The sequence below is a fragment of the Triturus cristatus genome, chromosome 7 (assembly GCF_964204655.1).
Source record: "Triturus cristatus chromosome 7, aTriCri1.1, whole genome shotgun sequence".
NCBI lineage: Eukaryota > Metazoa > Chordata > Amphibia > Caudata > Salamandridae > Triturus > Triturus cristatus.
In genome coordinates, this window is record NC_140590.1 from 1139845527 (window position 1) to 1139917615 (window position 72089).

A 72089-nucleotide genomic window follows, 5' to 3' on the forward strand; every position below is an offset into this window, starting at 1 on the left:
TACGTGTTGCACTTTTGCACTTGCAACTATTGCAAACTGATCGTACGGTGTATGTGGTTACGCATTTTTTAAGTGCAATGTTAAGATCTAGGAGATCCAGATTTGACTAAGAGGGAGAGGGCTACCATGCATTCATGCTAGAGCGAGAGTTGGAGTAAATGCACAGGGCCACTTTAAAGATTTGATGACTGTATTTATGCGATAGGAATCTATGTGATTACTTAATGCTGTTTTAATGTACTACTAAGAGTATTTTAGATGAGCCTGTTGAGAGGATCAGGAGAATGATAGTGCCTTTGGTGTGATTATTGCACGATGAATTAACATGTTCTTTTTAAATGATTTTGTTTTTGATGTACCATTGCTTTAATGGTGCAGTTACTGCCGAATAAAGTTTCTAATAAAAAAAAAAAAGTTTTTAGGTAAATCGTCGTGGAAGAATAAAAGATACGCCCATCTCTGAAAGAGTTATTCGTCTGCACGAAAAAATGTCATTTGCTGATTCCCGTTTCACCAGGAATGAAGGAAGCGTCTCTCAGTAAATGTATTCCTGTCACAGAATAAAAGGCTCGGTGATTATTCTTATCAGAAAACAAAGTTCTTTCAATCCCAGAATAACATACGGCTTTCTTGAAGTTATTCGTGTGAGAGACGCGTACACTGATTTATCGGTGCTGTTCACCTCTGGCAGTTAGTTATTCGTGCCAGGGAATAAAAGATTCATTTCTCGGTTGAGTTGTTCCTCTCCTTCAATAAAAGACTCGTCTGCCGGTCGGTCCATATCTGCATTTCCGAGGGATGCCTCGTTTAACTCTACGCTGCTCTGGGGCCGGAGATGTTTGTATCTGGCCAAGCCCCCCCTGGAGGTCCGATTAAAGAGGCGCCCTTGATCTGGGGAGTGACCACTCATCTGGGCCCATTAGCTGTAATCACAGAGCCCCCCTGCACGGGAGGCCCCGCCCTGGCCGGCCTTATCTGCACGGACAATGGGAGTCCAGTAATGAGCAGCTCTCCACTGGGGCTGCAGGGGCAGGTAAGGCGCTGGGGCTGATGAGGGCAGCCCTTGATGGAGCCATTGAGATGCAGAGGGCGAGGGCTGCGATCACGTGACCCGGCAGCACAAAGGAGGGGGAGGAATGTGGACTTTGTTTGAGCAAAGTTTTGTGCTCGGAGGATTTAATCGCGAGTCTCAATGGCTGGTGCTCAGCAGGTGGTTGGGAGGGGAGGCAGGCTTGGCTCCAAGTCCACCCCAAGCTCCCCGACCAAGAGTCTACAAACACAAGCAGGCTGCTGGGGCCCTGTTATCGGGACATGGAGCTCACTGACCCTCGTGCTCGCGGGGAGTGGCTCCCCCCGCCAGAAAATGAGGTTCTGTCTCTCACTGCACGTTACTGGCTAGGCCTCGGTGGGACTGTTGGCTATTAGTGGAGGTAAGAACGGACCACGGTGTCCGAGTTCTAGAGGGCTCGTGTAAATTATGTGTCCTGTTATGGAGGACATATTGTGTCCACCTTTTGGGCAACATATATGTATATATATATATATATATATATATATATATATATATATATATATATATATATCACGGTTTCCAGTTCTTAACTTTTAAAGTGCGTGCCCTGGGGTTATAAAAACCAGTGAAGGAGAGAGATTTGTGGGGGAAGGAGGGTGTAAGAGTCATGTAAATAAGACAGTATTCTACGTAGAAGAAGCAGATAAGACAGAGGCAACTCCACCTCGGAGGTATACGTAAATGAATGTAGGTGGGAGGGTGGTGTGAAAGACTGTTCCAGTGGACGGGCAGTAAATGTATGAAAACTTCTTTCAGGCAATAGTCCCTTGTGATTATTTATAGTGTCAGAGTAAAGACAGAGCTGGAGTCCCGCTAGAATCGATGGGACACTTGGCAGGAACAGCCGTCCTTTTTTACTGTCAGGGTGTATGTATGTGCGCCCCCTTGTTTGGATGCCCCCGACATCGGTTTACATGCCATCCCTTGTTGTGTAGCAAATGCTCTCTTCTCTGCCCCTTCTATCCCCATTAGCATAAACTGACAAATAAATACAGAAATCTGTAAATATATTGTTCCTCCTTCGCGGGGATGCCGCCCAGTGGCACCAGTGCCGAAGAGGTAAATGTTCCCCGCGAGGCCAGTCGAGCGCGGGCCCCCGGCGCTGCGAGGCTCGGCTCGTGGGTGTGTGAGGGGACCCGGTGCAGAGATGGGGATTATGCAGGGCTGGAAGGATTAAGGGCTGGGGGAGGTGTCAGGAGGGAGGGTCACTGCCTCCCCCCCTCTTCGCGGCTCTATTGTTGGTGAGGCGCATGGACAGAAGGCTGGAGGGGGGAGGGACCTCGGGGGGTGTGACCCGGGAGCTCCCTCAGAAGTGCTCTGAGAGAGCCCGGGAGAGAAACCTGGAGACGCAAGAGAGGGCAGCGGCTCACCCCGAGGACTGTGTGAAGAGTAACTTGTTTCACCCAGGAGGAGCGCGCAGGGCCAGCCACGCACCCACGAGGAGAGGGGAAGACGGGCAAAAGACCACCGAGGGGCAGGAACTGCACTGAGGGCACCGGACCAGCCACTGACATCAGCGCTTGAGCATTGGAGAGGGGCAGGAGCGCACCACTCGCACCCCGAGGGTGTGCTGAGAGGGCACAGGGCGACCTCTGTTCATACCTTGAAGGAGTGCGCGGGGCATCCGGACCGGTCACCACCCCTGCGGATTTACCGCCTGGAGTCAGACACCCTCCACTCGCCCCGAGGATTGAGAGGAGCGGGGGTTCCGCAGCACACAGGGTATGTGCAGGGAGTACCGGACAGGCTGCTCTCCCCTTCCCTAGCGGCCCCCACCAGAAACGCGCGCGCACGCAGGACTATCCAGCTTGGATGCACTGGGGGTCTCGAGCGCGCCCGAAGTCCCAAGGAGGCTGTTTTTTGTTTTTGTTGGGTCTTTGCGCTCTCCACCCAAAGTCCCTGGATACTGTGGAGGGCCCAGAGGAGTCTAACACGAGAGGAGCCCCCCTTGGAGAGGTGAGATAACGGAGTCCGGGGAACGGAGATATATAATGGACAGAGGAGGTGGCGATGGTGTGGAGGGGGAGGGGTCTATGAACAGGTAGGTGAGACTAGTTGTAGGGTGGGGGTATGGAATTGGATGTAAAAGAAGGGGCTGGGATGAAACTCGGGGCAGCAGACTCGAGGCGCGCACTGCCCTCCCGGCTGCTTTAGGTAGATGGACCGAACTGAGTCTGAAGCATGGGGCAGAGAGAGACACACTCTTGAGGCAGAGAGAAACACACTCTTGAGGCAGAGAGAGACACACTCTCGAGGCAGAGAGAGGCACAGTACATAATCCAAGAGGCGTGCGAAACTGAAGGAATGGAGGAACTGACTCAGAATAGAGAAGCAACCTACACAAGTTAAGCATATCCAAAACAGACAGGGAGCAGAGAAAACGGAGAAAATTACACAGAAGACACACTAAACAGTGAAACTAAACCCAGAGAGAGAACACTTACACGGGCCCTAGCCACACGCATATGAGGGAGATGTGTCCATAACAGAGTAACAGACCAGAACCTAGAGTCATGCACAGAACAGAAAAATAGACCAGGAAAGACAAACATATCCCGCAAAGTGACACAGAAGACAGAAACGGGCAGCGAATTGAGAAAAGGGCGCAGCGTAGAGGAGCACCCCCCCCCCCCCCCCCACCCCCCAGAGCAGGCAGATAACAGAGACAAGGACACAGAGCAGAGAGATGGACACGTAATAGGACAAAAAAAAAAAGAACTGCATACCTGACCCACTGTAGATAAATTGCACATAAAGCAGTCCGGGACAGGCACAGAGAACAGATAAAAACACAGAAGACAGAGACCAGAGCAGCCAAGCATTCCTAGAACAGAGAAACAGGCCACAGCGGATGGGGGGGAAAAAGCACAGATCAAAGAAACAGGACAGGGCAGAGTCTGACCTTGTCTCCCCCTGGCCCTGAGTCTGGTGTTTGAGATTATTTTATGTTCTTGGTTTATTCTTCATTAAAGCTCTGTTCATGACTTGTTATCACGTTCACCTTGACATTCACGGCCAAGGCCCTGGCTGTTCCACGCCGCACTGTGTCCACTTTAAGGTTTCGCTGCAAGGAAATTCAATCTCCCCACCAGAGGGGAGGGCTGCCAGGACGGGAGAAAGTGTTGCTGTTGGCAGAGGGGGCGCACAGAGCGTCCCTTGTTTGCCCGCGGTGGGAGTAACACTGCACACCTCTGTCCCGCCAGGGAGCGAGGCACAAAGATGCTTTGACCCATGCGTCGTTAATGGGAAAGTCTCGCATTTCACTTGTTTGTGTAATGGCTATATTTGGAGAGACGTGGACATGGAAAGCACGCCATTTGGCTTGGGATACACTGTGCAGTATACAACTTAAACATAAGCATGAAATGTGTGTTGGTGGACGTGTGTACTTGGGAGAACTGGTGGGGGCACCTGGGCGCCTCGTTATAGAGCGCACACTTCGAATTGAATTCTGGCTGTTGTTTTTTTCTGTGAAACTCGCGTTAATTTCTGAGCTCCTTGATATAAAATGTCGCGTGCTCTTAAATATAATTTCGCAGTTTAATATGGAGTAATGCTCGCTTTTCTGTATAGTCCTGCTCATTTTAACTATACGCTTTTCATCAGTGCTTGATTTGTAAAATTTGAAGTGCAGGTGCTCAAATCTGTCGGAGGCCACACCTACTTTTTCTTTGGCTCCACCCACTTCCTCCACTGGCTCCACCCACTTCCGCTATTCGCTCCACCCACATCCTCAACGGGCACTGCGAAAAGTCAGATGAATTCAGCAAGGGAGCCTGCCTTCCTCATAGTAAGGTTTAGATAGGAGGTTCCCCTGCCCTGTGAACATTTTCAAAAAGATTAAATCAAAAGTGCATTTAAAGCACAATTTTGAAATAAATTAGATAAAATCACTAATGCATTGAAAAGGGACAATTCCAGTGCTCTGTGCTAATTTGGGGAAAGGACAATACTGGGGTAGGGTATGCCCTTTTTAATAGAGTCTATGAGATCAAAGATACAATGTTTACATAGGTTATGCGACAAAATAAACCAAAATGTTGTGAAAACAAACACTAGTCAAATCAGGACAGATAAGCTGAATAAAATCATGAAATACACTTGAATGAGTCACTGTCACTTCCAGTGGCTGAAGGGGTTGGGGATTCATAAAAAGCAGAGTTAAAGCGATTACTTGTATCAGGCAAGTGACACTTCTCGGGCTCCCTCTGTGCGAGCCTTCAGGGAGAATCCCTCTTCATTACTACACTACCTGACCCTAGACTCCGCAACGCACTCCCTTACAGGCTTGTTTATCCCGGTAAAAACATAAGTAAAATCACCTTCAAACTTAAAACATTGAATATAGTGGTAAATATAATTAGCACGCACTTCAAAGTATGTTCCACAGTAGCCCTTATGACCCCGACTGCTAATTAAATAAACAAAAACAGAAAGGCCATGACAGGACCGGCTTCAGCGCTGATGCGAAAGTCTTTTTTGGCGCCGCACCAATAACCTCTCTCTCTGTAAATAACCTTTACTACCACCTTCCAACAGTGCCCCTCATCCCTCCATGGCCCCCCCCTATTTACATCCTCCTCAGATTCCCTCACTGCCACAAGTGCCCCTCATCTCCCCATAGCCCCTCCCCCTCATGACCTCCTCCTCGGATTCCCTCACTGCCACCCACCACCAGTGTCCCTCATCTCTCTGTAGCCCATCCCCCTCATGACCTCCTCCTCAGACTCCCTCACTGCCACCCTCCACTAGTGCCCCTCATCTCTCTGTGGCCCCTCCCCCTCATGACATCCTCCTCAGATTCCCTCACTGCCACACGCCACAGGTGCCCCTCATCTCCCCATAGTCCCTCCCCCTCATGACCTCCTCCTCGGATTACCTCACTGCCACCCTCCACCAGTGTCCCTCATCTCTCTGTAGCCCATCCCGCTCATGACCTTCTCCTCGGATTCCCTCACTGCTACCCTCCACCAGTGTCCCTCATCTCTCTGTAGCCCATCCCCCTCATGACCTCCTCCTCAGACTCCCTCACTGCCACCCTCCAGCAGTGCCCCTCATCTCTCCCTAGCTCCCTCCTCCACCCCATGACCTCTTCCTCGGATTCCCAAACTGCCACCCTCCAACAGTGTCCCTCATCGCTCCATAGCCCCTCCCCCTATTGACCTCTTCCTCCTTTATGTAGCCCCTCTCTCATATGCATTTCATTTGTTGTATAGCACTACTCATATCAGTGTTGTGTGTCAGTACTTTACACCACTCACACATTATACAGGAGACCATGAATCATGCAAGTATGTAAATCAGTCTACAGGGAATGTCACATAAACCAATGAGGATTACAAGGTGTATGAGTCACGTGTCATCCATACCTGTGGGACGGAAATTTTACGAGGGTTTGGGCTGGAGAAACACAACTTTAGGATTTAAAGAGTATTCAATGGGGGTCAGCTTTACTGATAAAAATGTATATCTGCCCAAACATACTCATTTTGGAAACATTAGAATAATGAAAGACTGGGGAAGTTCTAACTATCACAAAAAAAGAAAGGGAAGTTCTAACTATACCATTCATGTTTAAACTTTGTATGCAGCTCTTTGGTGACAGTTCATTGATCACTGTCCTATGTTAAGATTGTACCTTCTGAACTGCATGTAACACAAGGATCTCTGTGTCAAAGGCAGTAACCCACTGAGCTTCCACATAAAATACAGTTTATCTGTATTTAAAAACTACTAACAGACAAATGATTGCTCTCCAGCAGGATCATTTATCACCAGCGTTATCTGGGCATTTTGTATTGTCTTATTGTTGTCCTGCATCGGCCATGATAATGCTAAAAACTGTCTAAATGAAGCACACACGAAGTATGTGTCCTGCTGGGCCTGCGCAGCTTTTAAAAAGAAAAACCAACTAGTAACACATTCTCTTACCTACTCCATTAGTCAAACTTTGTGTCACAGCCTGATGTGATAAGCAGCTGCATGGGTTAGGAAAGGTGAATAGGAATAAACAAACTTCATTTCTCCTGCGCTACATAGAAAAAGAAATATCCACGCAGCAGAACATTGTCGCCTTTGCCAAGTGGAGATGAAGGGGTGAAACAATAAACAAAGCCTCGTTAACATATAAATGGTCTTTTAAAGACCTGTGAAGTACTTGGGTGCGGCTGCGATAATCTAAAACTGAATGTGTGTGCGCTCCTTAGAAGCTATCTCGGCCCGGGCAGACACACACGACCTGTGCTTTGCGCGCCTGTCTTCAATCCCTCACTGCGAGGGCCAAGGCTCCTGTTTGGGACCGGGCCTGTTGGTCACCCTATTCGCAAACCGGCTGGGACTCGGAGTAGACAGGATGATGGGAATGGGACAGCCGGGCACCGGAGACGGTGGCGGGGAATCAGTAACTTGAGTGAGTGGGACGTGGGTTGCCGTGGCACTCGTGAGGACTAGTCTAGACTAGGACTCTCTGTAGTCTCTATGCAAATTTGCACTGCCGGCTGCTGCGCAGCTTTATTAACTGTCTCTTTCGCAGGGCTTAGGCCTGCTAGGAGTAGGAGGCCGTGTCTTCTCACTCTCACCTGGTGCAGCCGCTGTTGCCAGACCCTGGCTAACTGGCTCACAACGTCGTCTGGCCGGGTATTAATTGTGAGTGTGAAGTTTTGTGAACGGCGAAGAAGTTGAACCAACACGAAGACTAGGTGCGGCAGCGCTATGTTGGGGCGTGGCACTGAATGTGTGGCGTGCGCAATCAAAGCACAATTTGACAACATGTGCGCACGCGGCCGCGTACAGCCCCGCCTCGCGCCCCCAACCCCCGAGAAGCGAGAACCAAAAAGCCCTGCCCAACAGTGTCCCGCGGCTCCGCATCAACAATCGAGCCGCAAAATGAAGTGATTAAGTCAGTGAAGTGTGTCATACAGTCTGCACACAGTGTCTCCGGAGTCCGCAGTCCGACGGGAAGTTAAACACTTGAGTTTTACCACTGCCAAGTGTCCCGTAGCATTAGCGAAGCAAGTAAGTTACTTGTATAAATAATTACGTGCACCTGAGTGTGTAGACCCGGCCCTGATAATTAGGTGCCGGTGCTAAGCACCGGAAAGCACCGGCACAAATTAAGCACTGCTTTTCATGCTTTTCCGAGCTTTATGGTATAATTCCGTGCCTGTGTTCTGTAGAGTTCTGCGCCATGCTATGCGCGTTTGCTTCTTCTATATTGTTATTTCACACTCAGGGACGTAGCTTCCATTGGTGCAACAGGTGCAGTGGCACCGGGGCCTAGAGGCCTGAGGAGGCCATCTGAATGAAAAAATACAGCAGTAATCGGGTTCAAACAGCAGTCACAGGGCCCATTCTTCCTTGCGCTGGGCTGGTGACGCTGGCGACGCCACTGCTCGCACTCGGAGGACGTCCCTTCACTTGCCTCTAGAACGCTGCTTGCTTATGGTAGGGATTCAGTAAGCGACGGAGTAACTAGTGAGAAGAGGCCACGGTTTGAATGGTATGGAGGTGAGCTACCCGCACCCCGTCCTTCACCAGCAGTGGTGTGCTGTGTCTGTGTGTGCAGACAGCACTGAGGGGTGCGCAGTGGACATGTGTGGGGTCTGGGGCAGGGAAGCCAGCTAGCTGTCAGTGTTGGGACAGTTGAGACGCTTACAGTGATGGGCAGTGGAGGATGGGGCGTGACAGAGAGCTAAAGCCGGTGGGCAAATGTGAGAAGGCAACGCTGCAGGGGCAGTGTGGTAGGTGTGGGCCTACATGTATGTATATGGTATTTGTGTAGCATGGGCCTACTCCAAGGCAACCGAGCGCTGTACAGGGCAGAGGTACAATCACAGAGGTGTGTGTGTTTCTGGTGGACGCTGGGATGTGGTTCCTGTTCCCAGGTGCAGAGGTGGAGAAGACCTGCAGAACACTGGCGGTCCCTTTCTTGCCCTTGCTGTGGGGCAGTGTGGGCTTATATGAATGTATGTGGTAGTTGTAGACCATGAGCCTAATCCAAGGCAGGAGAGAGTGTGTGTGTGTGTGTGTGGCTTCTGAGAGCACTGTCCCTTAATCAGTCTTCAGCTGTTTCCTGCATTGGAGTTGGGCTGGGGCAGTCCTGGTGGACGCTGGGATGTGGTTCCTGTTCCCGGGTGCAGAGGTGGAGAAGGCCTGCAGTGCACTGGTTTTACCTTGCTTGCACTTGCTGTGGGGCTGTGTGGGTTTATATGTTTGTATATGGTATTTGTATAGCATGAGCCTAATCCAAGGCAGTGGAGAGTGAGAGAGAGTGTTTGTGTGTGAGACTTCTGAGGGTAGTGTTCCATAAAAAGGTGAAAGAAGTGCATCTTTGGCCGTTTCCTAAATTGGAGCAGGCGTGGGGCAATCCTGGTGGACACTGGGATGTTGTTCCAGATGCCGGGTGCACACTGGTTTTACCTTTCTTGCACTTGCTTTTATGGCCAGGTACTACCTACACCCCCTCCTCCCCTCTCAAGGCCCAGAAAGTGACAGGAGAGAAGTTTGGAAGCGGGGAGCGTAACACCCACCGGCCGTATTTATTAAACAAAGATTAATAAACATTTATCAAAATGTACAATATTCACATAATGTAGCAGAAAATATACATTACATTGATTATAATTGATAAGTACAGATGTCAGATGGCTAACCTTAACATAACTCTAATACAAAGGTTTCCTATCCATATCTAACATATCTTTAATAATCATTACTGTAGTTATTTTCTGCGTACCTAATTGGGCCTAAGGCAAGGTCACTAACTGGTGTCAGATCCTTATCAATTTGTAACCACGCCCTCCAGCGGAGTGCGCATGCGCAGAGGGCCCGTTCACCGCGAGGGTACTTCCCCCCCCTCCCGGTTACCCCCGTACGCTCTGTACCTGATCTCCATAAAGGGGCCCTTGCAGCTGTGTGCCATTTACTGGTGCCGTTGTGCACGTGTGGGATGGTCAACCATCTTGGAGAAAGCGTGCCTCCCTCCTCTCCCGCACCCAACTGCCCCTGGAGTTCTAGGAGCCGGTGGTTGCAGGTGGGGCGCCCCATTGGCACTCATTTCCGGGGACTGGGACTTATTTTTCAACACCAGACTTTCACCCAGGATAAGAGCGAGAATGGCAGACATAGGGAAAGAAGAGAACGATGGAAATCAATGGCACAGGGAGAAAGAAAGGGATGAAAACAAACCTGCAAGAGAGAGCTGAAGGCACAAGGAGAATATAGTGGTGAATGTGGCGCCCGCCTCATGACCCCCTCCATCCAGAATGAAGAACATTTGGATATACATTGGCATGAATGACAGTGGTAGCGGAAGTGACATCTCACACCATTTAACCTTTACTTTCACTCACGCAGACATGCTAACATATACACACACTCTCTCTTTCACATAACCGCACTCTCGCCCACAATCATGTGCCCAACTAACGTTTAAAATCTTTTTTTTCTTTGCCTCGACTGCCACTGAAGGTCATATTCCAACTAAGTATACTCTAATTATTTAATACACTAATGGAGAAAATTGCAGCTTTATTCACTATTAGTGTAATAAACAATTAACAGAAAATAAGAAAAGTGGAGCCCCAACCCAGGTCCACAACGCCAGCTGCCTATTTCTTCCTGCCACTGATTTTTCCACCTCTGGGCCAGTAATGCAAAGGCAGGCCCAGGGGGCTCATTCAGGGGCAAGCCAAGGGTCACAGCTGTGACTCCTGGTGACCTCTAAATAACTGGCAAGTACATTGGATCATACTTGATAAGAGTCAAATTGAAAATTGTGAACAGAAATTCCAAATTTTAAATTGTGTGTCAACATTGACAGCTCACACGGGATTCAAGATACCAAGTGAAGCTGTCAGAAATACTGAAAATAATAATTCCTTCTGAAGATTTGTGCTCAAATCAGTGGCCTAACATTGGCCACCCGCGGTGCAGAGGGCCGAGCTCTGTGTGGGGGGGGGGCACAGTACCCTGGCATGAGAGGCTCCTGAGGGGGGGGGGGGCTCAGCACAGTATCCTGGCCTGAGAGCTCCAGAGTCAGCCTGGAGGGGGGGAGGGGGGGTGCATGGAGTTTCCACGTGGCCCCCCTCAAGTTTCATTAGCTAATGATCCCCACCCCTGGTAGCCGTGTTTAGGGTTCAGTGCAACCATCCAAGACGCACTGGCCTAGCTAGAACGCCCTGCCCCGACCAAATTCCTGGGACCACAAGGGTCATGGTCAAGAGCTCCATATAAGATATAGCGCGCTACAATACAGGGGAGACGAGACCAATTCTAGGCGCTACAGGGAGCTCTAACAATATCAGCATTCACTGCCCACCATTCTCTACTCCCCACCAGTAGCTTATCCTGCTGCCAAGGAGCGGAAAAACTCCTGAGGAATCATTGTTCCCAAAAAAGTGACCCTACCCCGCTCCCTCGCATTCAATGAATGAATGAATGACCTTCGTGTTTTTTTAATGGCAGCGCTGAGAGAACTCAATTATCAGAGGTCACTAACAAACATTACCAAGTTTATAATCAATCCTAGTGAAAACAAAGATTGTGTAACCACAGGTATGTCATTAATTGACATCAGCTAGAGGTACAGAGTCTGCCCTCTCGACAGCATGGCTCTGCCTGGCTCCAGGAGACCGAAAGGGTGCATGGCCCGGGGGCACAGAGCCCAGGAAACGGGGTAAGTGTCTATGCAATGGGGCGGTCTGCCTGGTGATTGCTGCCAGGGCTGATTTTGGTTTGCAGTTCGATTCTGTCCTCTCCGACTGCTTGACTCGGAGTTACAGAGCCCGTCTCCTAAAACTGCGTGACGCAGGTCCACCCCTGGGACAGGACGGCTCAGGGGTGTCACCTCTTTCATTGGGTGACCACTTACAGCCTAGGGGTGACGCAGCCTCTCGTCTCATGGACACATGGCTCAAAGGAAACCCTTTGACATCAATGCATTTTAGCTGGTGGGAGTGTAGTTTGCCCAGACCTACAGAGCCTGTCACCACAGGGGCCTCTGCTAGGCTCCGTCTGTGCCCTGCATACATTTCTCACCAGAGCTGTGACTATGGCGGCTTCTGGTAGCTGGTGTCCGTCTGTGATTCAGGCCTGCAGCCCGTGCCAGGCCTCTCCGCGCCAGATCCCTGCAGCAGGACTCCCGCCTGCCCCATCTCCCTGGAGCCTGGGCTCAGCTGGCTTCCCAGGAATGCTGTCAATCTGTAACCAGGGCCTGGCTGCAGGCACTGCCTTTGTGTGCCGTGGGGGTTGTTTTCATGTGTGTTGCCTGGAGTCCTCTAGCAGGTCTCTGGGAAGGCAGAGGGGTCCCCCTACGTGGATCTGAAGGAAAAGAGCCCGGGAGTGGGGTGAGTAACCTACCTTGGTGGACAGAGGCTCGTAGGCCACGGGCAGGAGAGCAGGGGCCCGCCTATGCGGCTGTGGTGGCTTAGCGGATTTATGCGCCCACCCTAGGGGCCTGTGTTCGACCTCATGGACACAGGTTCAAATCCTGCTCTTTGATTTCTTTGTTTTGCTTTCTCCACCTTCTCCATATTTTATTGCATATCTTATTCGTGAACATAATGCTTTCTTCTATTTTGGGACTGATTTGTGAAAGGTATTTAATGCTTATGTCCTTATGAAAAAAAATTAAGAAAGAATTGTGATTAAAAAACATCCCGGCGGGTCCACTGAGCCTTTCATCCTTCTGTAATCGATAACATGAGTACCATTGAGTTGGGTAACAATAAACATTTGTTATTCAGCGCCAAAGACACCTTGCTGGGTGAACATGCGCTTTCCAAATACACCTTATGTGGGGGTGGTGTAGATTCTGGGACAGAGGGCAGCATTGGAGTATAAAGTGGGGGGGCGGGGGGGGGGGGGGGGTCTGAAGAGGAAGGGAAGCCAGACGTTTTGAGGACATTTTCCATGGAATGCAGTTATGACTAATTGAGAACTCTAGGGCCCAGTGGCACAACTGAACCTTCTGTGGCTAGTTGTGTGAGGGACACCGTAGGTATCGGGAAAGGGGTGTGGCAGGACCAGAGAAGGCATTTTGGGTGGTCCCTGTTTGTACAATCTCCACACACACCCTTGTCACTGATTGTGTAACAATCGGGCCCCGAGACTGATAGGGAGAGAATGGAGTCCGGATCGGGTGAGAATGTTATCAGAATAGGGTTTTGGAAGAAGGGGGTGACTTGGTCTTTACAGAAAAAGAGTTCTGTCCCCTAACACTCCGAACCAAAGCAAAAGATTTGACTGGAAAGTGATATATGTGTGATGGTTTGGTTTTAAACACATTGTTTTTTTCCTCCCTATACAATGAAAAATCGCTTTTAGACTTTTAGGTTGCTTTTCGTTCTGTACTTTTGATTTTGGAATGATGTGGTTAGTGGTGGACCTATGGCTTTTTTGGAAAGAGTGCATTTGAAAAAAAAAGAATGGCGCTTCTCTTCCGATCCCCTTTACAAACCAAAAGTTAACACCCCCCCCCCCCCCCAAACCTTTTGCCTAATTAGGTGCTCAAATTTTACTTTTTATCAAAACTCTGACAACTTTGGGAGAAACCCAGAGCACCTTAGCTGGGGCTCATCTTCATCGCCCTCCTCACCTTCTCCTTCTCTCCCCACAGGCCCGTGTGAACTAGAGATGGGGGTGCTGACGGCTTCTAGGGACATCCGGTGGAGCAGGACAACGAGGCCGCTGCCCCTGCTGCTCTGTGGGCTCCTGGCCTTCTCTGCACTCTCCTGTGCCAGGACCCTACCCGAGGGAAGGGAATCGCATCAAGGTAAGATCAATGGAGGAGAGATGGGAGGCTACGGATCACCTGGCCATGGTGATTGTGTCTAGGCTCCTGTGTGCACACCTTGGAATACCTGCACTCATCTGTATGGGGACCACATCTGAAGGCAGGAAAGCAGGGGAAGGCTGAGGGTAATACATGGACGGAGGAGGTAGCGAAGGGCCAGGATGTTTAGACCTCTGCACCCAGGCCTGTGAAGACCCGTGTCCTGTCTGTACACAGGACAGGGAAAGGCATGGATGAATGGGAAGGCAGCACAGCGAAGAGGGGGCATTGGATGCAGCGAGCTATAGGGTAGTCTGGGAAGCCGGGTACCATATGTTTCCGTAACACAGGGATGGAGGGGGCTGACGGGTGTAGAGGATGATGAGACCTGTGCTCCTGGTTCTCTGAAGACTCTTTCTGCCGTCTGCACTCTTCGCTGCCAGAATTCTATCCGAGGGCAGGAAAGTGGAGGAATGCGTAAGAGTGGGTGCATGAAGAGTCGTATCTGGAGGGAGTGTGGGACTTACATGGCATGGGGCATGCATGGATCCTTGGGGGTTAAGGGGATATGGAGTATTGGGTGGCACTGGACGCAGGGGGCAGGGGAGTGCAAGGGAGTGGGCCGCAAGACACGGGTACTCTGGGCCAGCATTCAACACCTTGCACTTTTGTGCTCTGAGCTCTGATGTGTTCTTAGGTTTACTTATCCAGGGGATGCTGACGGGTGTACAGCACTGAATATCACATACCTACCATTCCAGGAGAGTACTGAGAGGAACTGGTGGTAGGAAAGGGAACAAGAATGAATTATTAAAGCAATATCTTGATGGCAAGATGGGGTCTTCGGTGGTGAAGATGTGCTGGACGTGATCCTTGAGTTCATGAAAGGAGGGATGGGCCGCAATAGAGGGATCCCATTGAAGGAAGTCAGTCTTCCACACATGACTGATGTATGGACTGGGATTGAGAGTGGGTACTGTAAGCAATTGGAAGAGAAACTGATTGTTTCAAGACCTGGATGAAGAAACATGCCATATTACCATCATTTTTGTGTTGCATATGTCTGCCATTGGCATGGCCTGCAGTAGTGTGGCTTGTCAAGCAACTGCAGTCCCACATATCTCTCGGATTTCATGCTGAACATACTTGTGGGTATTTGCTGTTGTCACCTGCTATACTGGGTAGTGTGCCCAAAGAGCGGTCTTTTTATACACAGTGGTTTGTGGATCAAGACCTCCATGGATTTGTTGGTGTTCTGTGTACTAAATGCTGTTGCAGGGCAACAAGTTGCCATCTGTATTTCTTTTGGTGTCATGTTTATCTTGTGTGGCCAGCCACATTTTCTGCAATATCTGTTGAGGCACAGGCCCAGTGGTGTGTCTTATCTCTTGCCGATTGCTTGGAGCTGTTGAGGCAAACTGATTGAATTCAGTGCTGCTGGAGTGACATGCTCCTGTATGTCTGTGTGTTGCATCAGTGTGTGATGGGAATAGACAAGTCCCACTTACACTACACATTCTTGATGCTGAGACGGCTGCACAGGAGTGTAGTATTAGTGTGTCTAGTGTACTTTGTTGTATAGGTAGTATTACGTGCAGAAATGTATGATTGGAAGGTTAAACTGCAATAAAATGTTACAATTTAGCGACTTGGCTTATTTCCTATCCTTTTGCATGAGGCAAGTGTTGGTCACATAGTCTGGTGTACTGGCACCGGGCAGATTTCACAACCTGGAAAGTGTTGAGGACCCTGTAAATCTCACCTAGTAAGGCGAGGCCCCTCTACACCTCACCTCTTAAGGCTTAATGGCAACAAAAACATGTTTATTGTGTTGCATGCTATAAATCATAAGAGTTCTGTACCTTCCTGGTCGAGAATAATCAGTCTTTTCCTGACTGGTATTTTACGCAAGCCTAATATGTTCTGAGATTTACCATGTAGTTGTTTTAGAGTTTGGCTTTTAGAAAAAGGCATGTTCTCAGTGTTTTCCAGAAGAATAGGTCGCACGTGATCACGCAGACTTGTTTTTACAAGGAGACCAGAGTCTGGAGAGTTTTTGGTGCTATCAGAAAAGTTTACTGTGTAAAGATTTGTGTGGCTTGCTCTAAAGTATCACACAAAATGCTCTAGTGGTGAGCCTGTGGGCACTCAACAACTACTGAAGTGTGTATAATGAAGAAATGGTCTGGTCTCTTAATGTCAATATGGACCTTCCCACTGAGTTTTACTTTCACTCATTTCTGTACAGTAGCTTAAAGAGGAAACTAAGGGGCATATCAACAACCACCGGCGATAATTATCGCTAAGTGCACTTAGCGCTAGGATAATTATCGCCGGCTAGCGTTGAATTTTATCGCTGAGATAGCGTGCTATTAGCAACGCTTATCTCAATAGCGATAAAAATCCTCACGCTAAGTGGCTAACGTGAGATTATCGCTGGAAACCCAGCGATAATCTCACATTAGCTTGTTGATAGGGACAGACAAACTTAGCCATGATATCCTCCTTCCATAGGATATCATGGCTAAGTCAGAAAAATACCAGACGTAAAAAAGCAGCGTTAACCGCGGTTAGCGCTGCTTTTTTTGTCTCTAACAGGGTTAGCGATATTCTTGATAATAGGAGAAATGTCGCTTAGCGACATTTCTCCTATTATTTTACTCTGGAACGCCCCCTTTGCATCTCATTAGAGATGCAAGGGGAAGCGTAGAGTAAAAGGGTGCTAACATGCAAATTTGCATGTTAGCACCCTGTTGTTGATAGGGTGCTAGTTTTATCTCTGCTTTTTTGGCTTTTAAAGCCAAAAGAGCAGAGATAAAGCCCTTGTTGATATGCCCCTAAGTTGGACTCAATTAGCATGATGGACCTAGGACAGGGCTTCGGTTATTCTTAGTAGAATTCTTTGTGGGAATGTTCGGAATGGGAAGAGTTACCAAAGGGCTGTCAATAAATTAATGTACTTAAGACTACTTTGTTAACTTCTAGCACCATTGAGAGGGTCAGCCTCAGCCGTCCATATAAGGTAGATGCTTAGGTTCTCTCCTGCCATGGGGCCGCGCATGGCGCCCCAATCAGCAGCACATGTATGTGCAATGCTTTTGCACAATGCCCTATTATATCATTCCTCCTTTGATTTAGCTTGACCTGATTTTGGAACATTCATAGGTCAGCTTTAAGCAGATACTCAAGCACTGAGTATCAATGAAAAGAAAAGCACTATATCAGCAGCGCAGCAGCACATACATGTCCAAAGTAATGAATAAGATGGCGGCAGTCGTAAGATGGTGATATTAACTATAGAAGGATAAACAGTGGAACCCTGTGGGACACCACAGCCAAATATGCATCGAAAAGGGTCTTGAGATATTAGGGAGTAATCAAACAGAAAGGTCTTGGCCAGTACCTAATGACTCCCAATTGCTTAGGTGTTCGTGGTTGTCACGGTTATTGAAATATGCTGAGAGGTCCGGCAGGACGAGTACTTCTAGAGATTTACTAGCTGCCTTTTTGTTGCGGCTGTCCAAGAAAGAGAGCATGATCACCTTGTTATTCTCCTTGGTCAGCTGTACGTTGGGACAGAAACCAGAGTTTCGAAGGTGTTGTTGAACCATTTCATGAATGACTTGAGCCTTATGACTGTGAGATGAGGAGAAGGTCTGCATTAGGTTAGGGGTGGGTGAAGAATTCCGATCCGTCTGCAGAGTTCGCTGAGTTTTGACCACTCCGAGTTCTGCAACACCCTGTGAAGCAATGCGGAGCGAAGTTTTTTCTGTTGCGTGGCTCACCACCGGTAAGTTGGTGAGTATGCACAAGAGAAAAATCGACCGCTAGACCTCCTCCTGGGGAAATTTCTCAACTTGGGCAGTTGCTGCAGGTCACGACCGTCCGCGTTGATAATTCTGCTGCTTGTGTGAATGAAGCTGCCACTCGAGTAGAATGTCTACTCGAGCGGCAGAAAGCATCAGCGCCCTCCGACGTGGAGTGTTGTTTGTGATTATTTTACAACGTGGGACAAACTCCTTAAAAATCAGTGCGAGCAGCGCAACTTAACAGACTCTACCTCAGGGGGAACTCCACAGAGCGCAGCAGAGTTTTTCTGGCATGGGGCAGAGTTCAGCGGAGTAGAACTCCGCAAACTCTGCCCAGGCTTAGTCTGCAGGGGCTGGGAGTTCTAGGATTGCTTGAAGACTGTCTTTTAAGATTCCTTTAAACGTGCGCTTGTTATAGTCTGCAGGCGCATGGTTAACTTGTAGTTTTAGATGAGACTAGAATGTTTAACTTTATATCTAACAGCTCAGCTCATGGAATTGTAGAGGGGTGCTCCACACTGAGGAGGCCTAGGAGCTGGAAGTTGCATTGAGAGTGTGCTGGACCATGTGTCAGTGTCCTCCACCAGCTGTTTGAGATTTAGCCTGTTATTCTGTATTATCTAGCGGGTTGAAAGCTTGTTTGGATGATCAAACTAGATGTAGAAATCATCTAGACCCGTGCAGTGGGAGTGATCAAGAATTATGGTGGAAACTGTACCAAAGAAAACTTCTGCAAAACTCAGCTTGGGTTTTGGGGGCCAGCAGACGATGGGTAAGGAGGATTAACATCTGGTGTCAGTCTGTGCTGCACCTTCACCTCCAGCTGTACTAAATAAATACCTAGTTACAGCACTATATATAAATATACACCACATTCGTGTCATTCTCCCAACATGGGCTCCTTTGTAAAAACAAATATTTTTTAAATATTTTTTTAACACAACTGCACATGGAACATAAAGTGGCACAATTATTGACCAAACGCTATAAACGTACATCTCCAGATGCTCGTAAAATCAAATCTAGAATCCGGTATTCAATTATTGGCACACATTCTGTTTCCAAGCTTTTATAATTTGTTTCTTGGCACTTTTTAAAGCACATCCAAGCCAATTTTCCAGTGAGGTCAAGAGGCCATTTTAATTTGTAATAATGGGAGAAAAAAAGTGCTACGTTTACTATGGTAACTTCCATGAATACAAACCAGGGTGCTCTAGTAACCAACAGGTTTTTTCTACAAATCTACATCTTAAGCATCAAAGTCTATGATTTATTTTTTTTAGAAAGGGCACTCTTTAAAGGTCAACTTTTGATTTTATAGAGCCCTGTAGCAGAGCAGGAGTGAAGCACGTTAAGGTTCATAGTGCCTAGATCTACTCTGTAACATATTGTGGTCTCATAGTGACATCACAGAGCCTCATAATTATTATTTTTATTATTATTTTTATTTGTATTTATATGGCGCACGAATCATCCCCAAGGGGATCTCTCGGCGCCTGGGAGGCGGGCTTCTGAAGCAAAATGTATCAGTTGAATAGCCAAGTTTTTAAGTGCTTCTTAAAAATAGTTAACGAGGGGCAGGAGCGCAGTTCTAGAGGCAGCGAATTCCAATGTTTAGAAGCCAGATAGGAAAAGGTACGGCCCCCCATCTTTGCTTTTTTTATTTTAGGCACTATGAGAAGCTTTCGGCTGCTAGACCTTAAGAGTCGCGATGGAATATACCATTCCAACTTTTCCAAGAGGTATTTAGGTCCCTGTCCATGGAGTGCCTTGAAAGCTAGGCACAAAAGTTTGAAAAGCGCTCTTTTTCTAATGGGCAGCCAATGAAGCTCTTTTAGTAGTGGCAAGAATCCGGCCGCGGGGTTTGTTTAAGGCTAACCGGGCGGCCGTGTTTTGCACGACTTGTAGCCTAGAAAGTAGGTCTTCCCTCAACCCCACCAGAAGAGCATTCCCATAATCCAGTCTACTTACCAGAAGTGCCTGGATCAGAGCCCTTCTGGCGGAGAGAGGAATCAACGGGAAGACCTTCCTTAACATACGCATCAGTCCAAAACATTTACCCGATAGGGTTTTAACCTGTTCTTCCATGGATAAATTGTTATCCATTAAGATTCCTAGGTTTTCTTAGATGGTGCTAATATGAGGTATCATTGATACCCCCAAACCTGTCTGAAGACATCCCAGGACCCCATGGTGACACACGAGGGTCTGATAGTGAGATCCTGTGACAGCATCATGACATTCTAGAACCTCATATTAGCACCATCTAGGGCCTCTTAGGGACATCCCAAAATCTCCATCTGACATCCGTTGGCCACATTGTGACATCCCAGACCTGCCTGGTAACATCTAAGGACTTCTGGATACATTGTTGTGACATCCCAGTGTATCAAATCATAATTCTTCGTCCCCATAGCAACACAGAGAGACCTCATACTGACGTCACCTGGCTGCATTGTGACACCCCAGTGCTGCCTAGTGACATCCCGTGATTTCACAGTATCTATCTTCCCAGAATCACTTCGGAACAGCCCAGGGTCGGAGTAGCTACTCCCACCTGCCGAAGACAAACTCGAGGTCCCCCGCACACTGGGCCCTTCTTGCCTCAACAAATGGTTGGGGTGTTTGTCGGTGAGTTTGTTGCCGGGAGGGGGTGTTTGTTGAATGACATTTCTCATTCCCTCACTGTTGGGGGCTGGGAGGGGCAGTGAGTGGGTTTGTTGGGGAGCATCCCCGCTTCTTTCACCCTGGACGTTTTGAGGAGTTGTGGGGTGGCCCACATGGCACCCCCACACTTAGCCCAGCTGCTTTGCTTTGGTTTATCAGCCCCCGGGGAGTTGCACTCCACTCATATAGGACTGGGAGCTGCACACGGAGGCGTGCCCCCGCACTTAAACAGCTAGGCATAAAGTGCCCCTCCCATACCCTCCTCCTCGCCCATGCCCCCTACAAGGAGCAAAGTCAACAGCAACAATGGCACCCTAGGGGGTTGTGGGGTCAGGCAGAAGTCAAGTTAAGGGACAGGAGGGCAGAAGGACAAGGTCAGAAGGGGCAGCTGAACGCGATAAGGAATTAGGGATACTGCCGGTGTCCCTGTCACTCCTCCTGCAGGGCACATAGGCACCCGCCTAGTCCTTGCCCTCGCGGGAGCGTGTTTGCCGTGCCTGGGCTTCTGGAAGTCCCTCCGCTAGGTGACTTGGAAACTGTTTGAGTGGGGGGGGGGGGGGGCGCAGCGGCTAGTGCGGCTCACTGCGGGGCTCACGGTTCGATCCCGGAGACAGATCAGCTCCGCATCACGTGACTCTGGCCACTAGCTCACTTAATCTCCCCGACGGCCCCCAGCGCATTGAGACCCTTGCAGGTGATTATTTCTCGCTTTACAAATACCGGGTTATAACCTGTGTTTTTTACTTGCCTGCCCCAGATCTGAACGCCAGTCAGGGTGGTGCAGAGTCAGTCACATGCCGGTCGACTGCCTCGGAAATGCCGATATGGCTGGGTTATAGTCAGTCAGTTTAAACACCGGTGCCAGTGTGCCACGGCAAGCCTGCACGCGCGTGGGGCTGAAGAGGTCACGTGTCAGACTCCCTTAGAACTAGCCTGCTGTCCCTTCGATCGACATACGTAGATGGCAAGGAAGAGATGGGGTTTGAGGATAGAGAACAGACTCAAATAACTGACAGAAGAGGGAATGGGGCAGAGGGGCCAGCAAGCGAGGAATGAGGGGTGAGCCTGCTAGCAATACGATGAAGGAGGAGGAGTTGGTGGGGCCAGGAGAAAGAGCGCAGAAACTGGGGGTTAGATATCCCCCAACTCCGGTTAAGATGGCGGGCCTTAAGCTTGAGTTCAAACAATGGGGGTCCCTCGTAGACCTGTCACTGGGAGGTCACCAGCCTGCGACAGGTTCATTCCAGCATCTGTCAGGCTGTCACAGGCCTTTCTGTGTGACTTCTCAATCCTGCGCCCCCTGCTGAATGGGTTCACTCTCTGAAAGGGGGGGCAAAGTTCAAAGGTTGTCCATCTGCAGGCGGAATGGGCAAGGGAAGAGAGTGGCTCGCACTGTCTTTTCAGTGGGAACGCGGGGCTCGGGGTGGGAAGAAGAGAATGAATACCTTAATTAGCCTGTCACCCACCCCAAACATTACTGCGTCACAAGTCGCTCGTTTCGTCTCTTCTTTCGTTCTAACCCAGTGGGAACCAGTCGTCACTCCCTCCGTCGCCCCTTACATAAGACCTCAACCCCTCCCAATGTGTACGGTGTCACCCTTCACAAGGCTTGTGAAATGTGCACACCCCAGCCTTACCTCACATGTCGTGACGCACGTCCAATCCTCGATCAAGGCCTGGCGGATGCTGCCTGTTGTCGCTTGGGAGGTGTTATATCCTTCTTGGCGCACGATGTTGTGCGTTGCTCCATCCCAGACCACCGGATGAATTTATCAACAATCTAAATACATGGAATAAACGTGTCTTTAACTATACAACTCACAATTTTTCTCTCTCCGTTATTCTATGTGTGGTTGTCTTTATTATTATCCGAGCCTCTCCGCCCTCTCTCTCCTATCCTTTTTCTCCCTCCCTGCACGCCGTGTGTAGGCCTCAGCCTCTATCCATCTCTTTAATCTTCTTCTGTGTCTGCATGTCTCCTCCTGTCTTTCCTTCAGTGTCACTGACTTCGTTTTACTTCCTCTGTATGTCCCTCTTGCACTCTCTCCGATGGTCTCATTCTCTGCATGGTTCGCTCTCTGGGTCTTGCTCTCGAAGAAGGAGTAGGGCTGTGTCACCACATTGCTTGTCCCGGTAATGGGAGCAGAGGCCCAGGGGAAGGTTTCTTTCTCTTACCTTGAGCTCTGTAACTGCCGCAGTGTCCCTCCCCTGCACCGAGGGTCTGTTCTCTAGGCCTGTGTTTGGCCTCTGCCTTGCCTGTACCTGCTGCAGGGTCAATGCCCGTTACTAAGACTCCTCTCTGTGCCTGTCGTCCCTGTAACTGCTGCGGTACATACTGTGCAGAAGCACTTAGAGGCATATTTACAATAACTGGCGCATCCCTGCATATCAGCAAGGATACGGCAGTTATTGTGCGCCACAGCTCCGCCACCATGGATGCGCCGCATTTACAATGCGGCGCACCATGGGGTAAAAACGGCACAGATGCGTGACGCATCTGTGCCTTAAAAGTGGCGCATTGCTGGAGTTGCGTCGCAAGCGCGACGCAGCTCCAGCAATGCTCTGAGGGCCCTATCTTGTTAATGCTGCGTCAATCCTTACGCCTGCTTCAGGCAGGCGCAGGGTTTTGACGCAGCATGCGTCTAAAAGTGACTGAGTGAAATCTTGTAGATTTCACTCAGCCACTTTTAGGAGGCGTTCCTGCGATGGAACGCCCCCCTGTGCAGGAACGCCTACATGTGGCGCAGGGCTTTACAACGTGACGCATCTCCCAGATGCGTCACGTAAGTACCCCGCACCATGTCGCTGGATTTGCGCCGCCGCTGCGTCACAAAAGTGACGCAACGGCGGCGTAAATGAGGCGCAAGGGGATTGTAAATCTGCCCCCATGTGCCTGAAGGGCAGCTTGCTTGTCTCTGATCTACGGGTAGACTCTGAGCCCTTTGTAGTCTTGCAGCCCCCTCTTTGCTGTAGCGAGCCTCCGAAGCCTGGACCTGTTCTAACTTTGAGTCACTTAACTTGGCCGTGGACCTGTTCTAAGTTTAATAATAACCCGGTATTTGTAAAGCGCAAGCTTATCACCCCTAAGGGTCTCAAGGGGCTGGGGTCCGTTGGGAAGATTAAGCGAGCTATTGCCCAGAGTCACATGGTGCTGGGCTGAGACGGAACCGGGGTTCGAACCATGAGCGCTAAGCTCTGGAGTCAGCTGCCCTGGCTGCTGCGCCACACCTCTCCCTCTTAAGTCTGTGCCACTTAACTTGGTGGGCCTGTTCTAACTTTGTGTCACTTAACTTGGCCCTGCAGCCACCCTACACCCCCTTGAGTCTGTTCTGTTGAAGTCACACTTCCTTGATTGTCTTAGGGCTCGTGGTGTTCTTGATACACCACTATCAGTGGAGTGGTGTGGCTCACTGGTTAGAGGCAGCAGACCCGGAAGCAGAGGACGGCCCGGGACCAGGGTTCAATTCCAGACGCAGCAGGGTCGTGGACCAAGGCCAACGGACTCAATAATTCTTGCTTCGGTGCCTACTCTAACCAGGGATCACACTCAGCAACTCTGGGCATTAGCTTGCCTCATCTCCACAATGGCCCCCCACATTCGCCGGGGATGCCTGGTTTCACCTTGGAGGGACCATATCACAGGGATAGCCAGGACGGGTTCCTCAGCGGTCTACAGCGCCACGACGCCTCAGGGCAGCAGTGCGCTTTACAAGACACATACATTTACTAGACAAGATATCCTAACAGTAACAAAGATGTGTAGCGTAGATTATATATTCTGGAACAGCGTAGAAACAGCCTAGAAAGGGAGCTTTAGGTACATGCCTGTGCGTCGTACAGTGTTGCAAAAATACCTGTTTTGTTCTAAGGGTACACAGTCTATCCACTGCATTATTAGGTGCTTGTTGGCACCATTGTGGGAAACTAAACATGCAAACACCAGACCGACCAGGGCAGTTTTTAGAAAAAGCTGTATTTCTTCTGAGCACATACACTCTGCACCAGGGGTAGATAGGATGCAAATGCAAGTCATTTAAACTAAGATGAATGAGTCTATAGGTACAGTGTCTTTGAGAATCATACAGCATCTATGTTGTTTCAGGGCATTTTGTTTAGAATGGTACATTTTGGGGTAAATTGGCAAAACAGGCAAGTAAACTAGTCCAAAATCAAAGGGGTTTCCAATCAAATCTGGTTGCTGCTGTTACTGTGCGTAGACTGCCCTTCTCCAGAGCCGGGAGTAGGTCTGTGATATGAGTGAGTTCATGCTGAGGGTCTTCGTGCTAAGCACACTTCCAAGTAGAACAAAGGCATCCACCTTTCTATCTCCACTAGTTTTCTCTTCTGAGCTCACACCCCTTTCGGTTCTGAGTTTTATTCGCTTTTATTGAACACGGGGTTCAAGAGAAAGAGGCAGAGAGGCTTCTTTGAAAGCAGGTCGATTCTATCTGTGTGGTGTCACGGAGGCCGGAACCATGTCTCATGTCTAGATCTCTCTGGACTGCTCTCCTTTCTGAGTCTTGAAGATCAAAGTGTGTATTAAGACAAACCTGGTTTGTTTCCCATCACTTATCATACTAGCCTGCCTTCAGGATGGCAAAGATCCTTCTGCAACATATCTGGTCCAACTTCCGCAAGTGTCCTTCTCTTACATGTAATCTAACATACAACTTAACCTTTGCACAGGGGTGTCTACACAGCAGTGTTGCACAGCTACACCTCATCGAGGGATTTCTCTTTATCTTGCAATCCACTAATTTTTAGGTCGAGCCTGCTTGGCGCCCTAAAGAGTCTTAAATAACCTTCTAAAAAGGGTTTTTTAACCCATCTACTACTTACAATTGGTTGGTATTATTATCACTCTTTTTTTGCTGCCTTCTTATTAGGCAGCGTGTGCGAGGCGTCACTTTCTTTTCTTTCTGTGGCGAATGAACCAAGTACAGATTTATTTATTTTAATTAGGGTCTGTCTGCTGTGAGTGAGGTACTATGCCTTCTTTTTTGGGCATTTTTATATAGGGCAAACGCGACCCAGCCCGAAGGTATTGTAGTGCTTTACATGAGCACCAGTTACATTACACCAGTTCGCATTCATGTTTTTTAGGTATGTGGGGATTAAGTGATTTGGCCAGAATGGATGTTGAGTGAATGTTGTTCCTGCTTGGACAATAAAACATTGACAAAGCTAATAGATCTCGCATAGGTGAGACTTGTTGTCTTTGCCAATACTTGTTTAAAGTTTGCAGAGAAGCAGTGGTTCCTCTTACTCTGTATTGGAAGTGGAAGGTCAGGCACATGTCCATGTAAGGGCACCACTGAAAATGCATTTGATCTTGGTGATAATCACAGCTTTTGTTTAAATGCCAAGGTGATGTGGTTTTCGGGATATATTCTCTATTTAATGTCAATATTTTTAACAATATTCCTATTATGGAAGTAATACCCCTTTCCTTATAGTCTATCCCTGAAAACCTGCCTAGTCTTCCTCTTTGCCTTGGTGTGTGAAAGAGGCTTTGGCCACACTGCATGTCCCACACTGATTACGGTAGATGTTCACTAAAAGGTCTCTCCGTGTCTTTCACCTAAGCAGAGTTGGTACCTGAAGAAGAGGAACACTTCCTGTTGGACCCTGGTAATGCTCTGCGGCTCTTCTGTGACACCAACCGGACTGCCATCGTAAACTGGTACAAAGAGAGCACCCGCCTGCAACATGGGGGGCGAATTCGGCTCACCGACACGATACTGGAGATCGCTGATGTGACCTATGAAGACTCGGGGCTCTACTTGTGCGTCGTTCCCGGCACAGGCCACATCTTGCGCAACTTCACCATCTCTGTCGTAGGTAAGGAAGTGGTGAAAACATATCGGGTTAGGCTTTTGAGGTATTACCTCACCTAGAAGGCAATTTGGCACTGGGGTCTAAGCTTTCTGAGAGGGAAACATGGACTGAGTTTAAAATGGCAGTGATCTGGAGACTCCGGTAATTGAGTGAGAAAAAGGGGCTAGAGATTACCTCCGGGAACATTTAGCTAGGGATCGCCTGGCAGCAGCCGGTGGCAGAAGTTTACCGGGCAGAAATTTTGAGCCAGGCTAACCTGGGTGGTAATCTGGGGCTGGAGTTTAATAGACAGTACAAAAGGGGGTGGTGATGGACGGAGCATCAGAACCAATCAAACACTCACACCCAGTCAACAGATCTGGGTTTAATCCATCACCGTTCTTTAGCCCACTCTGCCACCCCAGTTCAGACATGGCCATATGCAAATCAGTCTGACCCTGTGCCTCATGGGAACAGTCCAGCCCGAACTGCCAAGCCATGCCTTCCCTGGACCGGAAACAAGCTTCCTAGGACCGGTTTCTGGCATTTCAGCCGTCTTCAGCCAAGCTTGCTTGAATCCAGTGGCAAAGTGAGCAAGGGATTCACGCATGAGCATACCCTGCAAACTTAGGGCGAACAAAGCAGTACAAAAGGGGGTGGTGATGGACGGAGCATCAGAACCAATCAAACACTCACACCCAGTCAACAGATCTGGGTTTAATCCATCACCGTTCTTTAGCCCACTCTGCCACCCCAGTTCAGACATGCCCGAAACCGGTCCTAGGATGCTTGTTTCCAGTCCAGGGAGGACCTGGCTTGGCAGTTCGGGCTGGACTGTTCCCATGGGGCACAGGGTCAAGACTGATTTGCATATGGCTGGGTTCAAACTGGAATGGCATGGTGAGCAAAAAAACGATGGATTTAGGCCCAGATCTCTGTACTGGGGTGAATGTATGACATTGTTTTGCATTCTGTCCATCAATTGTTGTTTTTGCATTTGTCACCCCGAGTGGGAAGGGTATGCTCAGACGTGAGTCCCTTGCTCTCCATGCCACTGGAATCAAGCTATCCTGGCTGACGAGGGCTGAAAGCCCGAAACCGGTCCTAGGATGCTTGTTTCCAGTCCAGGGAGGACCTGGCTTGGCAGTTCGGGCTGGACTGTTCCCATGGGGCACAGGGTCAAGACTGATTTGCATATGGCTGGGTTCAAACTGGAATGGCATGGTGAGCAAAAAAACGATGGATTTAGGCCCAGATCTCTGTACTGGGGTGAATGTATGACATTGTTTTGCATTCTGTCCATCAATTGTTGTTTTTGGAGTTTAATAGACAGCAGTCTGAGTCTATGGTTTACTGGGAGATAATCTGGAGGTGGGACTCAATACACAGCAATCGGGGGCTGTCTATATGTTATCTTACGTCATCAGAGATCTGTATAGCACTTTTTTGTCATTAGTATGGCCTTGCAGCGCTGTTGAATACCTTTTCACCCAAGTCTAAAGAATTCATTAACATACCAGAGACTGTTGTGTCTGGTCTGTTGTAGGTTGATTTTATTCACTATTATAACTGGTATTTTTGTGTGCTCTCTACCCACCATCTATGTGGAAGATCACACAGAAATGTTTTTGGGTCATTACGGCGCAGTTTACTGTGTGGCAGAGTCTCAGGTATATAAACTCATATGCCAGCCATTGGATCCAGAAAACTCCACTTGGAACTGGTCAAATAAAATTTCATGCAAGGGGTCATGAAGAGTCATGTGTAGACAGGCAGTGCTGGTTTCAGAGTTCAGATTCTAAGGGCTCGCTAAGAGGTTGGTTGACCAACTCGGTACAGGTCAATAGGGAGTCTGTCTCCCGTCTTGACCTTTTCACCTCCAAATCATTATTTTCAGGTGTGTTACTTAATTAGTTCAATGGAAGCAAAAAAAAAAGTCTAAAAACCCCATAGAATGTCTTGGGCTGTAAAAGTCCCAAATTGAAACAGTGTTCATAATGACATGGAGAGAGGTGCTCACTCTAACCACTAAATGCATTTTCTGTGGTATTTTCTTTGCAGACTCTTTGGCCTCAGGGGATGACGACGACGAGGATCACGGGAGGGAGGACTCTACAGGCGACCTGGGAGAAGAGCCTCCTTACTCTACTTCTTACCGGGGTGAGTGTTTGAACTTTACACAGGCACAGCCTACACAGACACAGGTAACAGGGCCATAAAAGATAATGACAGGTTTGACTGTGGAATTCAGTGCCTGACTTCAGAGATGGGCCTGTACAGGGCTTGCGGAGCTGGAAGGCGGGAGGGGCATCCAATACCCGAGTTAAGTCTCACCACAAGATCTGATCCTGTCCCATAAGTAGCCCTGACCGCTCTCCATGTAAACTGTACTACACAGCAGTGGAGGCATGAGAGGGTGAGACCTGTCTGTGGGACATGCAGTGTGAGATCTTCTGCTCTGACAGTGGATGAGGCTTGCTGGAAAAAGTCTGGGCTTTCAATGAGATGGCGAGTATTACTATGAGGTCGATTAGTGGGTGAGAGGGGGCTTGTTAGATGTGATTCATGTACGAAAGGAGATGAGAGTGAGACCATATATTGGACAAGTTGCTCGTGGTTTGGACAGTGAATGTTAATGTTATAGACAATAGTGGTCAGTGAACGTTAGTGGTAAGCTTTAATGGTTTGCCAGTCGGTGGAACGGTGAATGTTGCAAAGAGGATGCTTCAGTGTTGGACAGCCGGTGAGGCAATGAATGAAATCGGGAATAAATAACAACAGACGTGATGATAAAGGATAAAGAGAGTTGCATTGGAGCTTGCTCATATGCATGGAAGGAATCAATATTACATATGCACATGGATATGGCCAGTTTTAGATGATTGAACAGCTAATCAAGCCCTGAAGAAGTCTCTTGTGAAAAGACGGAACACGTTGGCTACTCATAAAAGTTTGAATTTATGAAGATTTGAATAAAAAAGTTTTTTAAGACACAAAGAGAATCTGTGGATGAATAATGTGCACCCAATGCACTAAAAAAATGGAGAGTATATATTTATAGGAGCAAAATTTGTGTGTGCTGGTTACCCTAGTGTAGTATTGTTAGGAGGTATAGTTCTGTAAGGAGGATTAGGAGACTGTTCTTCCTGATCAAAGCACCGCATTAATACAACAATTTCACTATATGTGACAGGTGCGATTTCTTTTCCCCTAGTCTAAAAAATTGTAAATCACTGGAGGCAATGAATGTTGAAGCGGGGAAAGCGTCCATGGAAAATGAGTGAGCCAAGGCATGTTTCAGTGCCTTGCTCCACTGATATGGGGCTCAGGATTAATTTAAGATTCTTTCTCTTTCAGCACCCTTTTGGAGCCAGCCGCAGCGCATGGACAAGAAACTGTACGCAGTCCCTGCCGGTAACACCGTCAAGTTCCGATGCCCATCTGCAGGCAATCCCACCCCGGGCATTCGCTGGCTCAAGAATGGGCGAGAGTTTGGTGGAGAGCACCGCATTGGGGGTATCCGGGTAAGACCATTAGGTTCATACAGAGTGTAGAGGTGGAATTTGAGAGCCCGGCACTCTTGGTGTTATGTGGTGTCTGCACTGCTTTTGATGTGTAGCATTTGCACTTGGTGTGTATTGGTCAACGCTGGGGAGAAGGGAGTTGTATGAGACTGGCAGAGGCCTACGTTTAGTAGGAGTTCGATAAGGGCTCCTGAGAATTTTATTGTGCATGTGTGTTGGACAGAAGGGATCTGCAGGAACAGTATTAGCAGGGCTTTCATAGGTATTTAGTGTGGACTGCCATGTGGTATGAGGGTGCAGTAAACTTGGTTTTAAGGGGTCGAGGACACAGTATTTAAAATACAGTCTGTGCTGGGTACAAGGTTCTTGGTTGCAAATCAGTTGCGGCTACTGCTCTTCTGAGCTGTTTTACCCAAAGAGCCCTTTTTTGTACCACGGTTTTGTTAACTTGTACCGGGGTTTATAGAGAGACAGTTTGGTTGTTAGAAGTGTGCTCCACACCAGAGATAACATTATCTGCTGGCTTTTTCAAAATGGGAGATCCTCTCTTTAGTGCGGTGGGATACTGAGAGCTTCTGTCTGCTTACCATTCTCTTATCGTTCCAGCCTGAGTCCACGCTTCCCTCGCACAGCCTGGGTGCATAGGCCCAGGAGATTCCCATTTATGGATGCCTGACCTCCCTCGAACTTGAACCGAATCAATGACATGACTGCCCCATTTCTTAGAGTGTGGGTATCCACGCAGGAGGCACCCGTCCCAGTCACTCCTGGCCCTGTGGGCACAGGAGCGCACAGGGATGCATAGGGAGCTGCTGCCTTTAAGACCATCTCCCAAGACAAGATGAGTAGTGATGTGCGTTTTGTGGTGACCTTTTCGGTGCGCCAGTTCCTGCACGTCTCACGTAAGGTGGGCGGCTGGAAAAGCACCTCAGCTCGATCCATGTGACCTCTTCCTTTCCCCTGCTATGGGCGAAAGAGTCACGTGAGCCCAGGGCAGGGTATGGATCCACGGGAGCCCCGGGCCTACCGCTGTTCCCTCCTTAACTGGGGTAATGGCTTGATCAGATGCAGTGGGAACTGGTGCGTCTATTCCTCAGCTGTGTGAGCTGGGGTGATGTGTCTATGAGCAGTGTGAGATGGGGTGATGTGTCTATTCATCAGCCTGTGTGCGCTGGGGTGATGTGTCTATTTGCAGTGTGAGCTGGGCTGGTGTGTCTATTACTCAGCTGTGTGAGGTGGGGTGATGTGTCTATTCCTCAGCCTGTGTGCGCTGGGGTGATGTGTCTATTTGCAGTGTGAGCTGGGCTGGTGCGTCTATTCCTCAGCAGTGTGAGCTAGGGTGATGTGTCTATTTTCAGTGTGAGCTGGGGTGATGTGTCTATGAGCAGGGTGAGCTGGGGTGATGTGTCTGTGCAGTGCCTCCTCCATGTCTTACGTTTCCTTGTGTCCTCCGTCTAGCTGCGCCACCAGCACTGGAGCCTGGTCATGGAGAGTGTGGTACCCTCGGACCGGGGCAATTATACCTGCCTAGTGGAGAACAAGTTTGGCAGCATCAGCTACAGTTACCTCCTGGATGTCCTTGGTGAGTACCTGATTCATGAAACCCTCCCTTACCCCAGCCTCACCCCTCCAGGCCTGTCTCTTAGTCGCCCTGTGGACCTCCCCCCCCCCCCCCGCTTTTTACCTTCACCCAGCCTGTGTCAAAGATTCCCACCCGGCAACCCTGTCCTATTACCCCACCCATCCCCTCTCTCTCTTTCTCTGGGTCTTTCATGCAGACTTTCTCTCTGGGACTCGGTTTCTATCTGCCTATCATAGAAATGCCAGGGTCCTCCTCCCGGTGAGGTGTTACCAGCCTTCCTGGTCCAGCCACTGTCCGGGCACATCCTCTATGAGCTTTACCACCAGCGTCCCTCTCTCTGGCTCTCCTAACACCCCCTATTACCCCGACCCTACACAGAACCTAGATATTCCCTCCTATACATCTTGTTGTTAGTCTTACTATAGTCCAGCCTCACACCAGGGTGACCTCTTTCAATTGTTTCTACGCCCTCCACCCCCTGGTCTCCTCCACCACTAGGCCGTCTCCCTATCCTGATGGCAATTAATTTGACAGGCCATGATTAATCTCTGCTGGTATATCTACTGAACTTTTCTGGGGAAAATTCACGGTAAATCAGTGTGTAGTTGCCTATAGTTTGTACTTTTATGTGAATTGTAGCATTTTCCCTATTTTATTTAGAAAGGTCTTTATTGTTGTAAACCAGGCACCTAAGGCCCTCAGAGCACCTCAAACAATTTACTAGATTTTTAAATCATATTTAATTTAAAAAAAACAATGCTTGGGAGCCTTAGAGAATCATTAGGAATACAATACTTAACAGGAGTGATAATAAAGGGGAAAAGGCGGGGTTTGAAGTCAGTTCAGCCCAAGAAAAGACATCCGTGGTTATCCTAGCTGGCATCTTAACACCAGGGTCCATAAACTCCTATTACCAGAGCTGAGGTGTATTTCCACATCAAGCAACTGTGGGGCAACACAGCAGGATTATTGATTTAGCAGATCAAATATCTCTTCAATAAACTGCATTGTCCGAGCTGAACTTTTCCACATTAAACAACAATCAAGTAAGGCTCCAAAATTATTCAACTGAGGGGAAGCATCATTTCAGAAACCAGATACTGTAAAGTAGGTTTCTCAAGTGACATAACGTCCAGTGCCCAAAAGGGTTGAAACAAATTGTAACTGGTTGACTGGAATTTCCACCTGGGGTGGTAGGGGGCAGGAGGTGCACGGGTGGGCTTGTGCAGGCAGAGGCCGGACAGTGTTGCATCACAGGCCCCTTCCCTTGGACCAGGCCAGGACTCTCAGAGGTCACCTCTCTCCACCGAGAGGCTTCAAAGAACACAGACACGGAGGAGCCATAAACTGGGAGTAATTAGTAACCAGCCCCCCCTCCCCCGCACTGTCTTGTCTCCTTGCTCCGGGCAGCCTGTCATTAACCTGCCGCAGCCCCAGATACACCGTGCCCTGTCCAGCCGCCCTGTACCCGGGGAGGGGGCCTGACCGGTGGGACAGACAGTACCCCTCCCCCAAACCAACATAAAATCCCGCACCCCTCCCCCTCCGCCCGGAGACTCGGCTCCGTACACACAATGCAAAACACTGCGCGCGGACAGGTATTTACAAAGTAAATACACGGAGAGGACTTTACACGGCGCAACAATCATCATTCTGTAAGCTGCCTTTGCAGACTTTGGTCTGGGCAGCATTGCTGTGGACTTTCACTGAAGGACTCCACATGTCCATTTCCGGTGCATCGATCGCGTGACGTCACTGGCCGCGCGAGAGTGGCGTGATGATCTGCTTGATCTACAGGCAAAGCAGGCATTGGATGGCACATGGCTAACTGAAGGAGCATTACAGGAACGTGGTGTTAGGCAACAGGTGACGAGTTCAGGTGACTTATTACCTAAGGTCAGGTGGGGCCCCTATTTAAAGGCCTAGCCTAAAAGGGTTGACGTGAGATTAGTCAGTTACTGGCCTGTCTTTAAACTGCAAGGTTTGCGCTTATGAAATACCACTAGGGCTGGGGCAGAGTCAGTCACAGGTCACAAAAACTCACAGTTTCTCTGTAATGCCCGCCCCCACTGTTAGAGCTCTTTTCTCGACTTCAGGAGGTTTCTCTCTGTTCGTAGTTCAGCATCTTAGCAGTAGGATTATGGTAAGTATGTGTCCAGTTTTTATTTCGGGTGCAGTTACACCAGAAACAGTATTTTGGGGTGTAGTGCCTAAACAGTTTGGAGAGACAATTGCAGCTGTTGGCCGGCAGTGCGTGTTTAAAGGTTGACCAGCAATCCTTGTAAACAAGGCAGAGAGTCGCCTACAAGTTATTCACTGTTCCCTGGGCCCAGAGAGACTGTTTAGGGTGGTCAGACCTCCTAAGCTCATTATGAGTTTGGCCGGCCTGTATTGGACTACTTTTAGCTGTTCTCTGTGCTCTTGTTGGTTTGCCTGTAAATCAGTTTTGTGGCCCTCCAGTTTGTCTAGGCAGTTAGCTTTTGTTCTGGGTGCTTACGCCCATTGTGAGGAGTGACAGTATTTTATGGAAGAGGACATGCTGGGAATAGCCACCCCTTTGTCACAATGATGACGTGGGTCTTTAATTGTGGTGCCAAACCAGAGAGCACTCATTGGGATTTTCGTAAATCTTGGCTGTATTTTTTCAGATATGTTGCGAGATGGGAAGGGTACACATTTCGGCTATAAGAAAAAATATAATATCAGTTGCCTTTGGGTACAAGAGTGCATTTCCCAGGCATTTTACTTTTTACACCAGTGCCGCTGCCTTTTCAGAGGTGCCAGCCTCCCATGGATGCTGGAACTGGGGTGCTGCAACACCCCCAGATCTGAAGACCCATCAGAATGATCATAGAAAAAACACAAGGTCTTTAAATCCGTTTTTATTTAGCTGTTTGTTCCAGGGCAGTGACAGGTCAATGGGATCTAAGGAGTGCCTAGAGAATAACTTTCAGCAAACCAGTCAGTGTACGTTGGCTTTTCATGCATATCTCACGTTTTCATCATGTGACTTTAAGAGATGACATGCTAACACACGTTTGTCACTCTATGGAGAATGGAAGAATAACAAGTGTGAAAGACACCAATGTAAAAAAAAGTACTTTTTTAATTGTTTCACATATGAAAAATGAGGCTCATTTTCATTTGGGCCTTTTGATTGTGGAATGTTATGCCATGCAAGTTTTGAAGTACAGTGAGAAAACGAAGCAATATGCTTTTGTTTCACTTGTGTGCACGCATAGCTAACATTTCTCTCATTTATACATGGCCTCTTGAATTTCTCATTTTTCAAGCAAAAGTTGACACAATTTATTGATTTATTTAAGAATGTTGGATCATAAAGGGACCAATGAACCAACAGTTTCCAAGAATCCTTGGACTACCATCTCCTTCCACCCTACAAACACACGCTCCCCACTTAAACTTTTTTCCTCATTTGCTGCATGCACCGATTCTGTGATACCAGGATTTTTTTAGAACCCTTATTATTTTCTGAAGCTGATGCCCCTGGTCAGCAATATTCAGCACTGGACCTGTATTCAGATATTTTTGATGTGGGATCCATAAATATCCAGCATGATACCTTCAGTAGATACACATTGATTCAATTACAAATCTCCAGTATGCAATCTTGAATATATTAATTAATCTTCAGCATTGGAGCTTTGATAGTCTCAGGTATCTCCAGGATCTGTTCTTAGATACGTTCATAAATCTATAAAATGGGGTGTTTTATACATTCAAAGATCTCCAGAATGGCACATCTTCATATCACGAAACGTGGGTTGTTAATGCATTTTTGCATCTTTTGCCTCACGTTCCATGAAAATACTGTGATGAGAGACTGGTATTACAAGGTATGGCATTTTCTGATCTTGTTGCTCTTCTCTTGAGACCCATGAACCCAGATGAGCCACCCATGCCTCACTGTTTGTCGAGAATTCACCCAACTGCATTCTGTTGTCCTCTGACGTGTTGCGGTTGTATTTCCCATTCACAGAGAGGTCCCCTCACCGGCCAATTCTGCAGGCTGGGTTACCGGCAAACACTACGGCCATGCTGGGCAGTGATGTCCAGTTCTTCTGTAAGGTGTACAGCGATGCCCAGCCACATATCCAGTGGCTGAAGCACATCGAGGTGAACGGCAGCCGCTATGGGCCAGACGGGGTCCCCTTCGTGCAAGTTCTCAAGGTGAGGCCCCCTGACATACAGGGTCCATTTTATGCGATTTAACTCAGAAGGAAAACAGGAACCGTAGGTCAGGAACACTGCAAAACACAACACTATGAAATCAGTAATGCAAAAACCCAAAGGATTTGCAACAACTGGCAATACCACACCCTGCATTACACAACAGCAAGAGATCAGAATAACTGTGCAACAAAACACCAAGAGATCTTCAACAGTGCACATTACTATCAAATCTGCAAAAACGCATCACAATTGTGGATCAGTTAGAATGCACAACACAACACCATAGAGCAGCAACACAACATTCTGACATCAACAATTCATATCATTAAATTACAAATAATGTTCAATAAAACATGCAAGTTCAGTACCACTGCGTGATATATAAACAATTAGTTCCAGTCTTGCGTTGACATCTCGTGTTGAAAAACACTGTTGTGGCTGCACTCCTATTTCTGAATGATTACTCTGTGTCGGTGATTTTCTTTTGCTGTTTCAAGTGTACAAACAATTTTTCACTTCTCTTTATTTTCCAGACTGCGGACATCAACAGCTCCGAAGTGGAGGTGCTTTATCTGCACAACGTGTCGTTCGAAGATGCCGGTGAATACACCTGCCTCGCAGGCAACTCGATTGGGCTTTCCTACCAGTCTGCCTGGTTGACTGTGCTGCCAGGTGAGACAGTGGGCCTTCAGAGGGAATGGGTTTATGTCAGGTGAGGCAGACCGCTCTGAAGAGTTGGGGCAAGGGGCTGTGGGTGAAGCAGGAGATGGTGCCAGAGGAAACAGAGCAATACACAGTGGGGGCGCACTGCAAGGTGAAGCTGTGCCTAGGGTGCTGCCACAGACCAGCTTTGATGGGGCGATGGTAAAACAAGTTGAGACAAAGGGTTGTAAGGGCTATGGAAGAGATATTGTGGGTATGGATGCCGCAAGAACAGGTAGAATCTCTGAGGGCTGAAAAGGGTGCTGCTAGGATGGGATTAACTTGGAAATACCATCAAAGTGAAAATGCATGAGATGTTAGTAGGTGGGGGGTGCTTGCCCCAGGGTTCAGGGGAAGTCAGTAGGTGGAGGGCTTCGCTGGTAGTTGAGTGGGGTGCTTCAGGGCAGTGGCATGAGGCAGGGAGCACAGTCTGATATTCCCTTCTCTTCTTCAGAAGAAGACTTTGCTAAGGAAGCTGATGGCCCGGAAACACGGTACACAGACATCATTATATACACCTCTGGCTCACTAGCACTCCTTATGGCGGCTGTGATCGTCGTGCTCTGTAGGATGCAGCTGCCACCCACCAAGACGCACCTAGAGCCGGCTACTGTACACAAGCTCTCCAGGTTCCCTCTCATGAGACAGGTGCGTGGTTCTTCTTCCTTTCTCCTCTTTCTTCTAGCTGTTTTCCATTCAACCTGTTTGTATATCCCTCACTCCTCTTGAGCATTCCTGTCTCTGGATCCCTGTTGAATTACCTGTTTTTACCTTTGGTATCTCCCATTTCCACCCTTCTGTTCGTCTTTCTCCCATTAATCTCTCTTCTCTGTTCCCGTTACTCCAGTTATTCTCTCCATCCTTTCCTCTTGTATCCATTCTATTCTCTACCATGTTCCTCTACCGTTATGCTTTTGCCCCTGCTTCTTGACATGTTCTCTGCCTTTGTTCTCTTTCGGTTTGCCTTTCCCTTTTCTGCCTCTTTCTCCTCTGTTGTTTTCTCCACAGTTCCCGTCCCACTAACCATCACTACCATCTGTTCCCCCCAAGTCACTGGTATCTTTCTCAATTCTCTTTATTGCCGTCCTTCCCTCCAATTTGTAATGCTTTCTGCCTATTTGTGTTTCATTTTTCCATTTCCCTCTTTTCCTCTTTCCTTTCTGTTTCTCTCTCCTCACCTCTCTTCTCTCCAGTTACTCTTCTGTTTTTCCTCTCTTCTTTAATTGCTCTCCCTCTATCCCTAAGTTCCTCTCTATATCTTATAACACTCGTTTTCCTCTTCCACTTGCCCCCTCTTTCATTTTTTCTTTTTCGTGATCCTTTCCTGCATGTTTCTCTCATACGTTGCCTTACCTGCCTTGCATTTCATTTGCAGTTTTCCTTGGAGTCAAGTTCCTCGGGGAAGTCTAGCACCTCCCTGGTGAGGGTCACCCGCCTTTCATCCAGCTGTACCCCTATGTTGCCCGGAGTTCTGGAGTTCGACCTACCTCTGGATTCCAAGTGGGAGTTTCCCAGAGAGAGGTAAGTGCCTGGGTTGGTCTCGGTTTTGTTCTTTGGGCTTATTGTTCTATATAGGTTGGGGTCCTCATATTTGATATCCTTGGGATATCCAATATATCTCACTCTATTTGTTCTCTCTGTGCAGATTAGTGTTGGGAAAGCCCCTTGGGGAGGGCTGCTTCGGTCAAGTTGTTCGAGCAGAGGCCTACGGTATCAACAAGGATCAACCGGATAAAGCTATCACTGTGGCCATCAAGATGCTGAAAGGTAGGTTTGCCTTTTCTGACTTTTCCAACCCCATTTCTTCCTCTGCTATGGTCCCTTTTGGCCTCTGGTCCATGTCACAGTAGAGCTACCCCTTTGGCTATAGGTTCTCACCTCTGGTAATTCTTTTCTTCAGGTCCTTCCTGTCTCACACAATGGTGGGCACGACGTTACACATTTTCAGACCGTGGCCTTCCCAGTCCATAGCCGCCCGGACAAAAAGCTTTACCTCCCTGACTGTCCATATATATCTATAGCTTAAAATTGAAGGTTGCCTAAGTTGCAAAACCACGTATTACTACCATTTTGAGCAACAAATAGAAGGCCTCTTCTGTAAGAGCGAATAAATTGTGGTACAGAAACAGCCAATGAACATGGCAACACCCCACCAGTCAATTAAACGAACAAGCATAGCTTGTTTCTAGGTAGACACACACTAAACTTTGAAGTGAGTCTCAATTTCTTTGAAATAGTAATCTGTTTGGACAGTTTATTAAGTGTCATGATGTGTATGGGGAGCTAGAAAGAACTGTCAGATTGCTCTACTATTGAAGACTACTGGAAGCTAAACTTGTGCTTCGTAGATGTGATGCCCCTCCAGATACAGCAAAGTAGAATTTCCTTTTCTGCTGCCACAGCTTAGGCTTTATCTGCAAACTTGAGAACATGATCAGGACATTATTACTAAACGCAGTTCATTCTTTGCTCTGGCTGTTTGTTCCTTGGTGGTGGTAAATGGGTTTTGGAGAGGGAGCGATGTTCTTTCACTGGAGGAATAATATGCAAGAGCGTAATTAAGCTGTGTGTCAACCTGAACTCACCATGACACAACGCAACATGAACTCATCTTGACACAACACAACCTGAACTCACCTTGAAACAACACAACCTGAACTCACCCTGAAACAGCAGAAGTTGAACTCATCTTGACACAACACAACCTGAACTCACCTTGACACAACACAACCTGAAATCGCCTTGACACAACACAACAATGAACTCACCTTGACACAACACAAGCTGAAATCACCTTGACACACCACAACGTGAACTCACCTTGACACAACACAACCTGAACTGACCCTGACACAACAGAATTTGAACTTACCTTGACACAACACAATGTGAACTCACCTTGACACAACACAATGTGAACTCACCTTGACACAACACAACAACGATCTCACCATGACACAACACAACCTGAACTGACTGCCACAACAGAAGTTGAACTCACCTTGACACAACACATCGTGAACTCACCATGACACAACACAACCTGAACTGACCCTGATAAAACAGAAGTTGAACTCACCTTGACACAACACAATGTGAACTCAATGTGACACAACATACCCTGAACTGACCCTGACACAACAGAAGTTGAAGTCACCTTGACACAACACAACCTGAAATCACCTTGACACAACACTAACCTGAAATTACCTTCTTGACACAACACAAGTTGAACTCTAGCCTTGCTATGCTTTCTTCACCCGCGCTCGTCCCAGTTTAGATCTCACCATGAAAGGTCCCCACCCTGGCCCCCATGCTAATACCGCCCTGTTTACCTCGCAGAGAAGGGTACAGACAAGGAGCTGTCAGACCTGATCTCGGAGATGGAGCTGATGAAACTGATGGGGAAGCACAAGAACATCATCAACCTGCTGGGGGTCTGCACCCAGGACGGTGAGTGGTGGGCGTGGCAGAGTACCCAGGACAGCGAACGATGGGGTTTGTGGGGCATTCAGGATGGTGAATGGTTAAAATGGCACTTGAGTGGTGAAGACAGGGGCACTCAGCGGGCAGTGTGTGTGGGAAGATGCTGACACCCAAGAGTGTGTGACAGGCTGGGAGCGTTTACCAGTAAAATGGGAGCAGGGAAGAGGAAGTGACAAGTGAGGCAAGTTGGTGGGTAACAGGGGCTCCAAGATTTAAAGCGCCACAGAGGGTATCCAGCATGGCGCTCGTCAGAGCTTCACTTACAGCAATAAGTTACATGGGGAAAGGAAATCTGTGACGGGGGAGTGATAGAGTTTCTCAAAATGGTGACTGGGGCGTATCGAGAACACTGGAAGGGGGGCAGTATAGGGTGTGATTGCGGTCTGGATGGTGAGTGACCATCTGATATGCATCCAGGAGACCGCGTATAGGGAACACAAATACATTAATGACGGGGACGAGGCAAGACAGAAACCAAGGTACCCTCTAAGGTGCATTAATGGTAGGACAACTAGTGTTTGGAGCAGTGTATGTGGTGTGTTGCTTTCAGATAGCTCTTGGCACTTCCAGTTGGACCATCATAGGGATGTTGGTTGTGGCATCTGCAGGCCAGACTTGTAATTTGTCTGCGGCTCTTGAATTGCACTCTGCTTGAATATGGAAATCCATGAATGTGAAAATGTCTAAACCCTCTGGTACTGTGCACACAGGCCCGCTGTACATGGTTGTAGAGTACGCCTCCAAAGGGAACCTGCGAGAATACCTGCGTGCCCGCCGGCCGCCAAGCCCGGATTACACATTCGACATGACCAAGGTGCCAGAGGAACAGCTGTCCTTCCAGGACTTGGTGTCTTGCTCTTACCAAGTGGCACGGGGCATGGCATACCTGGAGTCAAAGAGGGTAAGAGACCAGCAAGTTATGATTAACTGAACAGGGCAGGTGCCTGGAAGGATGTCTTACTCACAGTTATATTCTAGTTTATGGCAGGTGTTGGTGCTAGTATAAGTAGAACCTCAGAGACCAGTGTGCGATGATCCTTGGGCCTTATGTTAAGCGAACCTCGCCGACTTGGCCTGAGGTGGGTCTTGTGGACTAGGAAGTGGACCTTAGTGACAGGTGGGAAGATGGCCTCAGAAACTAGTGTGAGGCGTGCCTCAGGACAATTTGAGGTATCCTCAACTTGAGGCAGGCCATGGGGTCTAGTGGGATTTAGACCTTGGTAGTTAATATAAGGTGGGCCTGGGGGCCAATAAGAAGCTGACTTTAGAGATGTAGACTGAGGCTGTACTGAGACTAGTGGGACATGGAACTCAGGGTCTGTAGTGGCTAGCAGCTTTGACACGGAACTCGGCGTCTGTAGTGGCTAGCAGCTTTGACACGGAACTAGGGGTCTGTAGTGGCTATTAGCTTCGAGACAGAACTCGGGGTTTGTAGTGGCTGGCAGCTTTGACACGAAACTCTGGGTCTGTAGTGGCTAGCAGCTTTGACACGGAAATCGGGGTCTGTAGTGGCTAGCAGCTTTGACACGGAAATCGGGGTCTGTAGTGGCTAGCAGCTTTGACACGGAAATCGGGGTCTGTAGTGGCTAGCAGCTTTCACAGCTCGTCAGAAGTGACATTTGTGGTCTGTCCATTTCCCCTAGGGCACTAGTACGATGCATTCTTTGAGGCTACCTTAAGGCAAGCCTCCGGGGATATGAAGAAATATATCTTGGGCTGGTGTGGCTTGGGTTCCGGGGTGCCAATATGAGAGAGTTCTCTGTCTCATGTGAGGTGATATTTGGGAGGGGCTCGAGGGTTCGTGTTATTCTTGTGTCCAGTACTGTCAACCTGTTCAGAGGTGGGGGGTGGAGAATAGCTGGCGTGACAGTGTCTTGTTTGAGAGGCCTGCTTATCACAGCCGCAGACACGTGGAGCAGCTCTGACCGCCTGAGCTCCCTGGCCCTGCATTGTTGCTCAACCGGAGTGACTGAGCCCGGAGAGGGTGGGAAGTGGGGGCCCTGGGGTGGATGTGAGCACCGTGAACACTGGGATGGGACCCGTGGGAAAAGGTCAGAGTTCAAAGTAAAGTCTTTGTGCAGAGGCGGTAAGATGAGAGGGCAGCACAGCAGCCATGGAGGCTGCTCCAGGTGTGCACAGATGCTGGAAAAGGGGATGCTTCGATTAGGCGCTAGGAGTACAGTGCGTGGGGGGGGGTACCCAAAGCGACCAAGATGAGCGCTGGGAGATTAGATGCTTTCTGAATGGCCTTTAAAGGGACTTCTCTTCCCTCTGCAGTGCATCCACAGGGACCTGGCAGCGCGCAACGTGCTGGTGACTGGCGAGAACGTCATGAAGATCGCCGACTTCGGACTGGCTAGAGGAGTGCATGACCTCGATTACTACAAGAAGACGAGCAACGTGAGTGATGCATGCTGGGAACTGTCCACATCTGCCTCCCCTCCCGCCCCCCTCCACCATGGTCTACAACCCCTATACTGTAGTCTCCATACCAGCCCTTCTATATAACATTTGCATGTACATGTAAAAAAAACTAGCACTATGTTTCACAAGGACCCACCCTGAGGGGATTTTTTTTGTTGGCGCCATGCATGTCTCCTCACACCCCATAGGCTCCTATACATCGAACTCTCAGCTCTCTTCCCTCTGTCCCAGCCCCTACAGCCTCTTGGTCCATTTAAATCCCAGCAACCTGTATCACTTTCACTCCCACACCCCTTCTCTGCCACTCTTGGGAGGTGACAGTGACTAGAAGGAAGAGGGGGGCATTTTTGGTATAGGGAGGAGTCACTTTGCGGTGGATTAGGGTCGTGACTCTTTGTCTATTTGTCCCCACAGGGCCGCCTGCCAGTGAAGTGGATGGCACCCGAGGCCTTGTTTGACCGAGTGTACACTCACCAGAGCGATGTGTAAGTAAAAGGACATTGGGGCGGCAGGATGGGAAAGAGCAGGAATCGGGAAGTAAAATAAACTAATTCATGGCCTGACTGACTAACAAATTACATTTACAGCGCACCCACCAGCATCAGTATTATATGTCCAGAATGGTTCAGTGAGTTGAATGCTTGCCGCTAACACCTGTGAGCTGCAGGTCACAAGTCTGAAAGACACATAGCATAGGGCCCCAAACACTACACTCATCCTGCCACACTTCCAAAGTAGACGAATGTAGGGGCAAATTATCAAGAAACGTTAAAATTATCGCCGCTTTAGCGGCAGAAAACTACCGCTAAAGCGGCGATAATGGGCTTGATAATATGCCCTTGTGAATTCCAATAGAAGCCCATGTTCTGGTGTCAACATGGGCTTCTATTGGAATTCTCCAGGGCATATTATCAAGCCCAATATCGCCGCTTTAGCGGCAGTTTTCTGCCGCTAAAGCGGCGATAATTTTAATGCCGTGCTTGATAATATGCCCCGTAGTATCCTAAATTGAGTGATAGTAAAAGTTGCTCTATACAGTGCTTTGTACAGCATGTTAGGTTCTTACGCGCTATATAAAAAACGAAATCTCATTGCTGCTAGGGTTCTTCGTGCCCTGAGGCACCAGCTGAGTGAGTTTCAAGTCAGGAAGCATTTAATAATAGGCTTTGATAGTTTATTTGAGTCAAACCCTGGTTTGAGTCAAATAAACGAACGCAACTTAAAACTAAGATTTCTAAAAAGAAAATCTTGGGCGTGGAGTATTGCATACCTACCTAATGGCATGGAGCCATCTGGAACTGCACCTCCAGAAATCAAGTTTAACCCCTGAATGCTTGGGGACTAGAGGTCGGATGTTAAGTTACCTTATGACACATTCTTTTTTTGTGAGTTGATTCTCTGTCTGTGCAATCAGAAGAGTGCCATTGCTAAGAGAGAATTTCCCACTGCCGCAGTCCATGAAATACCTGTCCTTTGTGTGTGTATGGCAGACTTGCACTGCTGGTGAACTAATGTACCTGGGGACATTTTATAGTAGGGTTGCATTGCCCTTATTTGCGCCACTGTGCACCTTTACCTAGGTCTGCCAGGCACAAAAAAGGGGACAGAGCACTCTATTACCCCGTATTCACTGACCCCAGGATAGTCGCCAACTCGTACTATCCTGGGGGGGCAACACATTAGTGAAAGACAGACCGCCTTACGCAGTGCAGGCGGGACCTGGCCTGCACTTCCATGGGGAACAGCGATCTGCCTGCAGGCGTGTGAAATGAGGACCGCACCGGCCCGCAGGAGGTGTTAAGGGGAGTCTATGGTATCCCTTTCACGCTATTTAAGCTGGTGCACTGACTGCACTACCCCTGTGGTGCACAGTCAGTACCCCTCCTGACTTTCTTTTGCCTCTGCACTCATATACATTTTACGGCAAGGCAAAATGTTTCCCTCATGAGATACGGGCCATGCCCCATGCCAATGAGGGAACACCCCCTTAACATAGGGCGGGCAGCATATGTGTGCCAGTTGAATTGATATTACAGAAGGGCCTCAAACGTTTCTGTGATATTACAGTGCCCCAGGGGTGCAGAAAATGGGTGCACACGTTTGTTACACCTCAGGGCACTCTGTATGTAAGATTGGCTCCCAGGTGCGTATTTGGGGGTATGTTTTCACAGTAAGTAAATGTTTGGGAGAAAGGGCCAGATAACAATTGCTGGAAGAAAAGAGGGACATGGCTGGTTAGCTCAATTGAACATTAGCTCAAGAAATGGGCATGCAAGTTAATCATTGCTTCACTATGAATGTTTTCTCTGCACACTCTCCTCCCTTTTTAAGACAAGATCATCATGAGATTTAATTTATCAGCGCATCCTTCTTGGCTTCTCTTTAACCGTATACTTAGTAACCAAGTGACCTGTGCTCCTGTTTATTTTGTAGAGATTTGTATTGTAATTAGCTCTCTGCTTTCTATTTCCCTTAAGGCCACAGAAAAGTAAAGCCTGCTGCTTGCTCTCATCACCAGAGAACTAGCACATAGGGGGGGGGGGGGCTACCTTGCTTAGAGTTGTGCCTTCTCTTTCTTACGCGTCTATCCCGGTGCCTGACATTTGCGTTCTGTGCCTCTGGGCTTTGCCACTTATGCCACTAAGCTCTGCAGTAGTAACCATTCCTTGTATCTGTTTTTCAGGTGGTCTTTTGGAGTCTTGACTTGGGAAATATTTACCCTCGGGGGGTCCCCATACCCTGGTATCCCCGTAGAGGAACTCTTCAAGCTTCTGCGAGAGGGACACCGAATGGACAAGCCCTCCAACTGCACGCATGAACTGTGAGTACCCCACTGTATAGGATGATAAACTAGGAAGGGAGGGAAGGGAAGCCAGTTGGCCTACATACCAGGCTCCTGGTCGGGGTGGACAGGTGTGGCAGAAGGATTAAATGGACTATACCTCAAATTCCATAAGGTAGTTTGCAGAGCCTGTGCATTAAAAGATAAGCTGTAAGTATGGCACACCAGGTGAACTCAGGATGGTGTGTGCCTTGCAACCATTGCCTGCAAATAGGCCCAGTTAAGTTAAGGTATGGTCCTCATAAATGATCGTGAGGTAATCGGAGGGTGGGGGGTTCCGAGGGGTGCTCTGTCGTGAGCTGTAGACATGTCACATTCATAGATGAATTCTGACAGCAGTTCTTATATTTGCAGGTACATGCTCATGAGGGAATGCTGGCACGCGGCTCCCTCACAAAGACCCACCTTCAAACAACTAGTGGAGACACTAGACAGGATCCTTGTGACTGTTGCTGAAGAGGTGAGTATTTAAATAAGCGGATGGCTTTGTTAAACCTCTCTTACTTCTTTCCTGTGTCTGTCACTGTCTCCAGGTAGCTCTGTGTTCGATGGCACAGCCTTCAATGTTGGGTGGCCAGGGTGGCGAGGTTTATTTTTAGGTGTCTAATTAACCTATATGGACATCTTTTAGACTGTGCTGGTGTCTCATGTGAATTCTTTATGCAGAAGACGTCCTTGCATAAAATATTCACACATGTTGCTGGTAAGCCATACTTCCATGCTATACACATAATTTTGCAAAATTGCCCCTAAATTTTCCCCGAAAAAAAATTCATCCAATTCACACACTGCTTGTAGATTCCACGTAAATTGTCCACTATCTGGTATCCGTGTGGAAGTTACTTAAAAATTGCTACCCTGAAAAGAAACTGTTTTCCCCGAGCATCTCTCTCATTCTTTCTGGTTGAGGGGTGTTTACTTTTTCACTGACCCAGTTGTTATTCACACTGGGCTTAATTAGTCAGTTACTAAACTTGTTTCCTGGAAAGGATCTGGGAAGCGCCTCCAGTCAATCAGAGCGCTACGGGTTCCTTTACTATGGATGTGAATCTTGGCAGCCACCTGTCAGTCAGGACCCCGAACACCTCCACTCCTTGGTAGTTGGTCCCACCTTACCATGCTTGAACTGGTCAAAAGATCAACAAAGGTCTTTCCTTGGTGCTTTATCAGAGACAAAGATGATACTGGTCTTGTGTAACCTAAATCTCTGGTCTTGGGGGAAAGGTTCTTCAGCCCCATAATCGCACCCTAGCACCTTTGTGTCACAAAAGGAGAGAATGAGGGGGTAGACGATTATCATGGGTACTGGTAAGTGCGCAATCGTGTTTCCTAGACTAGAGGGCCCAGCTTTACTTTACATATGCACGCCACGGGCCCTGCAGCTCATAATCCCACTTCTTCACAACACTCAATACACAGCTGCCTCACTGCATTTGTGTGCTAGGGAAATTAAAGAGCATGAGGGAAACTCCCTTGTCTTCAGAGAGACCACATCGAAAGCTGTAGAAGAGGCTGCCAGGGAGTATTTCTCTATCTTTCTAGGATGTTTCTGTCTGGGGAATGTCTGTGTGAGGCTACCTGTGAGTCTTGCCTTGATTTGCTCTGTTCAGCTTTTTCTTGGTTGGACCAGTACTCATCTCACTCCCTGTTGTCTCTGCCCACAGTATCTAGACCTATCCATGCCCTTTGAGCAGTACTCGCCAGCCTGCGAAGACACCACCAGCACCTGTTCCTCCGACGACTCTGTCTTCACGCACGAGCCTGCAGTGCCAAGTCTCTTCACCCATCACACAACCACCTCAGGGGTGGGTACCTGAAGCGAAGGCTGGAGGCACCTGAAGAAAAAATGGCTGATGGATATAAAGGGAGAAGCTTGGGTAGGGAAATTGACCTTCTGAAAGTAGGTAACCTCTCACCTGGCCTCTTCCCCCTCCACCTCGATGAAGAACAGTATCAGCAGCTTGCACCAGACCAGCGTGGACAGGAATCGCTTGGCCAGAACTTCACTAGGCCAGAACTAAGTGCAAGCTCCACCCACAATGGCGACCCAGCAAAGATCCTTTGAAAGACTCAAAACTTCACTGACTTTTCTGACCCTTTGGTGCCAAGGCATGCCAAGCTTTGGTGAGGGTGGCTCATACAGTGTCATAGACAAAGACATCTTCAGTGCCATACCTTTTTTTTCTCTTTTGTGCCACGAATGTGGGATCGCAGATGCTTTGCCTTTACCCTGGCCAGTGCCATGTTTAATTTGCTTCAAACCCTTTTCCATAAAGTGCCACAGAAAAACAGATTACCATTGATAGAACTTCCGAAGTGCCATTGATCAACAGATTGTCTGTGCGCAGACCTTGCTCTGCCTTAGTGACATCTGTTAATGGGACGGTCAGTGACCGAACTGCCTCTCCCTCAGAACCACGTATGAAGGAATTAACCTCCATGCCAACGGACCCTTAGCAAGGTCACCCAGTGGTAGAATGTTTTGCATCTTGTACAAATGTATACATATAAATATTTATGTTTGTAGCCTTTAAAATGCAGATGAAATGTGCTTTATAAATTATTCCTTTTTTTTTTTTTGATTTTTGCAAATGTCAGACTTTGAGGAGTTTCCTTTTACCGCACCACGGTTTAGGGGAACACCACACCAGTCTGTGTGCCTGACACAGATGGCATAATGAAGGAATTGCTGAATGTTGAATATTTTTATACACAATATATTTATATCTCTATATTTACATTTGCATTGAAGATTGTCTTCTTTCTTAGAAAACAGCACATGCGTATTTTGGGGGAGGCGGTCAGGTCAGCAGTTTATCTTTTTTTAAACAATTTACCAACATGGTGCAACATCATATAAGTAGAAACGGTTCCAAAACTTCACTGTCTGATGAGAAAATCATTACAAAACACCTTCCTCTTGATGGTTCATGCAGCCTTTCTCAGAGTTTTACCAGAATTTAGAGCAAATGGGTTCGAATTTTTTTTTTCCTTGCCTTTTTGTTTTTTTAAGACATGAGTTGACAGAACAGATAATGCAACATACACTAAGAGGCAGAAAATACCACAAAAAAGAAGAAAAAAAAAGAAACTGTAAAAGTGGGGAAACAGTACGTAGTTTATAAATCCCCAGAAAGGTCCCAGTTTCTCGCCCAGTGCTCTGTTGCCCCTGAGCTTGGTTTCCTTTTTCTGAAATCCAGTGCATAGATACACAGGGGGCGATTCACAGAACTAACTTAAGACAAAATCCTAAACTTACTAGTTTTGGTATTCACAGAAGTTAGGATTTTGTCTTAAGTTTGTCTTAAGACAAATTTAAGACAGACTTAAGACAAACTTAAGACTGACTTAAGACAGACTTAAGACAAACTTAAGTCAGACTTAAGACAGACTTAAGACAAACTTAAGACAAAATCCTAACTTAAGTCTGTCGTAAGTCTGTCTTAAGTCTGTCTTAAGTCTGTCTTAAGTTTGCCTTAAGACTGTCTTAAGTCTGTCTTAAGTCTGTCTTAAGTCTGTCTTAAGTTTGTCTTAAGACAAAATCCTAACTTCTGTGAATACCAAAATTAGTAAGTTTAGGATTCTGTCTTAAGTTAGTTCTGTGAATCGGGCCCACAGGGTCTAAAAAGCCTGTGGGCCACAATGTTCTGAAGTGGTTTCAGGATTTATTCTGGGTTTTCCAACCACCAAAATAAATCTGGTCTCACTGATGGTTCGACTGATCAGGAAAAAAAACAGATCTGTTTTTTTAATCTACGGGAAATAGTGAAAAAAGGAAGAAATTGCATCTTAACGATGTTAAACGCTCGCTTCTGCTATGATTTTGGTGGTCGAAATGTCTGTCATAAAACTGAAAGGAAGACTAATATTATTTAGAGAATTTTCACAGAAGTCTAAATAACACATTTTCGCCATCTGTACCCAGAGACAAACTAGCATTTAGAGTATGAGATTTTCTGTCAGTAACATTGATACCAGTATCAATGTAGAAGAATTGTGTTAGTTTCAGGCCAAGCAAGTACTGGAGGAATTCTTACTGGAAGGCTTAGGCAGTCTCATTCAGTGGTTAAGTCAATGGTATATTAAATAGGTATTGCCCAGAGTGTAAGTCACTGGAGACCTGTTGCCAACAATCCTTATATCATTTGGGGGATTTGGATGGTATGGTTCAAGCGTTAAGGCACTGTGAGCTTTCCGGTCCTTGTGTTAAGCCACCAAGGTTCAGAATTCCTGGTCCAAGAGTTAAGTTATTTGAGGGTCTAGGTGGCTAAGGTGAGGGATAAAGGTGAATTTGTTTTCAAGACATAAGCACTCTAAAGTTACCAAAAAGACACACATGTCACACTTAAAGTTACCAAAAAGAGAGACATATCGCACTACAAATCATTCAAATATGTAAATTAGTATCAAGTCACCACAAAGTTTAGAAAGCCTGGTGCTGGTGTTAAGTCACTTGCAAGGGAGTAAAGAATTCTAGTTCAGAGCTCGGGTGACACTACCGGTAAGAGGCCAGGTGCAAGGACTAGCTTAGCGGTGGCTCATTAACATCACTGATTAGAAATTCTGATCATGTCGCTTGAGGTTGATGAGGTCTCTTCTGATGGTGAAGTCACTGAGATTGTATTCAGGGTGCTTGGTCCCAGGTTTATATCACAAAGAGGACTTAGACGCTTAATCCAGAAGCTATGGCACTAGTAAGGCTGTGTGATATTCAGTCATTGTCAGTCTTAACCTACGGTTAAATCACGAGAAGGTTCAAGACATCGGCTCTAGGGGGTTACGGCACTAGGAAGCTTTGAAGATCTGGCCTGTGAAATTAATAACTGTGAGGTTGTGGAGTTGGGCTCTGGCAAAAGTCAGTGGGATGGGAGTTAGGAGGTCTGGTCATAGAGTTAAGACTATGGAAAATTTAGAAAACCTGGTCAAAACGATAAGTCATTGGGCAGTGTAAAAGGTTTGCTCATCGGTCAGGCCACTGGGAGATTAAGGGAGTCTGTTCCTGGATTTCAGAGATGAGGATAGGTGTCAGGACTCCTAGTGTAGAAGTTATGTTAGTGAATCATTTAGGAAGTGTGGTCTAAGGGTTGTGTCACAAAACAGTTTAAGATGACTGGCTCTATGGTTGATTCACTATGGTGGGTGCCATTTGGTCTTGTCCAGGTTCTTTTAATTCTTTAAAAAGTGTTGAAGAAGGAGCTGCAGGAGTTCACTCCCCCTTCTCAACATCTTCCTACTTCCTATTTACAGCGATTCACTCCAATTCCTTAAAAATAGATCACCCAACTCCCTATGGCAATAAAATCTGTCTGCTATCCTCACCCCTCCTGCTTAAATCTTTCACTCCTTTGACCCTTGGCCCTGTTCTGAATCACTGTATTAATTCTCTCCAAAACCAACAGCTCGGTTCCCAGTTGGTGGAAACACACCCTTGGTGTCACATTATTATTATTATTATTTTAAAAAAAGCAAAAAAAGCTTCTATAGATCCAAAGTTCCTCAGTCATTTCTGCCCAACTCCTTTACCCTCTTTTGCCACCAAGAAATTCAAGAAGGAAATCAGTTCTCAATTTTCCTCATTCCTCAAGTCCCAACAAATCCTAGGCCCTTATCAATCAGGATTCCGGCCACTCCATAGTATGGAATCCACACTTGTACTTATTCCTGCCGATCTCTGCCTGCTGGCTGTCCTGGTCTTGCTCAATTTGTGAGCAGCATTAAGTAGGGAATTTCACCCGGTCTTACTGAAATCAGGAAAAGTGCCTTCAACTGGATTTTAGACTACATAAAAATCAGCTCACAAGCCACTTAGCTGTCTCCTTTTTCATCAGCTTTCTCCAACATCACACCTGAGGCTTCACCGGGTTCCTCTTTTAGCCCTACCCTGTTCCTTGTCTAAGTTGTCCCTATCGCTTACCTTGTTCGCTTGTTTGGATTTACCTTCATGACTTATGCAGACGACACCCAGATTCTCTTGCAAATGCATGATAGTTCTCCCTACAGCTGCACCGAACTCAAGAATTCATCGCAGTATTCTCACAGATGACTCAAAATTTTTAAAGATCAACACAGACAAAGTAAACATTTTGACCCTTAGTCATCAATCTTCAGAATCTTCCGGCATGGCAGAATCCACTACATCCTTACTGGAGGCGTTCATTTTCCTTCGTCACTTCTAAGAAACAGGACTCACTGCCCCTCTCTTTTTGGCGCTAATCAATGATTATTTCTTCTTCTGCGAGACCTTCCTTTTCTCTACTTCCCACATAGCTTGCCACCACTGCTCTTTCGCCCAACTAATCCTCTCCGCACCGCATTACCATACTAGGTGACAGCTCTAATTATGAAACTCACGGTCATCATCATCATGAATGGAAGACCCAAGGCACAGTTTAAAATTTAAGACACTTGGATGGATGCTTTGTTCTTTTATTCAGTGGTTATGTCACTGCAATCACTGAAGGGCCTACTCTATGGGTTAAGTCACTGATTGGTATAGGGGACCTGCTCCAAGGATTGAGCTATTAGGAGTTTTTGTAGGTCTGGCCCAAGGGTTATGACATTGGTGGGCCATAGGTAGGGCTTGAGAAGAATTAGTCACTCCCTAGCTCACCAATACCATAAGGTCTGATATTGGGACAAATTAGTGGGAAGTTTAGTAGGCTTGCTCTTGGGGAACAGTCACTGGTATTTGGTCAAGAGGTCTAGTCTAGGCGTTCAGTCACTGCAAGGATTTTTAGGCATTCATAACTGTTAAGTCACTTAGGTTTAGCTGGTGTGGCCCATAGACTACATGCTGGGAGGCTTCTGAGGTCTGCTCTGGCTACATTTGAGAGGCCTGGTGGAAACTTTAGGAATCCATTTACTCGGGTTTGAAGTTCTAGGACTAATTACAGGGGTTACGTTACTGGGAGAGTTGGGCTGTATGGTCCAGGTGGTAAGTCAATGGCTGGCTTGGGAAACATGATATGGGATTTAAGTCCCTAGTAGGTTTTGGAGGTCTGCTCTAGGGAAAAGTTATATGGTTAATGAGGTCTGGTTGTAGCATTAGGAAGCCATTTCCTAGTTTAAGTCTCCAAGATGGCAGTCCTGTGATTTGGCTCAGGGGTTTTATGTTACAAGGAGAGTCGTGATATATTTCCAGTGGTTGAGGCACTGGCTTGTTAAAGAGGCCTGCCACTATTGTTGAGGAGGCAAGTCACTATTAGGTTTAGGAGATTTGATGCTGTCATTTTACCACTAGGGGATCTAGAACATCTGGCCAATGCATTTTGTCATTCCATGGATTATAAATCTAGCCCTCCTGTAAAATCACTGGGTTTAGAATCAAGAACTGTGGTCTGGTTAAAAGAATGGGAAAATTGGGAGGCCTTGTTCAGAGGTTGTACTGTAGTGTATTTTAGTTGGATTTATATTGCGCTTCATACCCCTGATGAGGTGCCAAACTACTTTCAGGGTACTATCCTTATATTGTGCTTGGTTGGAAGTGTGTGGTTTGTAGTGACACTTAAATTGAAAGTTTTTGGTGTGCAATATTACCTGTTTGGTTCTCTTGCTGTGTCATTGAAAGTTGCACAACCATTTAGCAGAGTAAAGAGGAGAGATAAAATGCTTACGCTTGGCTGGAAGGGTGCGGGTTGCAAATATGGCCTGAGTGCAGAGGGGTTTTACTGTGGTGCATGATGACAAGCACTTTTGTCTTATCAAGCTGCTGCAACCTTGTATCTCACTTATGCATGGAATGAACTTGGAAGTGAGTGATAGCTGTACATGTGCTCAAGCCTACAAACCCTCACATGGTGATTAGTTCTGCTTCTTGAACGATATAAACCGTAGTATTATATTAGGGAAGGGTCAGGCATTTATGGCCTTGGATATGGATGCTTCTCGTCTTTGCCTTGATCCATATCTTTACTTCTTCTGCATAAAAGGAGGTTCCATCTATGTGTGAGTTTTTGTCGGGTGGAATGGTAAGGAGGGGGTGCCTCTCTAGTGTGAACGGTGCTATTCTGTTGATATTTTTGAAGTTTTTACTTGAGTGAAGGATGAGCCAGTGACATAGATAATCCTATGGGCAACAAAGATTTCCTTGAAGGAAGAGGATTTGACCATGGGCAGTCCCGAAGTACTTGGAGTGTGATGTGGACCACACTGGGGTAGGTGTAGTAGTTGTCTGGTTCTGTTTATTGGCTATTTTCTCGTTTCCCTCTCACCTCCCATGGGCAGTATATCACTCCTTCCACCTATATCTTGTCTCTTTTCTTTCATAGTTCTAACAATTTTTGAGCTACATAACTTTGATTTTCTTGGTTTCTTCCCAGTGCTCCTCTATTTCTTCCTTTCTGGGTCACTGTAGACATTAAAAAAAGACTGTCCATTAGTTTTTTTCTTTATCCCTCTTCAATTTTTTTCATTCCTATTTTTTTTTTTTTTGCAAATAAAAAAACGCCTAATCTTTATATATACATATGGTCAAAAAAGTTCCGTAGGAATCCGGCCATGTCCACCAAAAGAAACCTCAGTTTTCAGGTTAAACTCCACCAAATTTTATGTGGCAATGGGTTTTGACCACCAAGGGTCTGCATCACAGCCTCATACACAGTTAGGGTCCGATTACAAGTGTGGCAGTCCAAGGACCATCTGGCTCATGGTAGGGGGGCTGTGGTGCGACCGCCACATTATAACCCTAGTGTTTTTTTCGTGCCGGCCTAGGACCTCCAACTCCACCAGGGAATCACCATTCCGGACCATGAGGGGCATAGGGGAGGGGCACACACAGACAACAAAGGGCTGGGTCAGAGAGATGAACAGGCAGCAGGGGCAATAGCAGCACAGCAGACCATGGAGGGCAAGAGGGATGGGCCGGGGGCATGTGCACAGAGGGGGAGCAGTGAGGGGGCAAAGGCAGTAAATGAACAGGCAGGCGGCCAGGGCAGTGGGATCACAACGGACTGAGGAGTACATGAGGGAGGGGGCAGGGGCATGCACACAGATAACAAAGGGAAAAGGGGGCGGGTGCAGTGGTAGCACAACTGACACACAGGGCCGGAGGAAGGGACCACGGGCATGAATACGGACAACGGAGGGCGGAGCATGATGGGCAGGGGCAGAAAGAATAACAGGCAGTAGCAGCACAATATGCCACTGAGGGCAGGAGGGATGAGGCAGGGGCACGCACACGGACTACAGAGGTAGGGGCAGAAAGATGAACAGGCAGGTGGGACGGACAGTGGCAACACAATGGACCACTAATTATAGGAGGTAGGGGCAGTAGCATGCACACAGACAATGGAGGACAATGCAGAGGTGGTCCTGGGACAGCTGCAGCAAGGCATGTAGGGTGTGAGGACAGTGGCAGCACAACGCACCATGGAAAGCATAGGGGAGCGGGTAGTGGCATGCATACAGAAAGCTGGGGCGTTGGGCAGGGGCATCAAGCTGACTAGACTGGGCAGGTGGCAGGGTCAATGGCAGCACAACGGGCTGCGGAGGGCAGTAGGTAGGGTGCAGCGGCACAAACATGAACAATAGAGGGCAGGGATAGAGGGGGCAGGTACAGCAACACTACCAGGCAAAGCTGTTGGATGAGGCAGGGGCAGAATAAAAGGACCATGGAGGGCATGCGAGAGGGGCAGGGACACACAGACACAGAATGAAGTGCAGAGGAGATGGGGGCAGGGTCAGCAAGCTGACCATGAAGGACAGATCGACACTGGCTGCGGCAGCACAACAGATCATAGAGGGCAGGAGGAAGGGAGCAAGGGGTATGCACTTGGAGAATGGAGTGCAGGAGATGGGGGCAGGGGCATAAAGCTGGCCATGGAGGGCATGCAGGCAGGGGCATCTAGCTGACCAAGCACGGCAAACAAGAGGGAGTTAGGGGCAGCATGCTTATCACAGAGAGCAGTCTGGCATGGGCTAGACCAGCACAACGGACCACGGAGGGCAGGATGGGGTAGCGGCACACACATGAAGATCAGAGGGGTGGGGGCAAGGATAGAAAGCTGACCACAGAGGGCAGGCCGGCATGAATAGAGTCAGCACAATGGACCATGGACAGCTTGAGGGCAAGGGACGGGGCATGGACACAGAAAATGGAGCCATTGGGGAAGAGGGCACAGGGGCAGCAAGCTGACCACAGAGGGCAGGTCAGCATTGGCAGGAGCAGCAAGGTGACCACAGAGGGCAGATGGGGGGAACAAGCTGACCACAGAGGGAAGGCCAGTAAGGGCAGAACGTTGACCACAGAGGTCAGAAGGAAGGCAGCAGGGGTAGAGACAGCAAGCTGGCCATTCAGGACAGGCCGGCATGTGCATCACAATGGACCACTGAGGGAGGATGGGAGGGGGCAGGGAGAACGGAAGGAAGCTGACCACAGAGGAGAGGCTGACCACAAACAGCAGGCGGAGAGGACAGGAACAGGCAGACAGAGAATGGAGGTCATGGGGAGGGAGACTGGGGCAGCAAGCTAAACATGGAATGTTGTGTAGGACCTACCAATCCGTAGGACCTGCGCATTGTTCGGACAACATAAACTAAAGGCTTGGTGTCAAGACTGATTCCAGACAACCCCGCAAGATATGTTGGTCCATAAATCAGCTAGCTCACAGTGCCACTGTAAGCCCCCCTAACTTAACAGGGAGCAAATGGTTTCTGGCAACCACTGAACATGACAACCCTGTCCCCTCAGGGATCGAGGAAATAGTACAGAACCTTTTGCTCAGTCACTCGTGCTCACTTACTCTCAGCGAAATATACAGAGAATACACAGTGGGAAGTTTACAATAATATTTATTGAATCAACTTTATTCTTGAGTAAATACGTATGCTGCAATGATCAGTAAACAGAAGCAGATAAGCGTGATTACGAGCACCAAAAGCGTGAATAGTAGGTAGAGTTCTACCATGGCGCTGAAACAATGTATATTTATTTATTTTATTTAGTGTTTTCTATAGCGCGAACATGACCCTGCGTAGGGTATCAGAGCGCTTTACAGCAGCATTCCAGCGAAACAGAACCTTATACGTTACAAGTCATTAGATGCTTGCCAAGATTAGAACAAATCATTAGTCATCAAAGGATAATATATACACATATATATCAGTCAACATTTGAATTACCATGAGTAGTTTAAAGTAATAGGCTACATTTTGAACATATATACAAGCCCATATAAGGTTAGTGAGCGGCTAGCGGGAGCATGGAATAGTCATGAGAGGTTTGTAGACAGTGACAAAGGTTCTGCTTTATGGACTTATGGGAGAAATTTCTTCATATGCAATGCTTTTGCTTCCTACTTGAATGCCGTGATGGATGGAATTCTTCTAATGTTAGGGGGGATAGCGTTCCAGATTCTCGGTGCTGCCCCGGAGAATGCTCGGTCATAAGTTATTTTCTTACAAAAACGAGCCGGTTTCAATTGTAGGTCTGCGTGGCTCCTGGAGAATCGGCACCCTCCTGATAGCATGAGTTTTTGTGCGAGGTAAACTGCAGTTTTGTGGTGTAATGCTTTGTGCGTGATGCATGCCAACTTGAATTGAATTCTTGCTTCGAAGGACAGCCAGTTAAGGGCTTTCAAGTGAGGGGTGATATGGTCGAATTTTTTGGATCCAGATATAAGTCTTGTGGCTGCATTCAGACAGGCTTTCAGTGGGGCTGTTGAGATCTTGGGGAGCCCGGCCAGAGTTGTGCAACCATACTCAGTCCTTGATATGACCAGTGCCTGAACTGCTATTTTGAGATCTGTTTTATTTAGAAATTGTTTTAGTTTTCGCAGGTAACTTAAATGGAAACGGGCGTTTTTTGCCATTGTGTTAATATGTGCTAACATGTTCAGGTTTTTGTCCAGAGTAATTCCCAGAGATTTAGTAGAGTCGACAATCTTTGGAGTACACTTTAGAGCAGTGATAGTGTTGGTCCATTCTACTATATTTGATTTGCTTTTTTGGGGTGTAATCAATAGGAATTCGTTTTTCTGAGGGTCTAGCTTCAGGTGGTTCGCCATTAACCATTGGATGGTTCTCGTTAGTGCCTGGTTCATGGTCTTTATCTTTTCTGTTGATGTGACCTTGATGTACAGCTGAGTGTCATCTGCGTACATGTGGAAAGAAATGTTCGCTTTTTGTAGTATATCCGTGAGTGGTTCTACGTATAGGTTAAATAGCGCCGGAGATAGTGTTGACCCTTGCGGAACTCCGATATTGTTTCTGGTTGGGCCTGAGAGGGTTTGGTTGACTATGAATTTTTGCGATCTATTCTCGAGAAAGGATCTAAACCATTTTAGGACTGTTCCCTCTAGTCCCATTCTGTTTTTCAACCGATCTACTATTTTGGCATGGTTAACCGTGTTGAAAGCCGATGATAGGGCCAACAGGATTAGGAGACATGTTTTGTTATGATCGAGTGCCAATAAAGCGTCATCTACTATGTGCAGAATTGCTGTTTCTGTACCATGGTTTGGTCTGAAACCAGATTGGAAATCATTTAAAAGATTGAATTCCGAAATATGAAGACTCAGTTGTTGTTGGACACATTTTTCCAGTACTTTGGCTAGCAAGGGAATATTTGTTACTGGTCTGAAGTTGTTAGGATCAGAGGGGTTCTCTGTAGGTTTTTTAAAGAGAGGAATGACTTGACCAGTTTTAAGGCAGGCCGGTATTTGGCCTTGTGACAATGAGGCATTTATGACCTTTGTCCATGATGGGATTAGCAGGTGGTTTATCGAAGACCAGCACTTTGCCGGTAGGGGATCGTTGTAGTGATTGTTAGGTTTAGTAGTCGACATGATCTTCGCAATGTCTAATTCGCTGACCGGCTTAAATGCTGACCATCGAGCATTGTTTTTTGTTTTTTCTAATTCTTGTTGATCCTGATGTTCCTCTGAAAAGTCTTATCTCTTTCAATGTCTTCGGCTGCTTTTTTGAGCTCCCCCTCCAGTGAGTTGGCTTTGTCTGTAAAGAAAACGGAGAAATCTTCACTCTTTAAGGTTGTTTTTCTAATGGTTGGTGCCGATTTGGCAGATTTATTTGATTGTTCTTTTAGTAGATCAAATAGTTTCCTTGGTCTGTTTACTGCATTATCCAGTTCTTTCCTGAAAAAGTATTTCTTAGAGTTTAGAATGCTTTTATTATAGGCTTTCCTGGATTGTCTCAGTTGGGTTAAGTGGGGCGACGAAGGGTGTTGTCGCCATTTACGTTCTGAGAGTCTCAGTGACCTTCTTTCTTCATTAAGGGCGCCATTGAACCATGGGTTTTTGTCTTTGTCAGGGATTCTTTTTAGTTTTAGTGGGGCTATGTCCTCGATAATGCTTGACATTGTCTTGTTATAGTGCAGCGTGAGGTCATTGACGTCAACCATACTCATAGGAGGCTGCAAATCTATTTCACAGCGCGCTGCTACGTTTTCCAAGTTATTTCCTCTGGTGTCCCGGGTCCATTTTTGGGGTTTAATAGATTGTGCGGTCGATTTGGTTTTTCTGAAGGGAATTTCGAATGAAATTATGTGGTGGTCAGACCAATCACAAGGGGTGATTACAATTTTCTCGATCGCTGTCTCTTTTGCTAATATCCAATCTAAGGTGGAGCCTTTGGAGTGGGTAGGGAGATGACATCCTTGAACTAACGATTTCTCTTCCAGGAAGGCTTTAACCAGTGTGATCTAGCTGTCAGAGTGATCCTCCCAGTGAATATTGAAGTCTCCTAAGAAAATATCGTTAGATTGCAGATTAGAGTTGGTGGTTATGATTTCTATCATCTGGTCTATGAACATGGTCTTTGTACCAGAGGGGTGGTAGAGTGCGTGGAGTTTACAGTTTTGGTTATCTGCCGATCTAAGTGACATGCCCGGATATTCACAAGACTCTAAGGGGTCAGAATGTATTTTTGTGATGGTAATGTCTGATCTGTGTATACAGGCAAATGCCTCCTCCCATTCTGTGTCTTCTGTCCTGTCTCATAATCCGGTAGTTCGGGGGGACTAATAGTTCTAAGCATGGTGAGGACGAGTCAGAAAGCCATGTTTCTGTTAAAATGGTTACGTCAATTTCATGGTTTAGTATGAGGTCGGCTATGTCAGCAGCGTGTTTATTCGCTGAACGACAGTTGAGTAGTATGCACCGAATGTGTTTTTGAGAACTGATCATTGGCGAAAAAATCTTTCCAGGCAGTAATGGCACATTCTTTAGGTTGATAGCATTTAGCCTTCTATTGTTAGACTTAGAAGTTCTACCAGCATTCGTTGGGATAGTTTGGCTATAGTTCTCACCTATCTTAGTATGAGAAGTGGGAGTAGGGTCATATGTAGACAGAATGGATAATATCTCACTGTCTGTCAAATAGTTGAGTTGCGCACGGGGGCGGTAAATTCTGTTTGATGCCGCCATTGGGGTGGAACGGCGTTTAACTTGTGTTTCATATGAGGAATTCTGAAGAACCTCCATTTTTGTGAGTATTGTTCTGATAGGTACAACAGGTTCTTCATATCTCTAATAGCGAAAAGCATGGCTTTGTAAGTCTTGCTAGATTGCAAACTGAAATTTTTAAATTCCCTATTTGTTTGATGGGTTCTAATCTTTTCCGAGTCTAATCTAAGTTGGGTACTGGTGGGCGGTTGTGTGGGTACCCCTATAGGTAGGTTAGCTTTGTATATCTCTGCCGGGTCTATGCATGTTATTTTGTGACTAGAGACAGATGCGCAGATCCCTGTGTCGGTCACGTGCGGGTCTCTCCAGTTATCTTGTTCAACTTGTGTAGTTTCCAACTTGCTGGCTGTTCCCAGTAGCAGGTTGGAATCAATGTTAAAGGTAGGATGGGAGCTAGAATCAAGGGGTGAGGTAACTAGTGATAGCTGTGTGCTGAGGCACCCATCTTCTGGCTTACTGGTTCCGTGATTCAATTGTTGGGGCTCATCATTGGTGGAAGTGCATTCTAATGCCAAATCATGATCCGACTGTAGGAGTTCTATCTCCCTGGCAGCACCAGTTTCGCCATCATTCGAACAACAGACTTCCTGATTTAACATTTAATAATAATACCGATATTTATATAGCGCGAACAGCTACCTCGCAAGGAGGTGTCCCGGCGCTGAGTAATCATTTTTTCCAGGCAAAAGATGGGCGGAGAAAAGGGGAGGGAGTGTTTAGTTATTCTGGGAAAAGAGCCAAGTCTTTAGCTGCCTCTTAAAACTGGCTTCCGTTGGAGCCAATTGGATGTTGGCCGGTAGAGCATTCCAGAGTATCGCCGTGCAGGCAGAGAAGGATCTGCCTCCGAGTCTGGCTCTCCTGGCGCGGGGGATAGAAAGCTGGTGTCGTGAATTAGAGCGCAAACATCTCTCCTGATAGTATCTGGGGAGTCTAAGCTTTAAATAGTTAGGACAGGTCCCCTTTTGGGCTCTAAACGCCAGAGTTAGAGCTTTAAACTTGATTCTGCAGGCTACAGGGAGCCAATGCAGATCGCGCAAGTGCGGAGAGACATGCTGTTTAAAAGGGATGTTTTTTAGCAGTCTCGCAGCCGCGTTCTGCACGATCTGCAATCGTTGCACCAGATATTTGGGTAGGCCGAGGTAAAGGCCGTTTGCGTAATCCAGTCTGGAAGTGACTGTAGCATGGACCACCGTCTTGCGACAGTCTTCAGGCAGAAGGGACAGAAATTTGCGTAGGTTTCTTAGTTTATGGAGACAGCACGCAGAGACCTGCTGTATGTGTGGAGAGAAGGAAAGACTCTCATCCCATCTTACTCCCAGATTTTTCGCATTGGTGCTGGGTAGAGGAGGGAAACCCATTTCGGACGGCCACCACAGGCTAGGGGGGGGCCGAGTATGTTTGCCAAAGAAGATGACCTCCGTCTTACTCGCGTTCAGTTTGAGTTTGTTTGTATTCATCCAATTGGCAACATCTCGCAAGCATCCCTTCATATTGCTGAAGGCTGCCTCTGAAACATCCGAGAAGGGGAAAATTAGTTGTGTGTCATCGGCGTATGAAATCGCCTTGACGCCCCATTTAGCAATAAGAGAAAAGAGTGGAGCCAGATAGATATTAAAAAGTAATGGACTGAGGGCCGAGCCCTGAGGGACACCACACCAGAGGGGTTTGGGTTTAGAAGAAAGGGGGCCCAAGGCTACTTTCTGGGTGCGATCAGTGAGATAAGATTGTAGCCAGCCCAGAGCCTTATCTTCCAGGCCTGAATTTTTTAGCCTTAGCAGTAGCCTCCCGTGATCCACAGTATCAAAAGCGGCAGATAGATCCAGGAGCACCAACATAGCCGATGCTCCTGAATCTAAAGACCACCTGATCGACTCAGCCACTTCTATCAGAGCGGTCTCGGTGCTAAAGCCCGCCCTGAAACCTGACTGGGTTTCATGCAGTATGTCTCTTTCTTCTATGAACCTGTTTAGTTGGTGTTGTATCAGTTTTTCAAGCATTTTGCCGGGGGCTGCCAACAGGGAGATTGGCCGGAGATTGCCAAGATCATCCGGGGCGCCATTTGGTTTCTTTTTTAAAGGCAGGAGTGTGGCATGTTTCCAGCAATCGGGGAATAGACCTGTTGCAATGGATGTGTTCCAGATATGTAACAGTGAGGTGGTAATTGAGTCCGACATCATTTTCCAGAGCTTGGGCGGGCATGGGTCATCAGGAGCCCCTGATTTACATTTTTGTAGTTCCCTTTTGGCCTCGGCGAGGGAAATAGGATGAAATTGAGCCAAGGCGGGGAGGGATGCCACATTATCATTTGTGTCGGACATGATTGTGGGCATTTGGGGCTCGTCCTTGGAGTTTAAGCTAATTAGTGTATTAGCGCTACCATTTGCACTAGCATGCAAGTTACTGGCCTCCTGATTGAACGGTTGTGGCTCATCATTGGTGTTTATGCAATCTAGCGTCATTACTTGATTAGACTGTTGGGAATCAGTCTCACTGTCGGTTTCAATCACAGCCTGGTGGTTCCCATGTGAGACGATGGGTTGAGAATTCCTATTAGATTGGTTTCTTCTTGAGGTGGGGCTACTGAGGACATGGTTTTTTAGTATTGAGAAATATTCATCAAAGCGTTCCAGATCTTTGTTGGCAGTTTGAATGAGAAACGTGCCATTTTTATAACAAGTTATGTTTAATGATGCTCTCAGCTTTTGGGAAGGTGTAATGAGCAATTTAGTTCCATAGGGAATGTTTTATCGCTGCCTGTATTTTCAGCGAGTTATTTAAAGTATTTCTCCATTTAGCCATTTTAGTAGTAAAGAAGATAAAGTCATTAATAATCGCACCTTTTTTTAAGCTGAAAGATGGGTCTAGTATCAGCGTTTCAGGATTAGTTCTGAGAAGGTTATGTTTAAAAGTTTTGGAGGTGTGTTTAGATAGATTGGGAGGGTAAATTATTGAGTATGAGTTCCTTCCTTCCGGTTTAAGATGATGCCCCGACATTATTGTGGTTAAAAGATTTCGTACCTTATAATTGCTGAATTTCTCCTGTGGGTAAAGCCACTGTCCCTAGTTTCTATGGCAGCAATCAGAGTTAAAGTGTCTGGCTGGAGTGTAGCTTAAGAGACGTGCCAGCAGGCTCACGTTCTTAAGCTTTCCGTGGTCTACAGTCTAAAAGTCTAAAACAGAAATGCGAAAGGTAGCAGTGTTTCGCTCGTGTTCTCAAACTTCACTTGGAAAAATAAAAATAAAAATAAGAAGTATGTAACAAAATATTTTATATGCAGGCATATAAAACTAGGCAGTAATCGGGCGTACTCCTAGGATGTGGACCCATCTCTAAGTGTATCTAGAGTGTGTCTGGGTGTAGAGCCAAGAATCCCCCCAAGGGATGATCCAACCCCATTACCTGATGAAATAGAGTGAAGGACCCGGTCTTGGTCACAAACTGGACAACCCTCAAAAGATGTCAGACCGATGTGTGGTGATTTCTCAGTATGCAAGGACTTTCGGTGTCAGTCGAAGTGCCTCCTCTGCTAATGTATCGGGATGCTCATCATTTATAATAGAAAGCAGCCTTGCGATGTACGCATAGATTAGTGATGCTATGGATATATAGATAACTCTGTCGCCCCGTGGATGAAGATAGTGGTGACATTTGTGCGTTCTGAGAAACGAGACCTTGTACTTGATGTTCCCGGCGTTGTGATAATGCTGTGTGTAGCTAGATGTAAAAATATGTTTAGTTTCAGAGAAACTAATCCAACATTGTCGTGTGTGCAAATGTATGCTAAAGGTTGCAGCTGGAAATGATATTTGTGAGCACAATGTAAGAAATGAGCTGCTTCGCTACATGGGCCTAATTCAGGAATATCACAGTAAGGCAGCATGGCACAACCCAAAGGATTACAGACCATGGAGGGCATGAGGGATGGGGTAGGGGCACACACATGGATAATGTAGGGTTGGGGGGAGGGTGAAGGGCAGCACCAACAAGCTGAACACTGAGGGTAGGCCAGCAGCGACAGCACAATGGAGCATGAAGGTCAGAAGGGAGGGACACAGACAGAACTAGGGCAGGTGGAAGGGGACAGAAGCAGCAAGTTGACCACACATGGCAAGATGGCATAGGCAGGTGCAGAAAGCTGATCATGTATGGCACACAGGAGAAACCATGGATATGCAGATGGAGGATGGAGAGCAGGCTGAGGGAATGCATTGGCAGGAGCAGTAAGCTGACTATTCAGAGCGGGCCAACATGGGCAGGAACAGCAAGCTTACAACAAAGGACAGGAGGGGGCGGCAGGGACACACAGACGGAGAACTGAGTGCAGGCAGGAGTAGGGCAAGGTCAGCTAGTTAACCATGATGGGTAGGCTGCTGTAGGTTGGTCAGCCATGGATGGTGGGCCTGTGCCAACTCACCGGTGAGCAGCCGCGGCCCGTGGAGGGAGTTCCGTGGGGCGGTAAGGCGGGGCGGGGGAGGGGCAGGGTGGGGGGTTCTAAAAACCGGAATATGGAAAATTGCAGGTAAGTAAACAATTAAATAAATAAAACGAATTTCGTAGCACGCGCTGCATCGCATTTTGCGATGCAGCGCGCGCTACGAAATTCGTTTTATATATTTAATTGTTTACTTACCTGCAATTATCCATATTCCGGTTTTTAGAACCCCCTCCCCCGCCCCGCCTTACCGCCCCACGGAACTCCCTCCACGGGCCGCGGCTGCCGGTGAGCGAGGCCAAAAGCGGTGCTCAGCTGGAATGTTGACTGAATATAATTTAAAAAGAACAGAAATTCACTAAAAAAAAACAAATGTCAGAGACGTTATAGTTAGATATGGTAATGTGATCTTCCCTTACATTAAAAAATACTCTATAAATTCACTGGTAAACACAAAGGTTAAAGTAACATTATAGGTAGGTGTTGAAATGGGTTAAAAACTAATGGTTATAAAAAAAAATGAAATTCGCAAGTTATAGTTCTAACTAACTATAACTTGCGCCCCCTCAATGCTCTGTTTATGACCTCACAAATTACATAATTCATGACATGTTAAAGGACATAATTGATGACATCACTCATTACATCTTAAATTATATCACTTGTGACATCACAGGAAACATCATCCAAGCTACTGCGTCTAAAATTTCTCTATAAACCCCTAGATCACTTCAGAAAACAAAGTAGGTAGTAAAGGGCCCACAAAAATATACAGCATAGATTGACTATATATACATGTGGGTATGTACAAAATATAGATAGTGTAGTGCTAGAGACAAAGTCCAATTGACTATGGTAAAATGTGTATGGTGCACAGTTTAACTATCAGGAAAACTTTTAAGTACAAACAGTACTTCATTTAAACAAAGTAGAGACTGAGCTCAACTAGTGTGAGTTTCAGACGCACGTTACAAATAGGTTGCGGCTTAAAGTCTGTTGCCTAAACATGCAGGAAAATCTAAAGCTTATCCTTATATTACATAATTCACCTGTGGATTTTTGTGCACATGCCGATATTAAAGAGTAGTCATGTAGTGCTATCAACAATTTCAATATAATTTGGAGATTTATAAAGTACAGATATTTTTTTGCTGACGTAGGCTTAAAATTCTGAGACATACATTGTTGATGAATGTATGGGTGACTCACAAACAGTCAAGTCACTGTATGGCTGTAAGAGTTGTCCTAATGGTGTAGCAATATTTGTGAGTTATACATATATATATTACCCAGTGGCAATTGCCACTGGGTAGCTATAGTTAGGACCACATTTCCATTGGAAAATCATTATTTAGTATGCTAATAACTTTGCCATTGTTTGATGAATCTTCACCAAAGTTTCACACACGCAAAATTCATCACCTCAGCTCCTCCTTGAATGTTTCTGTGTGATCCGTCAAGTGGTGGCAGAGAAAAAGAGGGGTCCCAAAATGTGTTTACCCCAAACAATTTCCCATGGGAAATTGAACAGCAATACAACAAAAACTGCTGAACGGAATTTCACGAAATTTTGAAAAAAAGCTACATCTTAGTCCAGAAAGCATGTGATTTGACATAAGTCCATTCAGTAGCTTTTGAGAAATTAAGGTTAAAAAACATTGTATATTTCATGCTGCTGAGGATCTACTTAGCCGACAGATCTCAAGATAAGATCAGATTGGCTGACACCACATCTAAAAGATGTGACAACAGCAATTTCAGGAGTCAGGGACTTATTTCCCTGCCCTGCAGATTTTTTTTTAAAAAAACATATAGGAGGAGCACGGTAGGGATACCCTGCCCACCTATGCCTGGTGGGGGTTCCCAGAGGATAACCCCCTAGGGCCCAAAATGTAATTTGTTTTTTTTAATCTGTGCCACAGATATCGCAGGAGCAGCATTTTCTCTGCTCCCACTTGGACAGGAGCAAAGTTGTGTTCTGTACTCTAGAAAGAGTGGGCAGGGTATGCTCACACTTTCTTGATCAGGGAACTCCGGGGGATGGGGTCCCCTGGAAACTGCAGCAGTCATCGGGCCCTGGGGAATAGGGTCCCCTAGGCTGATATATAGCTCAAGAAGGGGGGCCCTCATGCCACCCTCCCCAATAAAATTAAACGCATCGACCCCCTGGGTCCCAGCTTACCTGGGGCAGGCTTGGCTTTTAAAAGCGCTGGAGACAGCACTTTTTTTTAAACAGCCCCACAGATCTGCTAATTTCTGGAAAGCCGGCAGGGGCCGCAGGGCTCCCCATACAGCCCCTAATGATCAAGGCTGTTGTGGGTGCCCCTGGTGGGCACACACTTTGAAAAACAAATGCCGGCTCCTACCGGCACCAGGAATGGGTGCCGGCAAGGCTCCCAATGATCAAGGCTGTGTTTTTTAATCAACAAAGGCTGCTGTGGGTGCCCCAATTGGGCACCAAGACACACACTTTGAAAATAAAATGCTGGTTCCTGCTGGCACCCTGTATGTGTGCTGGCTGGGAGCCGGCTGATGCAGCATTGGCCTTGGGGCTCCTCCTGCAGCCTCCAACACTTGAATATGTTGTGGGTGCCCCGGTGGGCACCAGGGCACACATCTTAAAAAAGAATAACAAATAAGAATAGTAAATGAGCAGCAGAAGCCACTTATTCATTATTTACTGCTCTCTTCAAGGGTGCCCTAAAACTTTTGTAAAATATAGTGTTTCTGCCTGGTGGTACCCCTATAAGGAGCAGGTGTACCACCAGCCACTTTTCTTATGTTGTACAGGCCTGCAGCATGCCCAGCAGTCCTCCACCTTTAAAATACACTAAGTCTCCCAAGTCATTGAATCTATGACCCCAGGATTGCTTACCATACATTTTTTTAAAGCTCTCTGAGCTGGAGCTGTATGCTCTGTACCTGGAGTACCGGAGTGTAGGGACCTGTTGTGGTGGGTTCTAGGCGTGCATTTTGTGGCCTGAAAAATCGCAAAAAATGACTCGCAGACATATTGATGTTTTTTTTAGTAAGGTGTTATTAGAAATATTTGATGGAAATCACTTTTATTGAACATTGCAATGTGTGAATTTATAAAATAAGCATTTGATTATAGTTATTGATGACTTTTTGCCAAAGACGATAGGTCTGCTTTAAATATGTTAATGTGCTGAACCCTTGATAAAGGCCATAGGCCTGCTTTTTATGTTTTGTTTTTCTGACACTTTGACAAAGTCAGTAGGTGTGCATTACTTTAAATTATACCCTTTTTATTGTTACATCACATGGTCAGTCGTGCACACCTGTGGGGCAAATGTCATGTGCACTGGGAGAATTGGGCACTGGCTGGGTGTTGGGCGTTCAAACCCACTCTGGTCATGGTGATGGACATCTTACTTTACGTTAAAAAAAAACATAGAAATTCACTGAAAAAAACTAAGATAAAACTGACATTATAGTCAGGAATTGTAACCTTGAAATGCACTAATGTTAAAGGGATGTTGTAGTTAGTTGAAAGTGTCAGATAATTCATACTGTTTAAACAAACAAAACCACTGAAATTCATGTTATAGTTATAGTTATTTCAAGTAACTATAACTCCTGCCTAAGGTAACTATAACTCGCCCTCACCATGCACTGCTCCCATATTATTTACACATGGCGTTTTCTATGGCATCATTGATAACATAACTGCAACACCTGGAAGGACATCACTGATGACAACACTGTCCATGGTGGGGGCACAAGTTATAGTTATTTTAGGGCAGGAGTTATAGTATGGATATAGGTGTGGAGGTTATAGTGAACAAGGCAAGTTAAGTTTAAACCTAGTGAAAAAGAGTATACTCTAAGTTGTATAGAACCCTTGGAATATACTCTCATTTATTAGGCGTAAGCCTCACTTTTTTATTTTATAAATCTTTTTATTAACACTCATTGACATTTACAAACAGTACGAAGGATTAGGCAATTACGCTAATAGTGGTGACATACAGCATTCATTGGAGTAACAGTATTACTTATTGGAATCTATATGGAAGGAACAGCATCAAGGTCAGTTCCACGGGGTGGGCTACACACATTTCCCCTGTAGGTGTTCCAGGGGTCCCAGATTTTGGACCATTTACGGGGGCTGCCCCGAGCGATATAGACTGTCTTCTCCCTAAACATGCACCAGTCGAGGTCTTTCTTCCAGTCTGAGAGCACGGGTTTGTGAGCTGCCCCCCAAAGCTGGGCTATGTTCCTTTTCGCTATTGTAATCCCCAGAGTGACCCAGAGTGTTTGATGGCTGTTTAAATCCCTGGGTTCCCAAATGTTGAGAAGGCATCTACGCGCTTCTGGGCCGAGAGGAACTGTGATTACCTTGCTGATTACCTGATGTAGTTTTTCCCAGTAGGTTTTTATGTGAGTGCAGTCCCAGATAATATGAATGAATTTACCAACCTGAGTGCAACCCCTCCTACAGTCCCCTATCCCGGCCACCCCCATGTGTAGTAGTTGCGGCCCCGTCACGTAGGCTCTGTGGAGAATTTTGAGCTGTATCTTAAGCCTCACTCTTAGACTGTGTAATCCACACCAGTAAACATCGCCTCAATCTTTTTTCATGTCAATATTAGAACTTGAAGCCCATTGTGAATCGGCATGTGCAATCCTGAGATCTTGGAGCAGAATCTATCTCATTGGTTTTGACCCTCACATCTTAGAGGACAATGTTGATGTTTGAATCTTAGGGGGCCTGATTTAGAGTGTCCTGGAATGGGTACTCCGTTGCAACGATAGCAGACGACCCTTTCTGCCGTAATGAAGGTCCACCCACATCATTTAGGGCATGATTTAGAGTGTGGTTACTCCATCAAGGTGACGGAGTATTTTACTCCATCGACCTGCCGTAATAACCACATTCCAAATCTAAAGATGTCCACTGCCCCGTGGACATTTCTTTAATTTGGCAGGAACCTTCACAGCAGTTCCTGTCAATGCATTGAAAGTGAGCTGCACAGCTCCGTCAACGTGATGGAGCTGTATTCCACACTTTCAATTTCTTTTTTTATTTTCAAAAAGAAAATCCCAAAGCGGGATCTTCTTTTTGAAAATAATTTTAAAAAAGGACCCACCTCACAATGGGAGTTTTATCCCATAGAGTGGGAGTCATTGAAATGTTTTTACTTTCTCCGTTGGCCCGCTCTTGGTGTATGTCAGTGGTGGAAATGAAGTAGTCCAAACCACTGACATACTGAAGATCCACCGGTCTCTAAATGGGGCAGGCAGACCTTCAATATGGCGGAAGGGGTGCTTCATCGCCGTTGCAACAGAGTACCTTTTCTGCCACACTCTAAATTAGGTCCTTAGAGTCAGGCAGACCGTCAGTATCATAAACCTCCAGCGGATTAAAGGCCATCTGAGGTTTTGCGATGTGTCAGCCCACAATATTTAGAGTGGGCAAACAAATGTCAAGTTTTTACTTTTGCTTACTGCCATTCAAAATGTGGCAGGAAGTGAAAGTAAAAACATTTCAATATCTCCCATGCATGAGAGAAAACTCTCATAGCAAAGGGAGTTATTTTGTTTATTTTTTTTTTATTATTTTCAAAAAGAAAATTCCTCTTTGGAATGTTCTTGTTGCAAATTGAAAAAAATGTTGCAAATTAAAAAAAAATGTGATAGTGTGCCGTACGGCTCCATCATGTTGACAGAGCTGTGAGGCACACTGACAGGAGCAACCGTTGACGGTAGTTCCTGCCAATGTATGAGATGTCCACTGGGGCAACAGACATCTCTAAATCAGATATGCGATTTCTGATGGAGTAACCAAGCTCTAAACCAAGCTCTCAGTCTCGCACACTGGGCACAGTTACACTCATCGGGTGTCAGTGACTGAATTGGGTGCAAGCCTCGTGGCTTGTTTAGGTAAAAAAAAAAAATCATCTATTGGCTCTGCTGAATTAGGGTGACCAGAATTTTAAAGCCAAAAACAAAGACATTTCACAAAAATAGAAGATGGACTACAATTTTACTTCAACCCAGCGCACAGAAGGGCAGCGCTCCTCAGCAGAAAATTACAGAACAGGCAGTTAGAACATACATAAAATGCCATTTTAAACCCAGTAGCTTGCTGGTTAATTAAAATGCTTTCTTGAAACAAATGCTAACGGAACCGTCCTGGCAAATCCGGGACGTCTGGTCACCCTATGCTGAATGCCTAGATTCATTCCAAGGCTTCCGAATGGGATTCCACCTTCTCCCTTTGGCACGGTTTTCCTGTTTTTCTCCTGCTCCTCCTTCCTGCGTTTTCATCCTTTCTCTTTCGCTCCGACTCAAAATCTAGTGATGAAAAAAAAGAACAGTCTCTCCTCAAAAACGAGTTGCTGTGCTCACCACCCGCAAGCACGGGCACCCATTAAACAAGCCACAGAATCTTATTCAATGGCTTTAAAAGTCTCACATATCGGAGCACTGTTTTACTTGAATGTATGACGTTACAACGCATACATTTACAACGCATGCCTTTACAACGCAGTTTTTACATCGCAACATCCTTTACAATGCATACATTTACATCGCATACCACTACAACAAATTTTTTTTAAACTACATTTACAACGCATCCCATTACATCGCATTATACCTTTACAACACATACCATTACAACGCACACCATTACATTGCATTTAAGGTAAGTGTTGGATAGTGTATGGGTAAAAATTACTATTCTAACTCCAGGGGGTGCAACAGTAGGGTAAGTGTTGGATAGTGTTGGGGTACTATGCGTTGTAATGGTATGCGTTGTAATGACGTGCAATGTAATGCCTGCGTTGTAGTGACATGCGTTGTAGTGACATGCGTTTTTGTGACATGTAATGTAATGGATGCATTGTAGTGACATGCGTTGTAAAGGATGTCGCGATGTAATGACTGCATTGTAAAGGTTGTTTCCCGTTTTACTTATAGGGTGCGAGTCTCAAACCATTTTAGAAAAGTCCAACTCCATGGGCCGGCCCCTCACAGCTTGGACCACAGTGCGAGCCTCACATCTAGGAGGCAGTCCTACTCCTAGTCGGTTTAAATGCATGAGGGCCCGCATTTGTCTGTTGAAACATTAACTTTGGTCCAAACCCCTCAAACTCACACACAAATCTGTACGTGGCGGGAACTGGGGGATCAAGAGAGGGCCTGTGACGGCAAAGGCGCCCTTTTGTGCCTGAGCTCAGAGCTGTGAAATTGCCCCCTTTGCCGCCTAGCTTCAGGGCTGGGCCTCGGGGCCGGGGGTCTTTGAGTGCTAAGTAGCCATTGTCTCGTGCCTGCCTCCGCCCTGGGGCTCTGCATACTAAATCATTGCTCCTTTCAGGCAAACAAAGACATCCCCCTTCTGTCAGGAGCCCCCAACGCACACACGGCCACATTTCAAAGCGAAATCACTGCACAACATCTCTCCACAAACAGGGGTTTCAATCCTGCAAATCCCGGGGCTTAGGAGTTCACCCCACATGGTTGTCGTTTCTCAAATGAAGGCAGAATGCGCATTTCAAAGAACGTCTCAAAGTATACTCACTAAGAAAAGAAGTAAGGCTTTAGAGGCAGTCCGGACAGCCCATACCCTCACGCAATACCTAAAATTCGAGACAGTGCACGAGTACCATTTCCTGCAGCAGAGGGGGCAGCCGGTGTTCTGCAACGACTCAGGTCATGTAAACTGTGGATAATCTGTGGAAACACGTCACTGGAATAATTAATGTCCGGAGAAATGACGCCCTGCGAAATACTTCTCCAGGGAAACGGGCACCTATTAGAAATAATGCCCCAGGAGATATAACATCTGTCAAAAATACCAATCCAGGAGATACCCATCGAAATACTCTCACTCAAAATGGCGCCTATCTCAAGATACTGAATAGGAAGAAAGGACCACCCCCCATTAAAAATACCTTGCCATGAAACACGGCGCACACAAATATACCACAGCCTTAGAAAGTGCGTACACTGTATCGTAAATACTGCACTAAAAGAAATGAAAGTCATTTTATAACATTGCAATGTTCAGAACTCCATTGCAGACAATAGAGTGGTTCAGGGCCAAACATGCCTGGTGTAGATAATTTGCTCCAACATTCCAACTGAAATTAATTAAATATAACACAACAAAACATACACATGAAAGAAAGCAGCATATTAACCACACTACTGATGGTCCAACTGAAACAATCAGACATCAGATTCCATGCTGTTCATGGGATTCTTGAGACAAGAAGGTAAAGGTACCAGAACTCCGACAGTGCTAAGAGACCATACTAATGGCAATACAGCGCTAAATAAATCTCTTTAACCTAACAGAACATAATATAACAGAAAAT

The 72089-nt window shown here is 46.9% G+C and overlaps 1 protein-coding gene across 4 annotated transcripts; it reads left to right on the forward strand.

Moving 5' to 3' along the window:
- Positions 1-1409: 1409 nt before the first annotated feature.
- FGFR4 (fibroblast growth factor receptor 4) lies at positions 1410-47629 on the forward strand. Of its 4 annotated transcripts, none has more exons than XM_085618313.1 (18): positions 1410-1430; positions 13689-13844; positions 25910-26161; positions 28199-28297; positions 29495-29661; positions 31120-31243; positions 35244-35434; positions 35971-36109; positions 36594-36787; positions 37515-37660; positions 37785-37906; positions 39482-39592; positions 40336-40526; positions 41903-42025; positions 42464-42534; positions 44733-44870; positions 45246-45351; positions 46556-47629. In XM_085618313.1, exons 2-18 carry the CDS (start codon positions 13706-13708, stop codon positions 46706-46708), a joined length of 2466 nt encoding a protein of 821 aa, XP_085474439.1. In that variant the 5' UTR covers positions 1410-1430; positions 13689-13705; the 3' UTR covers positions 46709-47629. The 4 variants fall into 4 exon arrangements, with proteins under 4 accessions (XP_085474439.1, XP_085474436.1, XP_085474437.1 ...); XM_085618310.1 differs by lacking the exon at positions 1410-1430 and adding an exon at positions 2292-3028; XM_085618311.1 differs by lacking the exon at positions 1410-1430 and adding an exon at positions 11671-11747.
- The last annotated feature ends 24460 nt before the right edge of the window (positions 47630-72089 follow it).

Coding starts and splice junctions, on each gene's coding strand:
- FGFR4 (XM_085618313.1), top strand. CDS start 13,706: ATGGGGGTGCTGACGGCTTCTAGGGACATCCGGTGGAGCAGGACAACG. Junction 28,298..29,494: donor TTACTCTACTTCTTACCGGG/GTGAGTGTTTGA, acceptor TTTCTCTTTCAG/CACCCTTTTGGAGCCAGCCG. Junction 29,662..31,119: donor ACCGCATTGGGGGTATCCGG/GTAAGACCATTA, acceptor TCCTCCGTCTAG/CTGCGCCACCAGCACTGGAG.